The sequence below is a fragment of the Nuphar pumila genome, chromosome 12 (assembly GCF_984573655.1).
Source record: "Nuphar pumila chromosome 12, dmNupPumi1.hap1.1, whole genome shotgun sequence".
Taxonomy (NCBI): domain Eukaryota; kingdom Viridiplantae; phylum Streptophyta; class Magnoliopsida; order Nymphaeales; family Nymphaeaceae; genus Nuphar; species Nuphar pumila.
In genome coordinates this window covers 85,987,471-86,059,559 of record NC_143260.1, presented here as the reverse complement: position 1 = coordinate 86,059,559, position 72,089 = coordinate 85,987,471, and the positions used below count along the sequence as shown (strand labels likewise).

Genomic DNA, 72,089 nt, shown 5'->3' with positions numbered 1-72,089 from the left:
TTTTGAAAAAAAAAGTGTTTTTACTGGTGCAGCCTAAAACTGCACCAGTAAACATTGTTTACTGGCGCAGTGCTGTGCTAGCAAAAATCTAATACTGGCGCATAACTGCGTCAGTATTAACTTTTTGCTGGTGCAAGTTTGCGCCAATAAACATCCAACCATTTTTGGGACAAGATCTTTACTGGTGCAGTTCTACGCCAGTATTAAATTTTTGCTGGCGCAAATTTGCACCAGCAACTATATGTATTTCTTGGCGGTGTAAAGTTGCGCCAGAAAATGCATTAACGGCGATGCCTTTCCTCGCGTTGTTGCTGGCCAACAAAGGTTTTTGTTGGCGCTATTTGTGCGCTAGCAAAAACAATTTTTTTTGTACTGCGTGGAGGAGCGGCTGATCTGAATCTGAAAGTGATCCGATTGAACATGTCTGATTCTGAACCAAATGCACAGTTAGATTTTACGTAAACATGTAGGACTTGGATTGGATATCCGACCATATCCAATCTGTTTGCAGCCCTAATCTTGGAGAGAGAGAGATTCTACTGCATCTAGTTTCTCATAATAGAATCTAATAAACTGAGCCACTCACAAACTTGGCGTGGATAGACTTGGTAATGAGATTTGTTTTAAGAAAAAGAAAGAACAAGAAATGATTGTACTGTCCTTATAAAATGGTGTGATTTTAGAAATGCCTCACAATTTGCCAAAATCCCCTCATGCCTAAAATTTTGCTTCTCGACTTTTTAGGACATTTGTATGCTTTATACAAGCAAACCTGTTGATGTTTGCATAATAGATATGTATGTCTGAAGGTCAAAACATCTAAATAACAAAGCGATTCACATGAACATTTCACGGACCTGATGAAATTCACATAAAAAATTAGGGAACCTGACTAACTTGAATCCCAATATGAGATTCACATATGATATGCATAGATCTTTTGAGATTCACAACCTTGGTGTGAACCTTATAGAATTTAAAAGTTTGAGCTTGGTAGGTTCACTCTATACATTTGCGACAATACTAACATTCACACAGACGTCATGTGAACCTCTTCTAATTTAAAAATCACTCAAAGTCAAGACGTACATGCTTAAATGTATAACAGACTTTCACAAATACTTGTTGCAAATGTCACTACCTTTACATGTTTACTGATTACAAGTTTGCATCACACATTTATGAACGTCACGATCTTTGCACAAATAACATATTAACCTCCTTTAACTAGAAACTCACATAAGGTCTAGATACATCCATAAATATATGTTGACATTGGTAAATATGTTTCACTCTTTGTAATAGTTGAATCAATTATTTTTGAAAGAGTGGCATGAATTAGTTATTTTGTGAAACAAGGACATGATTCTTAAGTTATTTTTGCATATTCAATAGCTTATTCTATTTATTTGTTTAATTCAATTTTATGTGGGTTTTTTTCTTAATTTGGTATGCATTTATCTTTAAATTTGATTGTTTATATTTTGTTTATCTTGTATTATAAAGATAACTAGAAAAAATGACATGATTTTAAAGATATTTTTGCATTTTCAATAGCCTATTCTATTTTTTTTAATTCAATTTCATATGAGTCTCTTTTGCCTGCATGTTGTGTACAAATTATCTATCCTTTATTATAAAGATGATGAGTAAAAAAATTTGTTATGAAGGCTACAACACCTACTAATGAAACAAAGAGAGAAATAGGATATGTACATGCTACAAAACAACTATTTGAATTTGCTCTCTCTGCCATAAACCTTGTGTAGCTCTCTCTTGAATATTACTCAATCAGAAACAATACGCACTAGGTGATGGTTAATACTATGAGATATGAAAGATATTGAATATGTGGATAGACATATATTCTTCTTTGTGGTAAGAGCATAGGTTTTTTATATAATTCACAAAAATGCAGCATTAGTAAGATGAGGTTAAGATTGTTACGATAAAATAAGAAGCCACAAACATATTCACTAAAAAAGGAGGCTTTAGTAAGAAAATTTTTGTTGCAAAAAAGGTTGATGCATTTGTGTTCACAATCGTGTTTTCCATTCAAGAAGTATCTAAAGAAGATGTTAGTGAGTAGTCGATGGTTAAAAAGTATAAAGAGTCATTGACTTTAGATTCCTTGATAGTTGCTAACCTACAGGCCTAGCTAAAGGAAGCAGAACACGTAACGACCTGCAGTGACAATGATGAGATAGAGAGGGAGACGGTGAATATAGTGAGGGTGGAAAGGGAAGAGAAAGAACCTCAACAATGAGCGGATGCCAAGGCTAAGATATAGGAGAGTATGAAGAAGAGATCAATCTCAAACAAACAAAGAGGTCAATGCAAAGGTGAAGAGTGTGGTTGTTGGTGGTGAGAGGGTAGATGAGAAGGAACCTCAGTAAAGGGAGGAGGTGGAGAGTGAGGGTGTGGTAGGTGAGAGGGTCGAAGAGGATCCTCATCAAAGGGAGAAGACTAAGATAGAGGAGAGAGTGGAGAGGGTAGATAACCGAATTGAGGTGGAGGATGACGATGATAAAAGGGTAGAGAAGGGGGAGGAAGAAGATCATCCCATGAAAGAGAAAGTACATGCTCCCATGAAGAGGTCTCAATAGGACACAAGGTCCAGTGCTCGTGAACAAGTGCTTTCCTAATTTGTTAGTTTATGCAATAGTGAAGAATGTTTGTAAGAGTTTGTAATTAATTTTAATGTTATATTTAATTATTAAATTATGATATGTGAGTGTTTGCATATTTTTAAGATAACTAGTTTTAATATTACAATTCATGTTCATGTATTTAATAATCAATATGTATGTAATTGTCACGGGCTTATTTTCCAAGGCCAAATTTTTCGCATTTCAAGCCAAGGAAGGCCCGTGCGGCACTAGGCCTCACGGCCTAGTCAGCCTCACAGCACGTGTTTCCCACAAGTAAACTTCTTACCCAGCGGAACGTCAACTTAGCAAACCCTTCTTTTCAAGAAATCCTTCCGAACATGATTCATCGTGCATCAGATCGCCACTTACGTGCATAGTTGTCCCATACCGGCTAGCACCTTCAACCACCAAGCCAAACGTGCCTTACAACTCTCACAAGCAAGCGCACGTTGACAATGGCTAAACCGTGCCTTCGCAGCACTACCGACTTAACCAACATCCAACACGGGTCATGGGGAGCATAACACATCCCAAAGCCTTTACCGATGCATGTTATGCCTCCAGCCATCTTTACAAGCCACCTTTCCTCAAGCCCAGCCACCCAAGCCAACAACGCACGGAAACCTTAGTCTCGCGTGCCATGGAGCAGATAGCAGCCCCATGGGCACGCACCCAACATAACCTCACCACCGAAGGGACCAGGTCTTTCAACCCCCAATCCGAAGACCAGTTGATGATTCCATGCCATAGCGATAAGCACCACACAAACTCATTCGCTGGCGCTGTGCACTCACTTGCACAACCCCGTGCCACCATGCACGGTTGGGACCGCATCGCCGCACCAAGAGTCACCTACCCGTGCACCCAAGGCCTTTGCCTACGTCCCATGGGGAATTTACACTACACACGGACACCCCCATGCACTCCCAGTGCTGCCCGTGCGATATAGGGGTGCCTATGCCAAGCTGCTGCAACATGTGCTAGACAGCTCAAACAGGAGGTCCCCTATATAGGTGTTTTAGGAGTCAAGCCCCTGCCAGAAAGAGGAACCCGAATAACACTTGGGGAACCATAAATTTCTCAACTTCGGAATTCTTCAAATCCGCCTTCACCCACGCGTTCCCCATAATCCATTTACACGGTGAATCTTCGATCTTGGCCCCAAACAACTTCAAATGCTCATTGGATTATCGCCTCAAAGATTGTGCACGCAATTGTGTTCACACTGCGCACATTGCTGCACATGCCAAGCCCTGACCAAGCTCACTGCAACCACGTGCCCACCGCATGCTGTGCTTCGCCCGCCACATGCACCATACACGACAATGGTCTATGCGACACACGACATCACTGTTATGCATGTGCACCAAACTCTGCACACATGGGCAAGGCCTGTTTGCCACGGGGTTGGCCCGACTGCCTCATGCACGCCGCAACCAACCAATCCATCACTCTTGGGGCACTTCCATCGCACTTCACACACATCCATGCATCTGTTGCCGCATCTGCACTGCACCACACCTGTGCACATGCCACACTCCTTGCACAGCCCTGTGCCCCACTCCAGCACAGGACACTATCTGTGGCATGCATGCACCTCTTATGAATGTGCACTGCACCACACCTGTGCACATGCCACACTCCTTGCACAGCCCTATGCCCCACTCCAGCACAGGACACTATCTGTGGCATGCACGCACCTCTTATGAATGTGCACTGCACCTTGCCAGTGCACATGTCACACACTCCTTCCACTGTCCAGTGCCAAGCTCAGGCACATGATGCAATCAGTGACATGCACACACCTTTTCAGCACCTGCGTTGCACGAACCTATGCACATGCCACACCCCTTTACACAGCCCAGTGCCAAGCTCAGGCACACGACACTATCAGTGGCATGCATACGTCTCTTCAACCCCATGCACCGCACCAAGTCCCTTACCTATGGCACGTTGCAAGGCTCTCCAAGATTTTGGGTGCAACATCCTCCCCCACTCAAGCCATCGTCGTCCTCAACGATCTCTTTGCTTAACAGCTAAGGAGTTCCCTTCGACAACGCAATCCATCTGGATGATGTGTACATTCCCATTCAGTTCCTTTCCCATTTTCAGAATCAAAGGACCCCAGCATAGTCCTCATTTTCAAACGAGTCTCCATGCCTGCACAACATCTTGTTGTCTCAGCACCTTACACGTGTGCCCTCGTTGCCCATTCGATGGCTCGGTCACTTCAGGTTATGCCACTTTGGCCATACCTGGTCTGCACACCACCAGTCATTCTGACTGTGGTCCGCGGAGAGTGTGCCGGCACACACAAGCAACAACCAAGGCACTCCTTATCGTGTTGCCTTCAACACAGAGTGACAGTCGAGCTTCTCATCGCACTGCCCTCACAACACAAGGCACCCTTGAATCCAAAGGCGTGCCTACACTTTGGCTTCAACCCGCAGTTACTGCAGCTTTCGAACACACTGAGTCTCATACCTTAGCATGTCTCTAGCAACTCCAACAACGGTCCACTGCATTCCTCAGCGACCTTCTGTCGCGCATAAGCCCTGATTTATAAGGCACATTCTTGGTAGTTGGTTAGCTCGCAATAAGCAAACACTGTCCTTTCAGTGTCGCCTTGACCCAAATGATTCATTCCTTTTAAACACACATTTTGTACGCCACTGTGCCTCACAAAGTTTCGAGGCATGAAGGAAAACAACGATCTTTCTCGTCCACACAGAAACTGCACATTGTTGTCCTAAGCTGACTATATAGTTGGCCTTCCACATAGCCAATCCCACTCCAACAAACCAGCCTTCATGTTAACTCCACCATGAAGCATCACACTCCGACTTCGGTGCTTCGAACATGCTTTGGCAACATGAAGAGAAACCCGACCAAAGGCTCTCCAACACATCCACCACTTAGACACTCGTATGCTCCTGCTTTGATACCAGTTGTCACGGGCTTATTTTCCAAGGCCAAATTTTTCGCATTTTAAGCCAAGGAAGGCCCGTGCGGCACTAGGCCTCACGGCCTAGTCAGCCACACAACACGTGTTTCCCACACGTAAACTTCTTACCCAGCGAAATGTCAACTTAGCAAACCCTTCTTTTCAAAAAATCCTTCTGAACATGGTTAATCGTGCATCAGATCGCCACTTACGTGCATAGTCGTCCCATACCGGCTAGCACCTTCAACCACCAAGCCAAACGTGCCTTACAACTCTCACAAGAAGCGCACGTTGACAATGGCTAAACTGTGCCTTCGCAGCACTACCGACTTAACCAACATCCAACACGGGTCATGGGGAGCATAACACATCCCAAAGCCTTTACCGATGCATGTTATGCCTCCAGCCATCATTGCAAGCCACCTTTCCTCAAGCCCAGCCACCCAAGCCAACAACGCACGGAAACCTTAGCCTCGCGTGCCATGGAGCAGATAGCAGCCCCATGGGCACGCCCCCAACATAACCTCACCACCGAAGGGACCAGGTCTTTCAACCCCCAATCCGAAGACCAGTTGATGATTCCATGCCATAGCGATAAGCACCACCCAAACTCATTCGCTGGCGCTGTGCACTCACTTGCACAACCCCGTGCCACCATGCACGGTTGGGACCGCATCGCCGCACCAAGAGTCACCTACCCGTGCACCCAAGGCCTTTGCCTACGTCCCATGGGGAATTTGCACTACACACGGACACCCCCATGCACTCCCAGTGCTGCCCGTGCGATATAGGGGGTGCCTATGCCAAGCTACTGCAACATGTGCCAGACAACTCAAACAGGAGGTCCCCTATATAGGTATTTTAGGAGCCAGGCCCCTGCCAGCAAGAGGAACCCGAATAACACTTGGGGAACCATAAATTTCTCAACTTCGGAATTCTTCAAATCCGCCTTCACCCACGCGTTCCCCATAATCCATTTACACGGTGAATCTTCGATCTTGGCCCCAAACAACTTCAAATGCTCGTTGGATTATCGCCTCAAAGATTATGCACGCAATTGTGCCCACACTGCGCACATTGCTGCACATGCCAAGCCCTGACCAAGCTCACTGCAACCACGTGCCCACCGCATGCTGTGCTTCGCCCGCCACATGCACCATGCACGACAATGGTCTGTGCGACACACGACATCACTGTTATGCATGTGCACCAAACTCTGCACACATGGGCAAGGCCTGTTTGCCATGGGGTTGGCTCGACTGCCTCATGCACGCCGCAACCAACCAATCCATCACTCTTGGGGCACTTCCACCGCACTTCACACACATCCATGCATTTGTTGTCGCATCTGCACTGCACCACACCTGTGCACATGCCACACTGCTTGCACAGCCCTGTGCCCCACTCCAGCACAGGACACTATCTGTGGCATGCACGCACCTCTTATGAATGTGCACTGCACCACACCTGTGCACATGCCACACTCCTTGCACAGCTCTGTGCCCCACTCCAGCACAGGACACTATCTGTGGCATGCACGCACCTCTTATGAATGTGCACTGCACCTTGCCAGTGCACATGTCACACACTCCTTCCACTGTTCAGTGCCAAGCTCAGGCACATGACGCAATCAGTGACATGCACACACCTTTTCAGCACTTGCGTTGCACCAACCTATGCACATGCCACACCCCTTTACACAGCCCAGTGTCAAGCTCAGACACACGGCACTATCAGTGGCATGCATACGTCTCTTCAACCCCATGCACCGCACCAAGTCCCATACCTATGGCACGTTGCAAGGCTCTCCAAGATTTTGGGTGCAACAGTAATAGTGAGCCAATATTTTGTTAATGTATGTGATTATAAGCAGTAAACTTAAATGTAATTAATTTTAATGTTATATTAAAGGATTAAATTTTAATAAAATTTATTTTATGAAAGTTAGCCACCAAATAATAAAAATTCAACTCTCACTAGTAGTGAGAATTGGGTTAAACACAATGAACGATCTTGATTAACTTCGTATTCCAAACAATGCAATTTTTATTGCCTTAAAAGGAAAATTAAAAGTAATTAAAATTCAACAATCAAATGTTTAAGAGCTTATTACAAACCAATCAAACTGAAATGAAATTAATTACAAACTTGAATATGGCAAAAAAGACCCTAATTAACTATAAATTGAAAAACTAAAAAATGAAAAAATTGAGCTTTTGCCTTTTGATCCTTCAATGAAGATCCAAATCCTTTTCAATTCAGTACACTCAACTCAGCAAATGGCCTCCACCTGCTAAACACTTAAAAGAAAACACGAAAATGCAAAATTCTATATTAATGGGGTTAGTACACGAAATTATAATTTTGCCATTCACATTCCAGAATTTTTTGTCAAAATAAGTTTCTATAATTTAGTAGAACGGGATAACAATCAGATTCAGATCCTTCTAAAAATTTACAAAGTTGATTCTAACACATATAGAAATTGAATCCAATTTACGGAATTAAAAAATTCATTATGAAACTCTAGTTACAACTAAATGAATAGTGATAAAAAAATAGGGAATTTACTGTCAATTATCTAATAGCTTCTTGTATCTGACTGTTTCAGTATAGCAAACTAAATTGGAAATAGATAAAAATTTCTAGATTGAAACTAGATTCATCTAGAAATCTAATCCATTTGACGGATTCAAATTTGGAGTTTAGAATTTTCAGATAATTGAAAAACAAAATGCAGAAAAATAACAGGAAACTACAAAAGAAAATTTCTGAGATTTCTGGATATGTCGTCGGAAAAGTCTGTAACAGGCTATGAAATGGAATCAGATCTTGCTAAATTTTTGCAGAAAGAAAGTAGATTCAAGCAAAAAACAGATCCAATTTACAGATCTTGATTTAGATTCCAAAAACTCAATTTACACTAAAATCAAAATCAAACAGAAAATAAAAAAAATAGAATTCCAGAATTATCGATTTTCACACTTTGATTTATTTGATTGGATCAAAGAATGAGTAATTTGAAATTCAAGAAATGAAATCTAAGATCTAATCTAACTAATTACAGAATTAAAAACACAAAACAACAATCAAATTATAGAAATTAGATCTACTCTTTTTGTGGTATGGATTGATCACATCTATAATTGGATTTAAGCCAATTGAGCATATATCATCATTCTCTTTCTATGTTTTTGAAAAAAATTGAAAAGAAAAATCAAATCAAACACGGATCAATGAATTTGATCCAATATAAAGATGAAAAAGAAAAAAAGAATGCTGAAAATTATAGAAAATAAACTAGATCAAACTTTTGAGATTCAATTAGAGATTTAGAATTTGAAAAACACCAATTCCAAAAATCGTCCATTGAGATCTCTCTTGTTTTTGTAATTTTCAATTAGAAAAATGAACAAGAACTAATCAAGAACAGAAAATTACAAAAACTTATAGCAATTGAATTGATCAAAACAAAACAAAAGAAAATGAAAAGAAGAAAAGCAAAAGAACATGCAAATGCATGCAATAGAGAAGAGGAAGAAGAACTCACCGGATGGATGATCTGACAATTCCAATTGCTTTGGTTAAGAAGAGAGCGATCTCCACCTCTCTTGTTGTGCAGCACTACCTTCGGATCATACCTCCATGCTCAGATCTTAAGTGAGAAAAGAAGAGGAAGGAGAAAGAAAGGAAAAAGAAGGGAAACGACGATGAAGAAGAACAAGAAGAAAAAGAGGGAAAAGATGAAAAAGACTTGCATGGAATAGAAGAGGGGAAGAAAAGAGGAGAAGGTTAGGCTTGAAATGGGTTAGAGATGCCTTTCTCTTACCCCCTTTATGGTTATTTATAACCACTTAAAAAATTATAAATTAAGTCCTATTATTTTCTCAATATTCAAAATGCTACATAATCTACTTGAAAATTAAAATTACAAGTTGGCACCATTTAAGAGGGTTTTTCTAGAAATTTAAAAAGTGGATTTGGGTTGGAGTGTTTGCTGAACACATTAGCATCGGATCCAAGATCCAATTAATATATTTTGGACTAGATCAAGATCTGAATTGCTTTGGGTTTCACTCCAAAACCGTAAAATAGCCATAACTTTCTCGTTTTAGCTTTGAATCACACAAAATTTGAATCGTAGATTTGTGATACATCATAAACATGGAATGTAAAATAATAAAAGATACATAAATGCATGCATTTTATGCTAATCATGAATACATTATCATGATCCACCTTCATAGGCGTAGTGCTTGCAATAACAAAGCAATTATTGAATGGGTGGGTAAATATCACAAATATCTAGCTACCCAAAAGGGGTAAGCAGGCTATTTAGCCCTGAAATGCCTACTAGAGGCATATATAATGACAGTCACATAATAAATTAAAAACCTTATTACCCATTTAGCTTTGTGCTTACCTTGGAGAAGGTATGTGGTACAACTTTGATCGACAATGTTGGCAATAAAAATATGCTCCTTGATTGGTAATAACTCGACGTCCCTCGTCATCAAAGGTAAGGGGCGGGATCTACCGCAAGTATAGTTCTAGGTTGGTAATTTCCACACTTCAACAAATTGGTAGTTTCCACACTTCAGCAAAAGGTTAAGGTGCATCCTTACTAAAACATGCCCTGGGAAAATCTTTGTCGGTCATTATACCATCCCCTATTGCTTTTGTGACAGGCTAATCATATATGTTACTAAAATACATAGAATAATAAACCCCTACACTGTCTCAGTCCTGAGTTAGAGCTACCACTATGAGTACCCACAGGGGGTTAAATATCGAAACAAATACTTTTATGCTTACACTGATTATTATTGTGAATACATGCTTAATGAAATATAATTCTTGACTTGCATTATATTTATGCTTTACTATACTCATGCTTTAGTTGTACTCATACTTTCTCTGAAATCTTGTTTTATCTAAAATTATATGTGATTTTACCTGAAATTGGTATAATTGCCTATTAGGCTTTCACCAGTCTGACCATTTAAAAGAAATTTTTAGGTGATTAGCTCATAGACAGTGGATGAAGTGAGACAGTGGAAACATCCTGAACTGGACTTTTAGAGGATCATGGGCCAGTTTAGGGTGTTTTATTTATATATTGTTTTGACCCTGCATTTTTGTATAATAAACTCAGGTGTGAATATAAATGTTTGGACTTTTTAACTTATCTGATTTTTCATGCATGACGCTCACCTGTCACCCGTCCGGAGTTTGTTCAACCCGAAGGTGAAAATAATCTTAAAGGTTAAAAAAAAAATTCAGTAAATTTTTCATGTTAGAAATTTTGGGGTGTCACACAAAGTTGCACCTGTTATATATACAATTCAATATTCATTTCAAACTTCGCAATGTCAATGAATAAACATGTGCCAAGAAAGTAGAGCAAGAATTCTCTCACCTCCATGTCTAGACTATACATGCTCTTCCCTCTAAATATAGGCAGTTTCACACTCAAACTCTATGAAACGGCTGGGTCATAGTATCTACTCAACCATCCTAACTTGAGCCTATCACCTTCGAACGTATCCTCCCATATTTTTTAGAGCACTTGACCCAAGTGCTTAAATTTTTTCCACCGACATTCAGTCACTGACTTTTTGTGGCACTTAAAACTAGTGATTCATGTCATGGTCATCTCAATATTTCTGAACTGGAATGTGTTTTTTGACGAATTCCAAAACTGAACAATGGACTCTAGGGGACTATGACTAGTGTTCCACAGTGTAATCTCCAAGAACTTTTGAAAATGCATCTGATCCAATCAATCATCTATGTTTTCTATCAGTACTTGAAACCACAAGTGTGCTCGAAACCAATAGAATTGATGCATGTGGGATGTTGCACCATCTGCATCTTCTCCATGTGGATCCTACATACACAAACCAATATAACATTTTAAAAATTAAAATGCAAGATTCATTCTACTTGTCTATAACCTAAAATCATACTTACACATGCACACAAAAGTTAAGGAAAGTACCTCTAGATGAGTATCAGACCTTATTGGCCATTATGACATCTTCCTTAGAGCATGCACTATCTTTGATCCCTAGGGAGGAAGAACCTCATGTGCACTCTCGACTTAGCTTCACTCCCATTCACTCCCTGCAAACCCTCTACAACTACCTCAATTTTCGGGCCTTCATTCTCCTCCACTTATGGGCCCTTACTCTCCGCTATCTCTCCTTTTACAATATATGTGGTCATGTCCTCTAGCTTGATCTAGTCGGGGATTGAGGTTAGCGAGAACCTCAAGGTGAGTCAGTGGCTCAAACTTCTTCACCATTGGGTCCTCATCTCCCTACTTTGATGCTTCCAGGATAAGAGATAATATTTTGTTTGCAACCTTGTGAGCCTTTTTTGCAACTTCATCTACATCTTTGGGTCATTCTAAAACCGCTAGTTGTTGTTTTGTTAGAAGTGCTATCAACTACTAGGTTGAGCAAAAATTTCTATGGTCAAAATTGGCAAGGGTGTCTTTTTTATGCATTATATCTGACAATCATATTTTTTTCCATGAAGCAGGCTCCCTCTCTACTCAGAGGAAAATCTTATTATATGTTTCTTGATAGAAACTATGACTCACTATGTAAGGATCATCAAGTACTTCAAGTTGTGTGTTTGAAGTACTTTTACTCTTCTTTGGCAAGCCTATTAGAGGCATTGTGTTTTTTCTCTTCTTTGGTATCATATTATAATACTCAAAATAAGAAATTATTACAATAACAGAAATGCAAAATAGTCTACTAAAAATACATGACAAACAATATTCAAACTAATGATAATGCAACAAAAAAACTCGAAAATAGTTTTTTCAGCAATAAACAGACAATGTTTCTAAGTATAACCAAATCACGGATAGAGACATATAAATACTTAATGAAACAAAGTGACAAACAGAAACTCACATGCAAATGTGAGAAATAAACGAAAATAATGAGTTATAATAGATAATATACATGCAAAGATAACTTGAAACCATGCAAAGTAACTGACTCATGCCAATGTTTCAAAAAAAAAATTGATTCACCCATGAAAAATGACCTTACCAAAAGTTTTAAAAAAAATGATTCACCCATGGAAAATGACCTTACCGAAAAAACTCAAAGGATTGAATGAAATAGTCATCGATATATGATGTGCCGCCAATGTGTGTTTCTCCAAAAATAGTCGCTAAAAATTTTGTCAGGAAGGAAGAGGTTTTGAAACCACTGGTTGAGGACCATAAGAACCCTATGTTATGCGAAAATTGTCCTGGGTTGCGTAGAAAATATTTCAAGAAACAAAACATCTCATTTAATATTGCTTGCGAAATTCTCACCCTAAAAAAGAAATTTTCACCACCTAATTTGAAACTTTACAATTTTCGTAAACCTTTCAGGAATTCTACAAATATTTCAAGAATTTTGCAACCACCAACACAAAACTCTTAATGAAATTCACACTCTAATCACTTATATATACATGTAAATTCGCAAGCTAAAATAGAATCTTGCTTCGCTTAAAGTCGACAACATGTAAAAGTCCATGAATTCTTCAAACTTTTCATGAATTTCGCATCGAAAGTAGACATTTGCAACAACCAACGTGAAACCCTTGACAAAATTTGCACTCTAATTTCCTATATATACATGTAAATTTGGACATTAAAACAAAATTTCGCATTTGATGAATTCTACATCGAAAGACAGACTTTCGCAACCACCAACGCAAAACTATTGACGAAATTCATAAAAGATTTTTGCAAGAAGTGTCGTGATTTTCATACTATTTGTGCGAAATACATGATTTCTGCAAAAATATCATGCAAATTCTATTTTTAGTGAGATTTAGATAGATGGGAAGAGCGTTGTGATGTAACATGCAAAAATCAAGGAGTTTCGCTCATGCTAATGGTAAAAAGGTCCTAAAAAAGTTAAGAACCTATGAAATTGGACTTTGAGGGAATTTCAAAATTAATTTGTTAGGCATTTGGGGGAACACGTTAAATGGTCATTTTTTGTTTTTAAAATTAACATAATGAGACCTAATAAAATTGAGTTATATGGAATGCACTATTCGCACACACAGTGGTATGCACACTTGTTTGCATAGATCAAGCCACCAAATGGTAAATCCAACACAAATGTGTTTAGCATATTTTATTTAGTATGTTAGAAGGTTTTATCTTGTTTAATACACCACAATATTTTATTTTTGAGATGCCAAAAATCAACATGTTACAATTCATGAAAAGAAGGGTGCTTTAAAATTGGTACAAATTTTTGAATCAACTTTAGTGCATGAAAATAATAAATAGAATATAGTAAACATGACCAATGGTTATATTTTGCTTTTGGTAAATCTATTGTGAACCACCTGAAGTTATGGTAGTGTGTGTGAGAGAGAGAGAGAGAGAGAGAGAGAGAGAGAGAGAGAGAGAGAGAGATGGGGGTAGCGGTGTTAATAGGTCAGGCTTGACCCAGACACAATCTGTACCAGACCCTATAACGTCAGGGTTTGGTAATAAATAAGAAGGCCCGATTAGAATCTGGGCCAGACCCGAACAATTTGATTAATATATGGAGCTGGGTATGGTTTGTGAAATTTCATACTAGACCTAGGCTTGACCCAGGTTCCGACTAAGATCAGCAATTTTTCAATGTAAATAAAGATAAAAAATTTATTATTTTACTGGGTATGATCCAGGTCTGGTTCAGTTAATCCTTATAGAATACAGGTATGGTTTCGCTTATGGTGGGTCCGATTGGACCCAGGTCTGGATCTGGTACCAGCATCTCAAATCAAGTCTAAGTTTGGTTCCACTTGGGTTTGAACCAAACCCTGCCCATTGACACCCCTATGTCAGAGAGAGAGAGAGAGAGAGAGAGAGAGGAGGGGGAGATGCCAGTCTAGATTCTACACTCAAGTTAGTCACTTAAAAAAAACATGTTTTGGCAGTATTAAAAGTTCAGCATCAGGTGGGGGATATTCCTTGAATGTTCAACCAAGTGATAGCTTGACGGCCTTGAACTACCTTTGAAAATATTCTAATGTTTCACATGCACAACCTTAGTAGGCATCTAAGTGCAACCATATTTTTGCATATGTTTCGGTTTGAGAGAACTAGAAAGCATGTACATGCTTGTAAATGCGGCCTAAGCCTAGTGTTCAACATCTAACATCACATGAACATGCAATTCTGTGTCTGCATTAACAAATTGATACATATTGAGCAGTTCATATATTTAAACATCTTTCATTCTGGTATAAAGATGTACTAAATTTTGCATTTCCATCTGTAAGCTTCACAAAATGAGCAAATTAACTTATAGATGCTGGTGGTTTTATAAAAGTTTTGTGCAACATGGTGCTTAATCCTGGCATCTTTGCACATGGTGAAGTGGTCACGTGCTTCCCACCTAAAATTGGATTGATTAAGTTGTTTCCTTCATGAAACAGTTGCCCACTTTATTTTTTATTTGCTTCATCAAGAATTAGATGGACAACACTCACAAGGGCTCCACACCCTTAGGTGCTATGTCACATGGATACTACATTTTGGCCCCCTATATTATATATGGCCCTTTGTATGCTAATCATATTGAAAACTTCATAAAAATGGTTGTAGCCTCCTAATCTGTTTAAAGTATCGAAGCTGAAAGGCATCAAGAGTTTGATACCTGAGGTGTGTATCCTTTGCCGCGAGACCAAAGCAGGGGACTCCTTGGTTGGCAAGGGGAGCAGATGAGGGGTTTTAACAGCTTAGGAATAAGCTATATGATAGGGCATATTCTTTTCCAGAACCACCACATCAACTGGTGTTTCTGCTTGTTAAATATAAGAAAAACCAGATAAACAGTTTGAGGCAGCTAGCTAGAATCTAATAAGGAATCTATGTTTAAAATGCTGATCTCATCCTCCTGTTTGTTTCAGCCAATAGAGGAAGAATATCTGCACTGATATCAATGAGAGGAAGTTCACAAGATGCTAATTTTCCTCAGTTGTCTAAACTGAACATGAAGATCTGACCCCCTTTTCCCCCAATGGGTTGGAAGTTCTTTGCGTAACATTCTATCAAAGGATCATTCACATGGTTTGTTAGGTTCACATGCAGTGATCAGTTTGGTCGGTTCATAATTGTAGAGACCATTACTTCAGATGCCAACTCTTGGAACCAATAGAAAGTTTTTGCTTTTGTTTCAAAAAAGAAAAGAAATTCATATGCCATGTTTTGCCAAGTAGACTAATATATGGAATATCATGGAGTTCCTCAGATTGGATAGATACTGCCATAACTTTTATTAGATGGTGACATGAAGGGGTGGGGGCGTTACAAAGCCTCTAGCACTGTAATTTTGACCACAGTAATCTCAAGTGTGTGTCCTTGTGTGCGCCCGCTATGCCTAATTTAGCCACTCGAATTCAAGATATTATAAGAGTCCATAGATATAGAGTTCACATCAAACACTGTAATTCATCATTTAAAAGTATTTATTTGATGTGTTTTTTTATTTGTTTATAACATCTTTTTAAAAGGGACACCCATAGGCTTGTTTTTCATGACAGGGCAATAAAATCGGACAGCAGATCAGATGATCTGCCAAATCACTTTAAGAAAGTGATCACACATCCTCACCCGTCTATTGCTGCAATCCCATGTGGGGCCCAACAAAAAGCTAATGATGATATCATCATTAACAGTCATATTGATGACCCTTTGTCCCCATAATAGGCTGCGAGGATGTCGAATCACTTTTGCAAAGTGATTTGGCAGATCACGAAAATGGACCCAGTTGAAAGCCAGTTTATGATATATATATATATATATATATATATATATATATATATATATATATATATATATATATATATATATATATATATATAGAGAGAGAGAGAGAGAGAGAGAGAGGTACAAAACTAATGAGCTAGAAATCATTGGTATATCAACTCAATCTAACAACAAATGTGTTCAGCATGATTTCTTTGGGAAGGATCAAGCTTTGGATCGTGCTTTTCTAATGTAAAAATGTGATATTTTGATTTGCAAAATTTTGGCACATTGTGGGTCGTTTACTTGTCATAATCACATGATTCTACAAAAATAATCATAATAATTTAAAGGTAATTTCTACTCTTTAGTTCTGTAGCATCATTAATAGCCAATATATCTATCTATCTATATATATATATATGGTAGTGGGAAGCTACCCCACTGCATCCCTGCTAGATGGTACCCGATTGCTTGGGACCATCAATTTTCAGTATTTTTTTCGAAATTCTTACCTCACCGATGTGTTCATCATGATTGATTTACTAGAAATTGATACTTGATCATTTCATTCTAATACATGAATAGGTTTTTATAAGGTTTCATTTCATTCTAATACATGAATAGGTTTTTATAAGGTTCAAAAATCAACGGTGTGTAATTTTTATAAATTTGTAAGGCTTCAAATACCATTTTTTTTCATCCAAAATGAATGATCCAAGTATCAATTTCTAGTAAATCAATCATGATGAACACATATGTAAGGTCAGAAATTCAAAAAAACTCAAAAAAAAATCTTAATGGGTAGGGTTGGTACTTTTGAGGTCTCTCTCTCTCTCTCTCATATATATATATATATATATATATATATATATATATATATATAGAGAGAGAGAGAGAGAGAGAGAGAGAGAGAGAGAGAGAGAGCTTATGAAGGCTATGAGATGCAGCTTAGCTGAATTGCCTCTGCTCAGATGCCAATATTAGGGCTGCTAAACAAGCCGAGCTTCAGGCATTCAAACTTGGCTCGTTCTTGTGGTCAGCCAAGCCGAGTTCTAGCTTATAATGAGTCCAGGTTAGAGATGTGCTTGTCTACACATACATACAAAAATAAAAACTCACATACATTGTTTGTTTTAGAGCTAAAAGAAATACGATTACTAAAAAATTCATTATTCAAAGCTAGAAGTAATATAATTTTACAAAACTTATTTTTTAGACACCAAAAAAATATATGTAAATATATTTTTAACTAATTAACAAACTTATATATACACAAGTCGAGCCAAGCTGAGTACCTATTGTTCATATTCAGCTTTCTGAGCTTATTTCCCCAGTTGGAATGAGCGCTTTGTGAGTCGAACACAACCGAGCCATGAGCTGCTCTGCTTGTTTCCAAGCCCTAGCTGCCATTAGAGGTGCTAATGTTGTTATGGGTTTAGGTCAGATATATAACGAAAGTGAATATGTTTGATTATAAGCCACTATTTATGGTTGGATCCACTGAAGTCTTTACACTCAAATGGATTAAGATCTGACGATATTCAAATTCAATCAAGAGCCAAACTTTCACTAGAATATTTGTGGGGACTATGGGGTTATCAAATTGAGACCCAGTAAGGAGTCCCCAAGTCCAATTTTGGTTGATAAAAAAATGCTTTCATTTAACTATTCCAAACCTGGATCAGAATATTTCCCATTTGCATACGTACGCACATAAAGGCAAGATGATATTATTTTTTTAATTTATAACCCGAAGAAACCGCACCCAGCACAAAGACCTGGTCGGACTGGCAACGCCTGCCATACCTACGGTCATCATGCCAACGGCATAAAACTCTATGGCTAGGACCCCTTACCCCAAAGAAGGATGACACCCATGGGAATCAAACCTTGACTACTCCTAACAACCAAAATCCTACCCCACTACCCCAACCCCCCTTGTGGCAGACAAGATGATTACCTAAGAAACTATAGCTGACACGGGCATATTTTCTTCAATAGGCCATCCCGGCGCAACGGTCCTTCCTTACCGTAGCAAGCCTACTCGTCAGCTCGCTTGGCAGTCGTGAAATCTTGTAATCAGAGTGAAAGAAAGCAAGAGAGAATAGAGGGAGAAGAATTGCAATCACAAGAAGCAATCACAATGAGGGTGAACAAAAGAAAGCTCAACGCATTTAATTCATTCACAATTTTGCCCGCAGGCTATTACAGTTCAAACATACGGACTGCCTCTTCGGAGTATTGATTCACCTGAACCGAATAACTTACATCAGACTCAACAAAAGCAAAATAGATTCTAAGGACAACTTTACAATGTAAGTTGCAAGGAAACATGCTCCCCTCTTTAAATAATGCATCGTCCTCCGCACCATCTGTTTTATGGTAAGCCCTGACTTCAGTCGGGTAACGGCTGTTCATTTAAAATGCAGGCTCTTGCGTTGGTTTTGTTGTTTCCTCCCATTCTACTAGATATTTCTTCGCTTCGCCCAAGTAGTTGACCTTGTGATGAAGGATCTTACTGAGGCGCTTCTCGGCCCGTTGTGCTGTCGGGACTTTCTGTATAATGGAGCGCATTGTGGCATGCCGCGTTCTGGATCCCCATCGTCTGGATAGAACTGCTTGAGGTTGCACACGTGGAACACCGGGTGCACCTTGAAGTCTGGGGGAAACTCCAGCTTATACGTCAGCTTGCCCACCTTCTTTGTGATGGTGAAGGGTCCTTCATACTTTCTGAGCGCGGTGTCATCCGTGGAAGATGCTTGTGCGCCCTAGATATAACTTCACCAACACTTGGTCCCCAACTTGGAACCCAACAGGCCGACGATGCTTGTCCGCCCACTTCTTCATTATCTTTGCCGCCTTGTATAAGAATACCTTTGTCAACTCGTTCTGCTCATGTCAGTCATAAACAAACTGATAGGCGAAGGATGGTTTTTCCATCTCTTGTGCGGAAAGAGTGTGCGGGGTCAGTGGATGCTGCCCTGTGGCTATCTCAAACGGGCTATGGTTTGAAGACTCGCTCTTCTGTAGATTGTAATAAAACTGTGTCAGGTCAAGAAGCTTCACCCAATTTTTTTGATTGGCACTAACAAAGTGCCTAAGGTACTGCTCAAGTATCTCGTTGATGCGTTCTGTCTGCCCATCTGTTTGCGGATGGAAGTTTGTTGAAAATAGCAAATCAAAGCCAAGTACCCAAAATACTTCACGCCAGAACTTGCCCGTGAAGCGAGTATCGCAATCACTCACAATGCTCTTTTGTATGCCCCAGTGCTTCACTACATGCTTTATAAATAACTCTGCAGGGCAATCCTTAGAAGCTGAGATGAATGTGACATACTTTGAGAAACGATCCACTACAACCAAAATAGAACTGAGGCCCTCTACCTTTGGCAGACTAACAATGAAGTTCATGAAGATGCTATCCCAATAATGTTCTGGAATTGGCAGAGGCTCAAGGAGACTGCCAGCCTTCTGGTTTGTCCACTTATCTTGCTAGCAGATGAGGCATGTCCGCACATACCCCTCAACATCGTCCCTCATCTAAAGTCAATAGTAGCCGCGCGCTCAAGGAGTGCTAAGGTCGCTTCTGACCAGGATGGTTAACTCATAGTGTATCATGGCACTCCTTAAGCAATTCTCGGTAGAGGCTTCCCCACCGCGACACGAAGATGCGTCCCCCTTTTGTCACGAAGAGGCCATCCTATAGCCAAAATTGCTGAGTCTTCATTGCCTGCGCTAGAGAAACAAGGTGTTGTGCTATCAGGTCCTGCTGCGTCCCTTCGTGTATGCGGCTCAATAATGTGCCCTCCAAATGCACTTTAGAAGGCTTCGCGTGCGCAATTTCTAGTTCAGCTCTGTGGCTCAGGGCATCCACAACAACATTGGTATTTCCAACATTGAACTCCAATGCAAAGTTGAACTCAGCCAAAAACATATGCCACCGAGCTTGCTTAGGCGTCAGTTTTTTCTGTCTGAAAATAGCCTATTGCCACATTGTTCATCTTGACGACAAACTGGGCACCCAAGAAGTAGTGCTGCCAGGTTCTGAGGCAATAAACAATGATGGTCATCTCACATTCATGCACCGTGCAACTTCTCTTTGCATCCTTCAGCTTGCGACTTTCATACGCAATCAGATGACCCTCCTGCATAATAACTCCACCGATGGCAAAGTCTGAGGCGTCTGTGTGGACCTCAAAGGGTTTTGAGTGATCAGGCAGTGCAACACCGACTCCCTCACCAAGGCTTTCTTCAAGTTGTTGAAGGCTTCTTGGCATGCTTTTGTCCAGAGTCATACCCGATTCTTCTTTAAAAAATTTATGAGGGGCGCAACAATGAGGGAATAACCTTCGATGGAACATCGATAATAGTTTGTCAAACTAAGGAATGACCGCAATTCGGGCACTTTGCTTGGCGAAATCTATTCATGGATGACCCTTATCTTTTGCCCATCCATACGCAGCACACCACGCCCCACAACGTGGCCAAGGAAGTTGATCTCCTCCTTTTCAAAGAGTCACTTCTCTCGTTTGACACATAGGTCATTCTTCTTCAGCACCTGAAACACTGTTCGCAAGTGCCCGACATGTTTCTCCATGTTGCTGTTGTAGATCATGATATCATCCAGGTAGACTACTACAAACTTGTCTAAGTAAGGGTAGAAGATCTGGTTCATTAAAGTCGTGAACGTAGCTGGAGCATTTGTCAACCCGAATGACATTACTAAGAATTCGTAAGCACCATAGTAGGTAATACAAGTTTTCTTCAGCTTATCACCATCAACAATCCTCACCTGCCAGTAACCCAATCACAGATCTAACTTGGAAAAGATATAGGCACTGCCTAGCTGATCGAACAAGTTCGCTATCAATGACAATGGATATTTGTTATTCACTGTGACCTTGTTCAAAGCACAATAATCCACACATAACCGTTTGAAGCCGTCATGTTTCATCTGAAAAAAAAACTGGGGTGCCAAATGGGGCTTTTGATGGACAAACGATGCCTGAGTTCAACATCTCGTTTAACTGCCTACGCGCTTCAACTCAGCTGACCCCATACAGTATGGAACCATTGTGAGAGGCTTTACCCTCGGGATCAACTCAATCTTATGGTCGACCTCACGTCTTGGTGGAAGACGCTTTGGCAATTCTGGAGGCATCACCTCCTGAAACTCCTCCAATAATGGGGCTAGGGTCGGTGGCACTGCTACTTCTACCTTCCCTTCTTCTGCACACACAACAACTAAAAATGTCTGCTCCTCATGCTTGACACCCCTTTTTAGTTGCATTGCCGATAACACTGAAGATTTGTCTTTCTGTGTAAGGCACTGCACTGAGTGGGACATGTTTGACCCCATAATCGTCAATGTGTTAAACTTTAGCAGCATCATAACATTCTGGCTCCGCAAAAACTCCATACCCAGAATTATCTTAAAATTGTCCAAGGGTACCACAGAGAAGTTGACTTTACCGACCCAACTCCCCACTTGGATAACCACATCTCTTGATTCACCAAGGATGGACTAAGCCTTAGAGTTTATCGTTTTGATGGTCCTCTGCTTTGGCCCGGGCTTCAAGCCCAACCGCTCTACCTCTTCCCGCGAGACAAAGTTGTGTGTGGCCTCAGAGTCTATTATTGCTGAAGTAGACTTTCTATTTATAATGACTTTCAAGTACATAAATTCCTTATTGACCTGCATGTTTTTAGTTGTGCAACTTTTAGCTGCGTTAATCGATCGCATGACCCCCATCCTTGGTTGCATAGTCTCAGTGCCACTGCATTCAGTATCACTGCATTCTTCTTGCATTGCATTGGCTTGCTCGTCGTTCTTTACGAGGTGCTTGTGGCACTGTCTGGCGATATGCCTATCATCACAGAACCAGCATGTCACAATTGTACCCTTGTTGTTGTTGTTATGTTTTGTTTAGTTTTGTTTCTTGTCAGATTGATGGCGTGTTGATGACTCGCCTTTGTTGTCGCACCGCTCATCCTTCTTTCCTTCATGGTCAGGCTTCTTCTCGACTTTTGTCGATGGGGTGAAAGGCTTACGTTGGATGTCAACTAAGCGCTCGGACGCCACATATACATCTTCTAAAATATGGGGGTTGCTCCTTTCCACTTCAGACTATGCCCATAACTGAAGTTCTACAATGAACCAGTTGAGCTTATCCTCTTCTGTCATGTTAAGCAACTCCAGCATAAGCTTCTGGAACGTTCTGACATAGTATTGTAATTAACCAGTATGTTTAAGCTCATGAACCATTTGGTATGCCTGCTTCTGCGTATTCTTCGGTATAAAGTAGTTGCACAACTCTATTTTGAAGTCATCAAAGATGTCTATCATGCATTGACCCCTTTCTATGTCGCTGCGCTTTCGCCTCCACCAAGCAATAGCATCGCCATCCAATAATGTTGCTGCAGCCTTAATCCAAAGATCTTCAAGCGTCACATTTTGAATATCTAAGTAGTCTTCTACTTGGAACAAAAAGTTCTCAATGGCCTTGCTGTCTCGAAAACCATCAAACTTTACGGGTCTTGGCACATCAATCCTTGATGGCCTCTCACCATTTCTGCCATTTAGGGTCATTGACCGAGGTAATGTGTGGTTCTTCAACTGAAACTCTCTTACTTCAGTCTGCAAGTCGACTACTGTAGTTGTCAACAAAGTGACCTACCCCATTAGTAAGTTTACTTGCTCTTGCAGGCTCGCCACCATATCATTTAGTCCACCAAATGATTCAACTGCACGTGAAATTGCTTCTTCGTGCGAAGTCACATCTTCCACCAATCTGTTGACAGTTGTAGCCACCTCTTGGCCCCGAGGTGAACTCATCTCCTCAGCTTCGACAACTGCCTTGCCTTTGGTATTGCACAAGTTTTGATAAGGTACCACGATGTCTTACTCATAAATCGCAGCCCATCGACGTGTCTGTCAACACCGACTCCGGAGTCCCTTCTCTAGCACGAGAATAGGTTTTGGTACCACTTGTCACAGACTTATTTTCTTCAATAGGCCAACGCGGCACGACGGTTCTTCCTTACCACCGCAAGCCTACTCGTCAGTTCGCTTGCCAATCGCGAAAGCTTGTAATCAGAGTGCAAGAGAGCAAGAGAGAATAAAGGGAGAAGAATTGCAATCACAAGAAGCAATCACAACAAGGGTGAACAAAAGAAAGCTCAATGCATTTAATTCATTCACAATTTTTCCTGCAGCCTATTACAGTTCAAGCATACGGGTTGTCCCTTCGGAGTATTGATTCACCTGAACCGGACAACTTACATCAGACACAACAAAAACAAAACAGACTCTAAGCACAACTTTACAATGTAAGTCGCAAGGGAACAGTAACATTGTTTCGTAGAAATGCCGCACTCCATTTAAGGTACTAATAATGAGTAATGAGTTCATCCAATGTTAGGTAATACTTCCCTAGTTGTCCCCATTTTTTCTTATTATTACAACACAGTAAATCAATAAGTACAAAAATAGAATTAAAGCACAATTCTTAAAATTATAATATCTCTAAAGGGATTAGGTAAAGTACAAGTGAAGGTAACAACTAAACAAATATAGAATAAAAAAATAAGAGAGAGAGAGAGTCCTGTTGGGGGTTTGAATGTTTAAAAGCTAAAACTAATAAAATTTTCATGGAACAATGACGCTTGTAAGTGAATTTTTGTCTTTGGTAGTGTTTATTGCCATCGAAACTGGAGAAATCAAATATGGGAGTTAAAGCCTTTTCTATCTTTCAAGCAGTTTTAAAGTTCATGCCATAAAAGAGATGCTTTTTCTTTTTAGCTAAGTTGAATTCCTACCAAGTACAACCGTGCTTACATTTCCAACAGAATAATATCAAACCCACACGGACCAATTTATGTTGCATTTTCTTTCAAAAGTTTCAAAAAAAAAAGGCTCCTCCACTCACAACTTTATATCTATGTCATAAAGATTCGTCGACACTAGATGCGGGCTCGACTCACAAGTTCAAAAATTGTTTGGAAAAATAAGACATAAGGCCATGGATATTTGTAATTTTAATCAATAAAAGCTATTTTTAAAATTTTAATATTAAAAAACACTTTTATTGAAATAACATTAAACACATCAAAATGATACTGAAACATGCATCCTACCAGTCCGCATGTTTGCTCGTGTCACTAGAGACACTCCACCAAAATGATGTGTCCCTGTGATATAGCTTTATATCATTCTTGGGGTTCTCTAATTTCCTATAGATATTGTCACTAGGGCTAGGAGTTTGGTTCGTACGCCTCAAATTGAAGAGATGTCACGTTATTTTATATGTTGCAGATTCAGACTGTGTTCCTGGCCATGGTATTGATAGTCGATGCTTTACGCAATGGTGTGCTTATGGCTGGTTGCCATACAACTGAAACCATTTTAAGTTTGAGGCTACTTCAACGTATGATATCCATAATAAAATGATAACCATATGATTTAAGTTATACCACGGACCAAGTGCTTGGACTAGGTTGGCAGGGTCAGAAAACAAGCCGAGCCTCGTAAAGAGCTCGTTTAAACTGAACATGAACAATAACTACTAGTCAGCTGGGTTCGAATCGTACCAGCTCATTGAATAGTAAACTATATATTTTACATCACACAGTATATGTAAAAACATATAATTGAGTTATTTGGTTTGCAAAAAAATGGGTTTAATGATAAATTAGTTTTAGCTTTAAAACAATTCATGTTATATATATATATATATATATATATATATATATATATATATATATATATATATATATATATATATATATATATATATATATATATATATATCTTTAAAAAAAATGCATTTTTTTCTGTAAACATATGGGCTCGAACTAAATCAAACTTGGACACTTCAAGCTGGGCTCGCTTACCAGACGTATGTCCCAACAGACCTTTGGCTTTCCAACTTGGGAATGTGGGAGGGTTCACTTCATATAAATGTGCATGGGATTGAAGCAATGTTGTCAGTATCGGTATGGGCGCTGAATCGTTTGGCCAACAATTCACTGAATTCGGCTGATACCGGTTCTCAAGTAAACCGTTCTGAAACTGTTAAAAAATAATTAAAAAATATTTCATGTCAATCAGAACGTGACATGTGTTAAAACCATTTAAATCATATAAAAATTTTAATTTTAGTTTTTTTACATTTATTAAAAAAATAACCGATTTAGGTTAGTATCGATTTTCTGCCGATACTATAAGTATAGGCCGATTCAGGCGGATACTGACAACATTGGAATGAAGGACCGTACGGACATAGATTGTGCCAACCATGCGTCATGATGCCAAAAAGTTATTTATGGCAGACATGCAAAGGACCTATGCATCTTGGTCATCCTTTTATTAGCAACCGCGGGCCCCACTGGATATTTGGATTGCTGCCGTGGGGACACTTCATGCAATTTCGTGCATGGGCCTAGGGACTCGTTATAGGACGATCCGGCTTGAGAAACCGTTCTGAGCTGTTACGGATCGTTCTGTATGAAAAAAGAAAAGTTGAGAGGAGTTGGATCCAGGATGGACCTTGTTGGAGATAGACCCGTTTTGATCTGGAGTTGAATAGGTGGAATAGGGGAATATATAGTTAAAATGTGGGTATGATAAAATCTAACGTGATGCAGCGTAACCCTATTAGACACGAATATGGATTGGGTAAAATGCGTTACTAAAGCGGTTGGATCTGGGTTTTTGTCATTTTTTCTTTGGAGTTTTACTGGACTTGGTTATAGAATCCCAACCAATATAAGAAGTGAGCATCTTTATGAAAGGGGTATTCGGAATCTGATTAAATGGATCAGGTCTGACAACTAAATCGATGCGATGCGCACAGGGAAAACGATAAAAGAAAGAAAGGCCAAGGATATCGGGTCGGACCTCTGACCCACTGAGATCAGGGCTCCCCCTGGACAAGATGTGAACCGACTCAACGAGAATCTTGTATCGACCGAGACGTTTCGTCATCGTAACTCCACTCGTTCGTGCCGACACGTGTCCTACAGCCAAGGAGCGTCTCCGTTACGTAAACGCGCCTCTAGTTCCCGAGCTGGAGATCATCTCGTCCGTCCATTGCCACGAGATCCGAGCGGCCGCCCAGGAAGGCCACCCGTCCAACTGGTACGGTTTGAAAGGACGATAATACCCCTCGGCATGTTACTGGTTATTGAAAGAATAGATTCGTCATAAAATCACCACGGGCGGTCATTGAAATCATTTTAACAAAACCTTCTCCCTCCCTCGCATTTTCATTCCGCAGTGACCGATTAATCCCTCGTGCCACGAACCAGGCAAGCACAGCACAGCACTGCGATGTTGGATCGGGTCGGGTTTCATTAGAACCAGTCCGACCCAGAGGCCTGATAAAATGAGGTTACCTTTTTGGCAGTTAGTATTTTGGTTTGGATTGAGCCAATTTACACACCTAGTCAACAGTAGAAGTAAAAAAATGGATCTGGTTCAGTGGGATCTTTGATCCAATCGGATGCCTTTTTCCATATAAGTCTAAGAATAGGATGCTCTTAAGTATTTGGATTATGCGTATTTGGGTTCAGTTTTTAGTATATACCTTTCATTGGATTCAATTGAGGCTTTATTATATATATACAGGATAATTGGAATATGTAAACTGGTATGCACTCAGTTTTTTATAGTTTTTTTTATTTTTTATTTTAAATTTCAGAAACATACTTTTAGATCATCCTATTATGATGTATAAGAATGATCTTTTAAAGCTTAAAAATCAATGACAAAAAATTTTCATAAATATTCAAGCATACAAAAATTATATTTCTTAATATGATTACTAAGATCCAATAGTTTATTCCAAGCAAATAAATGCATCTGCAGAGTTAGATTTGTAAAAAAACCTACCAAACTTGCTTCATTCTGTTTTTACATATTTTGCTGGTTTACATATTTCAGTTTGGTATATTATATTATATATAAGAGGAAGAGGGAAATGAGTTTATGCCAAATAAAACTTGTTAAATGGGTTTTTTTGCTCTTCAGGTAATTTTTTTTTTCAGTTCCTACCCCCATATAAATGTATTAGGCCATGAAGAATCTTGGATCATGTGTTTTCCTGGAGCCTAAAAAAATTTACAACGATTTTCCATTTTGGACCGTTCCAACTCACCCAGTATGCTATCCCTATAAAATCAAATACATAGATCACATCAAATGCTGAGCCCTATAAAATAAGTACATTGATCACATCTTTAAGGTTATAATTTAAAAATACAATAAAAAATACCTAAAAAAACCATTACTATATATATATGTATATATATATATTAGGGATGGCAATCGGGTCGGGTCGGCGGGTCGAGTTGTCGAATTGGTGGGTCAAAATACCTCAACACAAGCACGACATGTTTATTAAATGCGTTTGATGTGGCGAACACGAACACAACCCATTTATTAAATAAGTAACCCGACACGGCACGATTAACCCGTTTAATAAACAGGTCAGGTTGACACGACATGGTGACTCATTTATTAAACGGATCGACCCGATAACTGCACAAACGCACACCACCACTGGAGATGAGAGGTCTTGGGCTCTCATGTGTGGTTGGATAGGAAGAAGTTAGGTGGGTGACTAAAGTGTAAAGTTAGGAGTTAGAGTTATATATATATAAACGGGTTAACGGGTTCGTGTAAACGGGTTGACTTGCTCGCCTAACCCGTTTATTAAACGGGTTGACATACCCCTAACATAAACACGACCTGTTTAATAAACGGGTTAGGCGGGTTGACCCATTAACAACATGAACCTGTTTAAGCCAAACCCTAACCTGGCTAAGAAGCGGGTTGGCGGGTCGGGTCAGATTTTTCTACCCCTAATATATATAAAAGAAAAAACCGCATCCGCATCCAACTTGATATGAGTCGATCCTGATCCATACCCTAGTCCAGCTCACGGGTTTTAGCTTTTCCTTCGGGAACAAAATCGACACCTCTTAAAATTAAAACTCCAACTGTTTTGTAGTAAAATGATGAATTTACCCATGTGTGAGGATATGAACGTCATTGTTTGAATAGATAGGGGTAACATGGGCCTTTCGGACGTACAAAGATCCCAGCAAGCGCGCGTACTTTCTGTGAGTCGTGGCTCGTCATTTACGGGCGAACTCCCACACATCGCCTCACTCTTATTGTTTCCTTCTTTGCAGAGGGGTTTTTTTATTCGGAAAGACAAATTTTTTCTCCACTTCTCTTTCCGGGAAAGTTAGGGTTTTTTTGTTCGAACGGTGATTTCTTGGATGATCGGAGGCACGATCTCTGCTTCTTCGGTGAGCCTGCTCTTCTCCTGCACGAAATCCGTCATTTCTGCGTTTTTTTCTTGATTTCCGTGGCTGTATGTGCACGAAATCGCGTTTTTGAAGAATCAAGTCGAGTTTTGGTCCTGCGTGCATTTTTTCGCTTTTTTCGTGCTTAATTTTGCTTGATATCTCGATCTTGAAGGATTTAAGTAGCATTCTTGGCGGATTACCTTGTCGTTTTGTGTGAGATTGGATTTGATCAACGGAAAACGTTTTTGTAAATATTTAGTGGAAATTGCGGGATTATGCTCTGGAGAAGGGCTTATAGTCGTTAAAATTGCGCTAAATCTTGTTTATTGGTGGATTTACAGTAGAATTCTTGGTGGACAGCGTCTGCAATTTTGTGAATTTGAATTTGATCCGTATAACGGTTTCGTTATTTGGTGGAATGAACTATCTTCGGTGAATTTGTTGATCTGTGATATGAGCGGTCTTTCAGTAGGCAGATCTTGGTGAGTCAGTGTTTTACTTTACCGCCCTCTGTGATTTTCTGGAGCTCAATCTGTTAAAAAAGAAAAAAACTTCCGGAGCTTAACATTCTGCCTTGTGTGAGATTGGATTTGATCGATGGAATCGGCTTTGTGGACTACCTTGCTCCTCCAGCAGTCAAGGCCCCACCCCACTACGCTAACCCCCTTGGGGCTCTAGAGAAGGGCTTATTGTCGTTAAAATTGAGAACTTGTTTTTTGGTGGATTTAGAGTAGAATTCTTGGTGGACAGCGTCTGCATTTTGTATGAATTTGAATTTGATCTGTAGAACAGGTTTCGTTCTCTGGTCGAATGAAGTTTCTAATTTGTTGATCTGTGATATGAACGGTCTTTCAGTGGCCAGATCTTGGTAAGACGGGTGTTTTACTTTACCGCTGTAGAGCTTAACATTCTTGCATCTCTTTCCCCAACAGGATAGTAGAATTTGATCCGAAATTGTAGAGAAATTGGTTAGTTTTGGCGCTTGCGAGTTTTCTTCTTGTATTTGAGATGAAAATCCGCGTCTCGTGCCTCATTTCTGGGATATTCGTTCCAAGTCGGAATAAAAGCATGTCCAGTAGCTTCGGCTTGAAACTTTACTGCCAGTCACGCGCGTGTGTGTGTGAGAGAGAGAGAGAGAGAGAGAGAGCCATTCCTTGCTCGGAATTGCGGCAAACGACTTTTGAACTACATTCTGAAATCATTATGCGAGCTAACTTGAGCTAGGGATAATGGTATATCACCGTACAATGCACGAGGAGGCTACCCCATCCCATTATCGAAACTTTGGAACGATTCCGATAACGTAAAGCATTTGTTTATTCATTTTTCTTTCGAGATTTATAATAAATATGACAGGGACTCCCATGCAGTTGAATGCAGCCGGGCCTATCATGGTCCATTCGCTTGTAGTTATCGCTTATCGAGTCTTATAATATCAAACCACAATAGCACGGGATCCTGGGAGGAAAGGTTGTAATATTTAAGCGGTGGATTTTGTGGGGTTGGAAGTCTCAGCTGTACCTGTGAAATTGGCTAACAGAGTCTTGAAAAAGAAAAAGGCAGATGCGTGTCAACGTCTATGAAGCCGTCGCGTGGGCAGAGCTCGCAGAATCCCCGTGAAATTTTGTTTGGGTCACGTGGATGATAATTCTAAGTATATTTTTCGGGTGGTCGTCGTGCTGGGGTATTTGTTTTGCTCTTGCCATGTTCTTTTCTTCTTCGGGTGATATACGGTCACTGTTCTTGCGTGGGTGCTCGCCTCACCTGTCATTTAATTTTTTTTTATTTGGCTGATGGTTTTTTGTACTATGAATGTTTAGGCTAATCGCCGTCTGCTGTATCCAGTGTCTTCCTGCTGATCGTGTTGCTTTCGGTGCCGGCGATGATGGGCGTTTCGCAAATTCATCCCACAGGGGTCCGGCCGTGCGATTTGTCTTTGAACCTCCAGAAGAATCATGGACAGCACCATAGGACGGCCTCCGCTTTCTTTGGGGAGAAAATGTCGATGCGGTCAAACAGTGAGGTGACGGGTTCACAGTGGAAAACACCCTTTGAGAACAGGGGGATAAAGAAGAGTTCCGGAATTAGGACGATTACCTCTGTACTTGCGGATGTGACCAAAGAGCTCATGGTAACATACTTTGATCGATCCCCTTGATGGTAGCTCTGTAGATCGAGGTGTTCCCCTGTTTTTGTTTTGAAATGAACATTGTTTTCGTTGACTAAAGCGCTTAATTGGATAGTGGTCTAGAGAAAGTTAATCTTCAAAATTTTGGAATTGCCCCTTTCCTTGTTAACAAAAAATTTACGGGTTTCATGGTTAGTAGGAGATTGATGCTTGATTTTCCTGCTTAGACCTCCGTACCAAGAAATAGGTTCCACACACTTCACTATGCTCGCTATTCAACAGAAACAGAGGCCTGAACCCTATTTAACATATGATGCCACCCGACCATGCAGGGATAAAAAATGCCAACTTTGAGAATTAAGCCTAGGTTTCTTGCATAAACAGCCCATGCATGCTATGGTGCCATATTTTATATCATAGAGCATAAATGGTTAAAGTATTTGGCTTCAAACAATAAGTTTAGAGTTCAACTCCTATTTCTTGCAGCTACTGAACATTGTATTTATTTTATAATTGAGTCAAGAGCTTGGTTCAGTAAGGCGCGGAGTCTAAATTATATTATTTCTAATTTTGAGAAAACATATTTTTTTATAGACTAGCGAGTTTGAGCTCTGCTCGTTTAACTTGTACTCTCAATGACCTCGATCCGGTTCTAAGACCGAGCTTGAGCACCCTCTGTTAGGTTCGTTTGGTTCATTTGCCAGCTCAAGAATGGGTAGAAATAATCCAGTTGTATTATAGTTGCAAGGATTCATTCATTCCCGCTGCTTCTTCAAGATTTTGATGGCAAACTGGTTGGCGCAGAAATCAGCTGCTGAATTATCTTCTATGATGCGAAGGTGTTGAATTAACAATAGTCTGTATGAGCCAGGGTCCATAGAAATTTGACATCTTTTCCAGAGCTGATCCAATGTCATCCCTAGAGATTCTCTCTCCAAAGTAAACTGTTAATGCTGTTTAGTTCTACTTGCCTCTGTCCACCATCAGTTAATCTTTTGTGAGAAGCCATATACTTTTTCACATCATGGCTTTTGAAATCAAAGCAGGCACCAAAGTCACAATCCGTATAAAACCAATTGACCTTCTCAATAGGTAGACAAACCAAATTCTATGCATGCATCTTATTGCGTAGTGTGCTCTTTTTGCCAAATGTTATTGGTACTGATATTGAGAAGCGACTCAATGATAGCATCATGATATCAAAAACTTGAAATAGATAAAAATTCAGAACATGGAATGCTTCATGCTGGTATAAAAGCTTTATGGGAAAGGAACTGACTAGGTGAAAATATGTGGGATGCAGGATACTAGGATGTACATGATGCATCTGCACGTCTGTGCATTGTCATTACAACAGGACATGTGACTTCTATCCCATAACCTACCTATTATGAAACAAAGTGACCTGGTCTTACCCATAAATGGCCACAGTTTTGGGGAGGAATATGATAATCTAATTTGGTACTAAAAGAGTAAGCAGAATGATGAAAAATGCCTAAACCAGTTGGCCTGTTGGAAGCAAAAGATTGTAGTAGGCATGATGGATCACTTAAATCTTGGTCTTGACCAGAGATACCAGAAGCTTCTTAGATAGGTGGAAAGCTCGCTTTCCGGAAACTCGCTTCGAAAGCATGATACTCCTTGCTTCCGAAACTTGATGAGAATCTTAATTCTCCCACGCTTCTCCTATGCTTTTCACACGCTTCATCTATTCTTCTTATATGTTTTCTCACTGTACTTTTCATGTTTTTTATGTGTTTTCTCTCACGCTACTCACTCACTTCCATGTGCTTTCTCTAAATTGGTAGTCATCATTTTTAGATTTTGTTAAAAATTTAATTCTTAAACTAAAAAATCATGAAATTTAAGAATATTCACTTTTATTTTAGTTTTTATTTGTGTTCCATTTTTATTCCCATTCAATTCTTATATTGTTTTTTTATTCTTTGCTTCCCGCTTCCTATACATTTTAAAATGCATCGCTTCTCGCTTTTGCTTTCCGTATCATTTCCTGCATCCGCTTCCTAGTCTGGCAACCTTGGTCTGGACATGATGACGTGAAAACAATCAAATTTCCTGTAGAAGTAAAAGAACAATATTGTTTCTGTTGGGTTCAGCTTAGCTATGTGAACTGATTTGACCTTTAGGGGATGTGATCCTATTGGAGTTGAGGAAGCTGGCTTATATTGTTGTTGTTCCCTCCATAGGTCTTGTGAGACTATGAATGAGTTTAGGACACCGAAGTATTTGCAATTAGATCCTAGATCTGTGGGGTTAAGAACCAAAATCATGGGACCCATGTAAAATGCAATTCATCCCTAGTAAGGGTCTGTCAGGTCAGCTCACAGTTGTGAGAGTGCATAGACACGGTTTCCTCTCACTGCATGGTTTGAGCAAAGTCTCGTGGACTTGACCAAATCTTGAAGTAGTTTAACCAGAAAAAAGTGTTTACATGTATTTAACTGATTGATTTCAACTCTGACTTTCTAGATACCAAGGTTCACAATTAAAAACCATAGCAAGACGGTCAAATGAGTTCAAATTTTATGGAAGTAAAGTCTGGATTCTTTTTCTGATATCCTCAATCTATGGCAAGTTACAAGTTTCATGGTTAGGATAATAGAGTTGAGCTTGCAGAGGCTTATGTCTTCATGCTACCAGGCTCAAGTCCTTAGCTATTTGTAGCAACTTAGCGTTTTCACTGAAACACCAAGAAGGCAATAGGTTAACAATTTAACAAGGGTATCTGCACCCACCTAGGGATGTAAATGGTTCGGATTTGTGTCGGATGTGACAGATACCAGATCCAACTAATTGGATGTTGGCTAAATGGATTCAGATTCATGTGTGAAAATCTCATACCAAATCCAGTTTTATACATGTAATCGTATTTGGATATCCATTGAATCCAGATATCCGTCAGATTTGGTAGCAAAAAATCAAAGCCATATCTGCCTCCAATTATATTCAGATATAGTTTTGGCCTTCTAAATTTGATTAAATGGAGTTGCATTCAGTTGAATATTGGATAAAATCCAACCAGTTGTCAGCCCTACTCCCACCATACTTAACTTCATGATGATTACCGAGAAACTAATTGACTCATGTCATAAATCTGTGGAGTTGATTGTGGATCTTAGCACGTGTGTTTTATGTGCTGTGGCCGTTACTAAATACACTGCTGAAAATCCATTCTCGTGATAGATTTAAGTACCTGACCTCTGGAGGCTATATCACATAGATATGCTGCAGATATGGGAATACGGCAATTTTCTTAGAAATTTTCTTATGACTAGCATATAATGGAATGATGGAGTATCCTGTAAAAATAGCCTGGAGGCCTTTGATATTATATGTGGATTATCTCAACTATTTTACCTATGTGACTGCAGACTTTGTGCCAAGCCATGATCATGTAGGCCCTACTTTGAATCATTTGCATTAGTATCTATTTTCATAGAACTTATCTCCACCTGAACCCATATAATCTTATGCATGAAAGAAATTATCCTCTTTGAGCCTAGTAACAATATACAGTATCAGTGAGCTTGATGAAATTTATTGCTTCTAGAAGGAAGCAAATGCAATGCTATACAGAGACCAAATCAAGAATAATACATTATACAAAATAAAATATGTACCAAGGTTGCCAGACTAGGAAGCGGAAGCGGGAAACAATACGGAAAGTGGAAGCAAGAAGCGATGCATTTTAAAATATATAGGTAGCGGGAAGAGAGGAATTAAAAAAGAAATATAAGAATTGAATGCTATTTAATGATAGTCATGCTCAAGATCTTGGAGACTTCTCCATTCCTTTTCATGAGATAAATCGTGACTTCATGCGCAAGATTCAAAAGAAAGAAATTGCAGAGGCTTTGAAGAAAATGAAATCAAGAAGGGCAGTTGGCCCAGATGGTATACCTATCGAGGCTTGGAAATGCTTGGGAGAGAAAGGTTTAGAATGGTTGACAAATCTTTTTAACTTGATTTGGCGAACAAATAAGATGCCTAATGAGTGGAGGAAGAGTACTTTGGTGCCTTTATATAAGAATAAGGGTGATATACAAGATTGCACAAACTATCGTGGTATAAAACTCATGAGTCATACTATGAAACTTTGGGAGAGGGTGATTGAGTCTAGGTTGAGGAAGGTTGTCATGATATCGGAGAATCAATTTGGTTTTATGCCTGGAAGATCAACTATGGAAGCTATACATCTTCTTAGACAACTTATTGAAAGATATAGAGAGAGGAACAAAGATTTGCATATGGTTTTTATTGATTTAGAGAAGGCATACGATAGAGTACCTAGGGACGTTCTCTGGTGGACAATGATGAAGAAAGGTGTTTCTCTCAAGTACATTAGTATAATTAAAGATATGTATGAAGGAGTAGTAACCAATGTCCGCACTTGTGGAGGGGTGACAACCAATTTCCCGATAACGGTTGGGTTACATCAAGGATCTGCTTTAAGCCCTTTCCTATTTGCAATAGTGATGGATGAGCTTACGAGATCAATTCAAGAAAATGTACCGTGGTGTATGTTGTTTGCTGATGATATTGTTTTGATTGATGAGTCTAGAGCTGGGGTTAATGCTAAGTTAGAATTATGGAGACAGACATTGGAAGCTAGAGGTTTTAAGTTGAGTAAGAGTAAGACTGAATATATGGAATGTCGGTTTAGTAAGCAACGAAGTAGTGATGGGAGTGTAGTGAAGCTTGGTGAGCAAGATATACCGGTGAATGATTATTTCAAATATTTGGGATCCATCATTCAAAAGTATGGAGAAATTGATGGAGATGTAAATCATAGGATAAAGGTTGGGTGGATGAAATGGAAAAGTGCTACTGGAGTGCTGTGCGATCGTAGAATGCCATTGCGGTTGAAGGGAAAGTTTTATAGGACGACTATTAGACCCGCTTTACTATATGGTACGGAATGTTGGGCTGCCAAGAGACATCATATTCAAAAAATGAGTGTAGCTGAGATGCGGATGCTTAGATGGATGTGTGGAAATACAATAAAAGATAAGATTCGGAACGAAGAGATACGTAAGAAGGTAGGTGTTGCACCCATTGAAAATAAGATGCGAGAGAATCGTTTACGGTGGTTTGGACATATTCGGCGAAGGCCTAATGATGCTCCAGTTAGAAGGTTGGAGAAATGGGAAAATATATTAGTTAAAAGAGGTCGGGGTAGGCCTAGGAAGACTTGGATGGAGATGATAGGAAAGGATATGAATGCTTTGAACCTCATCGAGGACATGGCGTTGGATAGAAATGATTGGAGGAAAAGGATTCATGTGGAAGACCCAAAATGAATTTCTTTTTTGGTTCATATCGCTGACCCCAATTGTTTTGGGATGAAGGCGTAGTTGTTGTTGTTGTTGTTGTGAATGCGAATCAAAATAAAACACAAATAAAAACTAAAATAAAAGTAACTAATATTAAATTTCATGATTTTTTAGTGTAAGAATTAAATTTTTAACAAAATCTAAAAATGATGACAATCAATTTAGCGAAATCACATGGAAGTGTGAGAAGAGTCAGAGAAAACACATAAAAAACATAAAAAGTTGAGTAAGAGAACATATAATAAGAATAAATGAAGCGTGTGGAAAGCATAAGAGAAACATGGGAGAATCGAGGTTTTTATCAAGTTTCGGAAGCGAGGAGTATCGCACTTCCGAAGCGAGTTTCCGGGAAGTGAGCTTCCCACCTATCTAAGAAGCTTCCGGTAACTCTGATATGTACTAATGTAAGAAGAACAAGATGTCAAATAATCTTCCCAGGTTTATAAGGGATACACTATATTTGCTATTCAGAAGATGATAGATCCAACAATTAAGAGAAAATGAAAAGTCGGAAGATGGAAATGAGTCAATAAATTTAAACAGTGAGTAACCAGTCCATGCAGTTTCTTTCTGTACATAAATAAATGGAATGACTGGAAAATGACTGCCTAAAATTGCATGCTTATATTAGCTAAAAGGAAGCAAATTTTCATTTTGAGGAGTAATTGATAAATAAAAGAAAAAAAATCTGAATTCAATGGACTAAGTATGCCTAAGGTTCTAACCTAATGTATAAGTACAAGCCATGGCCAATGTATGCCAGTCTACTGTATTATATGAAAGTTGTAATATTTAACATAGGTTCTCTTTCTCATCTTTCTTTATGGATGCTAACCAGTTGCACTGAATGGGTGTCTCCAGTTGCTTTAGAATTGGATTCGTGTTGTTTATCAATTGGATTGGTTGAAAATTTGCTTCTCATTATGTTTTGCCAGTCAGAATCTTTTATATTATGCTTCTTGTTGAACACTTCTAATTTGTTCTTGTGCATATGAATGAAGAATTTTCAGGCACCAATATTTGGAAATCCAGAAGCAGATCCAAAAACTGTTGCTTCAATCATATTAGGTGGAGGAGCTGGAACTCGCCTGTTTCCTCTGACTCGTAGAAGAGCAAAGCCAGCTGTAAGAAAATAATTGTGTACTTGTCTTTCAGTTGCACTGAGTATTATACTCTACCTGCATCTAGGTTTGTGGTTTGTTGAGGTAGCCATCATTTGGTTATGAACTCTTTACTTTAACTACCTGAAGAGTAGATGACTATAAGATGTTTAGTCCTTTTAATCAGGCATGTTTAGTTCTCAGTACCACTCATTGTTATTTTCCATACTATTTGACATATAGTAAGTTGTTAAGAGTTTAGGCCTTCAACAACGAAGCAGAGCGGTCGCCAAACAAGATGGTTTATTGTTGTGTTCAAATATAAAATCCATCTGTCAACTGCATATGAGAAATGAGATTTGACTTTGGATGACCTCTGCTCTAATTATTGATTCTGTGGTTCTTAGGTGCCAATTGCAGGGTGCTACAGGCTTATTGATGTTCCAATGAGTAACTGTATTAACAGTGGAATAAATAAAATTTACATATTGACACAATTCAATTCCCAATCACTGAACCGGCATCTTGCTCGTATATACAATTTTGGAAATGGTGTAAACTTTGGCGATGGATTTGTTGAGGTATCTTGTCTTTGTGGCGATATTTGTAGTTGTAAAGATTTGCACTTGGTTGACAGAAATATTTTTCAGAAGCCTGAGGGAATTCGGTTCTTAATTTCCCCATTACTGTATGCATTTTTGTTCATGTGATGAAGGTACTGGCAGCTACTCAGACTCCAGGTGAATCTGGAAAAAGGTGGTTTCAAGGAACAGCTGATGCTGTAAGACAATTCATATGGCTCTTTGAGGTATGTTATGTTTCTCAATAGTATCTACTCATCATGCATACAATTACATGCACATTCTTGCACTCACAACTATAAGTACGTTTAACATGTAATTATCGGCATTTAGATCTTTGAAATTGGCACCATCTGATGTTTTGGAAACCATGGCAGGATGTTAAGAACAGATATATAGAAAACATCTTGATACTTTCTGGTGATCATCTTTATCGAATGGATTACATGGAGTTTGTTCAGGTTGTGTTGTTTGCTATCTGATATTAATATACAAAATTTCTTTTTGCTTCTTACTATCATATATGGCTTTATTTTTAAACTTGATAAATCTTCTTCTTAACTTGGGTCTTTTTTGCAGAAACACATTGAAAGTGGTGCTGATATATCAGTTTCGTGTGTTCCCATGGATGACAGGTAGGCAATCAAAATGGTAATCTTCACCATGATATATTCACTTCAATTTGGAGTTTCTGTTGTTTTCAAGGATTGAAACCCTTCATTTTAACCATCACACTTGTTATTTTTCCTGCAGTCGTGCTTCAGATTTTGGATTGATGAAAATCAATGAAACAGGTCGCATTCAGCAATTTTCTGAAAAACCAAAAGGGGATGATTTGAAAGCCATGGTATTCAATCTTTTTTATCTATTTGTGTCACCTATATGTTTGTTTGTGACTTTATAACAATCTAGATTTCCATGAGGCTTAAAAAATGGGTTCTGATATATTTTTTTTACACTGATCTTTCTTGCTGCAGCAAGTGGACACAACTGTTCTTGGGTTGTCTCCTGAAGACGCAAAGAAGTTTCCATATATTGCATCTATGGGTATATATTTGTTCAAAACAGATGTTCTGCTAAAACTGTTAAGGTGAATCTCTTAAACAAGGCTTCTAGCTACCTATGGGAAGGATTCAATTATGCATGTCTTGATTCTATTAGAGATGCTAAACATAATTCATGCAGATAAGATAAAAAGGATACCAAGCACCAGGAAGTTACAATATCCAGTGATCTTAATTGATGTAGATACACACATATAGCCGTGCAGCTAAAATGAACAAAAGCATAGTCAGGTGGGGACAGCAATCTCCAGTTAAAGTAGAGTCTTTCTTCCATGACAGGATTATGTTTTCGATTCGGGACATTTTAATTGGTGCCAAGTATTGATAAAATATATAGGTTATCATATATATATATATATTATGCTTTTGTAATATATATCTATACATATATATTTCACATGTATATGTATATTTATATATAGTTTTATTTCTGTCTTTTGTAATGGCCACTAGGGGCAATTTAGTCTTTTTTTACCTAGGTAAATATTCATGTCCACTAGGGACATTTTTGGGTTTCTTTATTCTTTTTCTTCTTTATTTGACCAAGGGCAAAAGGGTCCTCCCTTTAGAGTCGTTGGGACCCTCTCCAACGACTCTATGGGAGCTCCCCTTGGTCCCCATAAGTTGTATAAATAAGGGTCTTTGGCCCCCCATTCTTAATGCTTTTCTAAGCATTGTCAATATATTATTCTTTATACTTTAGTTCTCTCTCTTCTCATATTGTGAGTGTTTGGTGATTTGCCCTTTGTGGCTTATTGTATTTTGCCCATTAGTGGCATCTTGTTTATGTGTTCTTGACACTTATGTTTCATTACAAGTATGTGGTGGTTATGGCCTTCGTGACTTATTTGAAGATGCTAAAACTCATGAATTAGTCCTCTCCTCACATGATGGACACTCTTCAAGTTGGATGTTAGTAGGACCCAGGGTTATCGGAAGCGCCATAGTACATGGGGAAGCGTGTTTTCCCGAAGTGCATTTCTGAAGCTTGAAACCTAGGGCTTCTGAAACATGTTGGGAAGCATGCTTTCCCTTATTTTTTCATTTCTTTTTGTTTTTTTTTCTTACTTTTTCTCTTTTTTCACTTCCGGCTCGCTTCCTAAGTCGCCTTCGACACGATTCTTGGTTCGCTTATAAGTCGGCCCATGCTTCTCGCTTCCTAAAATTTTAGAAGTGTATCGCTTTCCGCTCGCCATTTCTCGACTGGCAACTCTGGTAGGACCAGTGCAGATAAAAACCAAAACCCGTGTCACATGGATATAGATGTAGGAATGGGACACAATGCAGTTATGCTTGGTAGGACATGACAGTTCTTAAAAAATAGGACATGGGGATACAACCATGCAAACACATAGATGTGTGTGTGAATTCTTAACCCATTGCAATAAAACATGAAATTCATCTCAAGTGCAAACTCTTGAACAACAATTCTAGATCACTATAATTAAAAACATCAAATAATAAAATTAAGTTGAAATTGAAATGTAATGTAAATGATGGCAAATTTTAAAAGGAAAAAGTGCAAGTAGATAAAGATCATAAAAAGAAATAGATAAAGTTAATGATACAATGTTGACTGTCCTGGTGTGTTCGTGTCAACACAAAATAATATGCTAATTACCCATGTGGCATAGTACAGAACAGGCAGCAAAAGCTTAAAAACAAGTATGGCTGAGAGTAAGCACCATATTGGAAGTGCTCAGGGAGAAAGAAGATTTTGGTGCACCAATAGACTTGTTTATTGCAAGTGTTCAGTGTTCCCTTTTCTGTTGTTTTAGATGCATATGTTGTACCAGAGACAGCAAATATGAGACTATTGGAAGATATCGGTGCACCAGTTGAGAATGAAACCTTTTTCTTAAGGGTTAAGACTTGAGAAGAGAAAATAGCCACACAAAAGGATTTGAACATAGAAGTTCATATGCTCTTCCATGAAATAAGAGTTAAATATAATCATGAAGGTGTATTGTTAGAACTTGTAGTGAATGTCCTGGACCATTTACTTGTCAGATTGAGTTGCAGAATGGTAACTTCTACAGATTGAACTACATTGGTGTCATGTCACTATTAATTGGTGAGTCATGCAATTTGTCAGATGATTATGATGGATCACTTAGATGATGCTTTGGTGACAATGAGGCAGCTTTCAAGATGAATTTCCATGGGTATGCGCAGAGGGCACTATAGTCCTATTGGTGCTTATGGATGTCTAAGAACACTGCGATAATGTATCTTAATATCAGAAGGCTGAACATCATATTGTTAAATTGTAATTTATAAGACAATGTATTTTCTATATATATTTTATATATAAAAGAAGATACATATACATATATATATATATTTCATATATATGTACATGTATCCATCTACTTGTATATATAAAATATATATTTCTTTCTTGTATTGGCTGTAGGGATATTTTAGTCATTTCTACATTTTATGCATATTCATGTTTTTGAATATGATTGTAATTCCTCTTTTTTATTTTTTCTTATTTTTGTAATTTTTTCCATTTCTTATTTTTGTTTTTTTATATAATGTTTTTGTACACAGTCAGTGGCTGACTGGGTACAGTGTACAACAGTCAGCCACTGACTGTGTACACAGTTTTAAAAAGATAGACATTGGGCTGATTCCCAATGTCTCTAATAAGAGCCGTTGGGAATAGCCCAACGTCTCTCAAGTATGCTTATAAATAAGGGCTATGTGAGCCCATTGTATGCATGTATTACAGTAAGGAGTTGTCTACTTAAGCTTATAAACACTGTGCATTTATTGCGCTTTCATTGATGTAAAGCTTATAAACACTGTGCATTTATTGCACTTCTTTTGTGGTGTAAAGTTTATAAATACTGTGCATTTATTTTGTATATTGAGTATTTGAAGTAATCAAGTTATTTGAAAACTTGATTGTTTGCAAGGATTCTTCACATGGTATCAGAGCAAGGTTGGAGAAAAAAAAAAGATCGTGTGGATTCTCACTTTTTTTGGGTGCCTCGAAAAGCGTGCTCTCGATTTTTTTGGTGATTGAAGTGGATTCGCTTGTTCATCCACTATTTTAGAAGACTCTTCTATTAAGAAAGGTCTAAAAATCCTTTGTGGTACGTATTCTTTTTCATCATCTCTCCTCTCTAATGGGTGAAAAAGACTCATTTTTCTCTCGGCTTCAAATTCAATGGGTCCAACTATCATGTCTGGGCCGGAAACATGGAGGCTCATATTAAAGGAAAAGGGCTTTGGGGTTATGTTCAAGGCTCAATTCCCGAACCGGAGCCAAAGATAACCTTGATGGAGAAAGGAGAAATAAAAATCCTTAAAGGCGAAGAAAGAGCCAAGGCTCTTGAAGACTACACCAAAAAGCATGAAGAATGGGAGATGAGGAATTTTAAAATCCTCTTATGGATTTTCTCATCCGTAGAAACAAGAGTTAACGCCAATATTATCAAGTTTAAGAAGGCTTCTCAAGCGTGGGAGTACCTTGAAAAGATGTACACCTCTAGGGACTTGTCTCATAAATATTACCTTCAAAAGAGAGCTTTAACTCTTCATCAAGGAGAGATGACTATAAGGGAGTATTTTGCCGAACTCTCTTCTATTTGGGATGAGCTTGCTATGCTCGAACCCAAGTGGAGTAGAGAAGCCATAGAGCTTCGTCATAAACAATTGGAAGAAGATAGATTTTTTAATTTTTTGAATGGGCTTAGGCCTGAATTCGAACAAATCTGATCTTCTCTTTTATCCGCCTTCACTTCCTCCTCTCTTGAAGATGTAATTACTAAACTAAGTGGGGAAGAGACTCGTATGGGTATAAGCAAGAACAACCCAAGTGTTCTAGCTACACCTTCCTATAATGAAGAAAATGAAGGAGTTAATGTCGTCTCAAGACTGTAGAGCAACTTAAGGACCTACAAGCCTCCTCACTTCAAGAATCAAAACTCAAGTGGTCAAGGAGGGAAGAAGGATTATAGCAAGCTTTCATGTCATTTTTGTAAGGAACCGGGGCATATCAAGCCTATTTGCCCAAAGTGGAAAAAGTTACTTGCATGGCTACTACATCCCAACCTCAAAAGGAAGAGTGCTTGTCATCTTCAAATGGAGCTCGTTCATTGCAACAAATCGTGGATGCACTTCAACCTCTTCTAAAAGGTGTTATTTCCGGAGCCGCCATGTCAACCTCTTCTCCTCCCAGTAAGACCTCTTAGCTTTTAGATTCGGGTGCTTCTTTTCACATGACCCCAAGCTTTAGTTCTTTTTTCGAATACTCAAAAAATCTCTCTTCATCTTTTGTTTCAACCGCGGATGGAACATCTCTTGAAGTAAAATGAATAAGAAATTTTGAAAAACAAGGATTCTTTATTCCAAAACTTAGATTTATACACAAATTAAACTTAAATTTGCTTTATGTTTCTCAACTCTCGGATCATGGGTGTGATATAAATTTCTCATCTGACAAATGTTGGATACAGGATCGCCGGTCCGGGATATTGATTGGAGAAGGCTCTAGGAAGGGCGATCTATACTATGTCGATTCCCTTCAAATTTCAAAGAACCCGTTTTGTAATGTTGTCCAACAAAAGGATATTAATGTGTGGCACAAGAGACTAAGACATCCAAATATTGCAAAAATTTCTCATTTACCTTTTGTTAAAAGTCTATGTAAAAGTGATTTCACTTGTAATGACTGTATTCTTGGGAAAATGAAAAAATTGTCTTTTTGTCAAAAATCTATGTTTACAACAAGACCTTTTGAAATTATCCATTCGGATGTATGGGGACCGACACCCGTCCTATCAAAATGAGGCTTTGTATATTATGTCATTTTTGTTGACGACTACACGAGATATTATTGGATTTATTTTCTTAAACAAAAATATGAAGTTTTCTCGATTTTTAAAACCTATCATATGATGATTAAAAATCAATTTAATGAGAATCTAAAAAATTTTAAAACTGACTCTGGTGGAGAATACCTTTCAAGTGAATTTAAAAATTATCTTGAAAGTCATGGTATTCTTCATCAAAGATCTTGTTCCAAAACCCCTCAACAAAATGGATTAGCCGAAAAGAAGCATAAACATATAATAGAGACAACTCGAACATTACTTGTTTCTTAAAACATCCCAAAAGGTTTTTGGGCTGAAGCGGCTTTAGCATCTGTCTATCTGATAAATCAGCTACCTTCTAAAAACTTGAACAATATCTCGCCTTTTGAAAATTTGTATACCAAAGAACCCGACTATAGTCGGTTGAGAATTTTCGGTTGCAAATGTTTCGTTCTTACTGATAGGAATGACAAACTTTCACCAAAAGCCATTGCCTGCGCTTTTCTTAGATATTCTGAAACCCAAAAAGGGTTTTGTTGTTATGATATTAAGAATGACAAGCTATATGTTTCCAGAAATGTGAGTTTTCTGGAAAATGTTAATGGTTTTGAAAGGAGTGAACCCTTTGAAGAAAACATGGATTACTCCTTTTTATTTGAAATGCTAGCACATGATGATGATAGTAATGACGATTTCATTCATAATGACGTCAATGATAAAGAAGATGACTCTTCCCATCCACCTATCTCTCAATATAGAAATGAAGGAGCATTGAGAGATGCAATAACATATACCCATAGAGATAGAAACAGTTTTAGGAGTGCAATTGAAAAATTCAGTGAACCTACTGGGTCCAATTCAACAAATGATGAAAACCTATGAAGAACTGAGAGAAGTAGAAAGATGCCTTCTAGGTTTATTTCATATGATTCGTTTACTCCTAAACATAGAGCCTACCTTAGCACCATTCATTCCTATATAGAACCCAAAAACTTCGAAGAAGCCAAAAAGAATGATGAATGGCTGAAAGCAATGGAATGTGAGATTTCAGCTCTCAACAGGGCAAAGACTTGGGAGTTCCAAGATCTTCCTAAGGGTGAGAAAACAATAGGGTGTATATGGGTATTTAAGGTAAAAACTAAGAGTGATGGATCTCTTGAGAGATATAAGGCTCGATTAGTTGCAGAGGGATATAGTCAAGAATACGAGATTGACTATGAAGAAACTTTTGCCCCTGTGGCCCGAATGATCACTGTCTGATGTCTCATTACCGTTGCCTCAATCAACAAATGGAACATCTATCAAATGGATGTTAAAAATGCCTTCCTAAATGGTGATCTGAATGAAGAGGTATATATGGATGCTCCATCAGGAATGGAGACTCACAAAGGGAAAGTGCTTCGTCTTCGAAAAACACTTTATGGTTTAAAACAAGCCCCCAAGGCTTGGTATGATAAATTTAACTCCGTAATGTTAGAAAATGGTTTTTCTTCCTGTTTCACTGACACTGCCTTATTTGTTAGAAAAATCAATATAGAGATTGTCATTCTGCTATTATATGCGAATGATATGCTTATAACCGGAAGTGATTCTAAAGGGGTTAAAAGCATAAAATCAATTTTGAAGGATAGGTTTGAAATGTCTGATTTGGGATTTCTAACTTATTCTTTGGGTATTGAAGTAGCATACTCTCATAGAGGGTATTTTTTATCTCAAATTAAGCTTGCCTCTGAGATTATTGACCGGTCAGGTATTACAGATGATAAGGTTTGTGAAACTTCTGCTATAATAGGAGCCAAAATGAAGATTGATGATGGTATTCCTCTCTCCGATCCCACCCCCTACAGACAGTTTGTGGGATTTTTGATGTATCTGAGTATTACTAAACCAGATATCTCTCATGCAGTTCATACTGCAAGTCAGTTCCAACATGCACCAACATCAGTTCACATGAGTGCCATCTTGCGAATTGTGAGATACATAAAAGGCACACTAAACAAGGGAGTATTCTTATCCTCTTCTTCTGAATTAAAATTAATTGTTTATACTGACTCTGACTGGGGGAGGTGACCCAAATAACCGTCACTCCACCACTGGTTTTTGTGTGTTTTTAGGAGACTCACTGATTTCAGCAAAAAGTGTCTCTACCCTCAACAAAAGTTGAATATCTTGCCATGGCGACTACTACCATGGAAATTGTATGAATTCATCAGCTATTAGAAGACATGGGGTTCTCAATAGAAGGATCCACCAAGCTATGCTTTGATAACAAGAGTGCAATATACATTGCCAAAAATCATACTTTTCATGAGCGGACTAAACACATTGAGATGAACTGTCACTATGTTCGGGAAGCGTATCTGAAAGGAGTTATAGATCTTTCATATGTAACTTCAGAATATCAGTTGACAGATTTCTTCACCAAAGCTTTGTGTGCTCCGTGGTTCAATTTCCTTCATGGCAAACTTTCGGTCATCTTGCCCTAAGTTTGAGGGGGGGTGTTAAATTGTAGTTTATAAGACAATGTATTTTCTATATATATTTTATATATATAAAAGAAGATACATATACATTATATATATATTTCATATATATGTACATTTATCCATCTACTTGTATATATAAAATATATATTTCTTTCTTGTATTGGTTGTAGGGGTATTTTAGTCATTTCTACATTTTATGCATATTCATGTTTTTTAATATGATTGTAATTCCTCCTTTTTATTTTTTCTTATTTTTGTAATTTTTTCCATTTCTTATTTTTGTTTTTTTTTTATATAATGTTTTTGTACACAGTCAGTGGCTGACTGTGTACACTTCAGCCACTGACTTTGTACACAGTTTTAAAAAGATAGACGTTGGGCTGATTCCCAACGTCTCTAATACGAACCGTTGGGAATAGCCCAACGTCTCTTAAGTATGCTTATAAATAAGAGCTATGTGAGCCCATTGTATGCATGTATTACAGTAAGGAGTTGTCTCCTTAAGCTTATAAACATTGTGCATTTATTGCACTTCTTTTGTGGTGTAAAACTTATAAACACTGTGCATTTATTTTGTGTATTGAGTATCTGAAGTATGAAGTTATTTGAAAACTTGATTGTTTGCAAGGATTCTTCACACATATCACACTAGATGCTTAAGGTGGATATGATATATGCATTTGGGGGTCAAAGAGGGAAAAATTACAGAATATAAAGGTGTGTTTGACAGCAAGGAGAAATTATCCGTGAGATTTATACCAAATAATTTATTATGGAGAAATTTTTTATGATAAAAAAAATATTTGTGTTTAAATTGGTAGAAGAAAAAAATCATAAAAACAAATATCATGTTTGAGAGAAGAAGAAGAAAGGGAAGAAGGAAATGAAGAAAGAAGGAGAGGAGGTGGCGGCGAAGAAGAAGAAGAAGCAGAAATAGGAAGAGGAGGAGGCAGTGGAGGGACAATAGGAGAAGAGGAGGAGGAGGAGGAGGAGGCGGTGGAGGGACAAGGGGAGAAGAAGAGGAAAGAGGAAGAGGAGGAGGCAGTAGAGAGATAGGGGGGGATAGAGAAGAAGAAGAAGAAGAAAGGGAGGAAGGAAAGGAAGAAAGAGGAAGAGGAGAGGTGGTGGAGATACAGGGGGGAAGAGAGAGGTGTGGGGAGGCGAATACCTCCTTCGTTCTTCCCTTTCCTCCCATTCTTCTTCTTCTCTCTCTGGTTGCGGCACAACAACTCCTCTCTCTCTCTGGTTGGAGGAAAACGCTCGACGCTGAACGCTAGTCATCACCGGACATTAGTCACTGCGGATGCTCGTCGCCGGCAGGAGGTCTGCCGTGCAGTGGAAAAGGAGGGATGGAGCGATGGTGTCCCTCTCGTCCTCACTGTTGTGTTTTTTGTTTTTGTGTGGTGGTGAGAATTTTTTCGGGGGGGGGGGAGTCGCAAGGTGGGGGTCAAAACTTTTTTCCCTCCATATTTGAGATGAAGCTCTCCCCGCTTATCTCGTGTTTGATAGAGGTGTGGGCCCCCCCTTAAAAGGGGAGGTATTTCTCCACAGGAAAAATTCCCCCATGCTATGAAATGCACCCTAAATGACACAAGATTCACCCCATTAAGTCTCATCAGATTAACTAAAGACTGAATTATCATATGTTACTTTCAGAAATGGGCATTTGGGAGGGAATTTAATTTCTTTGCTCATTCAGTAAGTTGGGGTGTCTTTCATTTAAAGCTGTAGCTGCAAAGTTTCTCAAAAAGGTGACTGAATAAAAGGACAAAATTCTAGATCACATAGATGCTCCATTTCTCTTTTATGTATTCAAGCCAGACTTGTATGATGTTAAGACACCACATGGGACACTTTGATGCATAGTAGGTATTTGTTATGGACTATATGTTATTCAGACTCTAAAAGGGGTTGGTCAGAGACTCTGGTTCAAAGTGTCAAACACAGGCTTTCAAATCTAGCTGTAAGGGCATGTTAGTATGCTGTTTGTACATTGGTGCATCACAACACATGCACTCACATACCCGCACACACACAAGGGATTTATGGCCAAGATGTATGGCTTGCTGACTTAACTAGCTTATTGTATATATGTATATATTTTGAAATTTTAAATCCTGACTGAATGAACTAGTCTTAGATGTGACAATTTTTGTGTATCAGAATAAATATGGTCACATCTTAGCTGGGTATGTTAGCGTACTATTGACTTACCACGTTTATTAGTCATTATGAGGTTAAGCACTATCTTATTTTTCCAGGTGGCGCTATCCAACTGCAAATGACTTTGGATCTGAAATCATTCCCATGGCTGCTGAAGAATACCATGTACAGGTAACTGATCTTGTGAAATCTTGTGTGATGTTTTCATTTTGTATCAAAGCAGTGTGTGCTTATAGAGGAAACTTTTTTTAATCATACTTTGCATGACTTAAATTTCCATACTCCATCTGATAAAGAGTAACCTTTGTAATGAGGGAGATTATTCTTTTTTGCCCTTTACCAGGCATACTTGTTTAATGATTACTGGGAAGATATTGGGACCATACGATCTTTCTTTGATGCAAATTTGGCTTTGACAGATCAGGTATTTTAGTCTATTGAATTAATTTATTATTGTACTTTATAATTTTCCTTTAATTCTAGAATCTGACTCAGTTTATTTCCTTCTGTTTAGCCTCCTAAATTTCACTTCTATGACCCGCTGAAGCCAGTCTTCACATCTCCTCGATTTTTACCACCAACTAAAATAGAGAAATGCCGGGTATGGATTAGTACTTGCAGATTCTGCTTGGTTTATACATATATGGTTGTATGTGATTAATTAAAACTACTTCAGGTTCTGAATTCTATCATTTCACATGGATGCTTCTTAAGAGAGTGCAGTGTTGAACATTCTGTTGTTGGTGTGCGTTCAAGATTGGAGTATGGGGTTGAGCTGATAGTGAGTTTCCTCGGTCTGGATTTATTTTTTGCTTTTGTTTATCATTGACATGAATATCATATTGAAATTTGAATGTGCAAAAAGTCTGATGTATGTAATTAACCATAAGAACGGTTGGTGGAATTGGTATACACTTTTTTTTCAGACCATCATGATATTTGGTGCTTTTTAAGATTATTCATACTTTTTCCAGGTACCTGTTTTAGTTACATGTCGATTTTATCATATGTTTACTACGTTTTATGTACCTTTCAGGATACAATGATGATGGGCGCTGATTATTATCAAACTGAAGCAGAAAGAGCATCTGCTCTGGCTGAGGGAAGTGTTCCTATTGGTGTAGGAGAGAACACCAAAATCAGGTTTTTCTTATCAACATTGAGTTAGTGAATTAATGTCATTGGCCTGAGAATTGGGCAGCTCCTGACCATTTTCTTTTCTATTCTTTTTTAGAAATTGTATCATCGATAAGAACGCAAGAATTGGAAAGAATGTGGTCATTGCAAATACAGATGTAAGCTCTCTCTCTCTCTCTTACATTACCGCTGTATCATGTTGTAAAAGCAGTTTTGTCATGGTGAAGCTTGACTTTAACAAGTTGAAAAAAGAAATATTTGTGACCTGGCATCATAGTAAAGAAAAACATCTTAGAATTATTTGATGTGTCTATATTTAATGCTATAATAAGCTGAAAATCTAGTGATGATCGGGATTCTAGTACTTGTTTTCCATTGCTATTTATATGCCAAGTGAAGGGGCTTCTACTGATAATGATACGAGTGTGGGCGTCCAAGGATTCCTGCTTTCCGTGTCCCCCCTATAAATTTGAGGTTTTTATGATAGAATCCATGTTTCTTCTTCAAACTACTTTGCACATTAATATCAACGAAACAGTCTCATGGATATTGAGAAAGTGTTTCATTTTTTTAACTTTTATTATGACGCTAGACGTTACCTTTTTATTGCCAACTTTCAGTTTTCATTTAAAGACTGCATTTGTGTTGATACCTACCACACCTAACACAAGGGTTAAGGATGAAGAATTGGATGTTGAATGTGTTGAAATCAAGTGACCGATGACTGATAGAGAGACTAGTCAAAGAACGTCTGCCTAGAGTGGTTGCTATCTTTGTATGCAGCTTTTCATTTTGTATGCGTTTTGTTGTATTATATGTACCAGGGATATAGGAATAGGATAGGTGTTGCAGTATTTGCGTGACAATCATACGTAAGTTTGTGTCTGAAGATCTGAGATTCCTTTATGTCAAATGCAGAACGTTCAGGAGGCAGATCGACCATCAGAAGGCTTCTACATACGCTCAGGGATAACTGTGGTGCTGAAGAACTCTACAATCGGCAATGGAACTGTCATCTAGTGATCCTCACATCCACAAGGGGTTTAGATCTCTCTCTCCCTCAAAACTGTAATGTTTTGATGGTTATCAATAATCCGAGGGGCTTTCATATGTATAATTTACAAATAAAGATGGTAGTATATGCCAATGCTCTCTCTCTCTCTCTCTCTCTCTCTCTCTCTCTCTCTCTCTCTCTCGAAACTGTAATGTTTTGTTGGTTATCAATAGGCCGAGGGGTTCTCATGTGTATAGTTTACCAATAAAGGAAAAAGTGGTAGCTGCCTACCCCTCTTTTAGCCTACCGCCAGCCTACCAAGAACCAATGGGTGTGTTTTTATTGAAAAAATCATTGAACATATGCTCAATCACTTAAAGAATTTCTTTGGAGTCATGCATATGAACACTCTTTAAAGCAACAGTTTGCCCCTCAACCAACGGGGGCTCTGTGTGGTTGGTAGGACCTTTCCGGTCTCTTTGTGGTGAGATGTTACAGGTTCAAACCCCAATGGTATGTTAAATAATAACTGCTGGGGGGTCAAACCCCAGGGGTATGTTTAATAATAACTGGTGGGGTCTGCCTAACCCAAGCTTGCCTTAAAAAAAAAAAACAGCTGCCCCTCTAAGATCCAGTTCTTGGTGCAGTAGGGCTAAATATGACTCAAACTTTCACTATATAGGCTGCATATTATTACATGATTGAGTAGCTTTAGACAGGACAAGTGAGGGAAAAGATACAAGAGAATGAGATAGGTATTCAAAAATTTAGGTATATATAAGCTTAGGTGAATAAATATTTTAACGATAAAGAATAAATATTTAACGGTTGCAAATAAATGTTCAATGGTCACAAATAAATATATATTATGGCTAGTGGCTAATGACAATCTTAATTAAGTGTCAATACTCAAGTAACTCTTAACTCATTTAAGAGTTTAATGGTCGGTAATCAATACCTCTATCATTTAGTTTAGAAAGTCAAAGTTAAATCAAGCACACCCATAAGCTTAGCCTAACTAGGTGACTTGGTCAAGTGAAACATGATATAAGTTTAATAAATGCATAATTTTGAGAAACAATTTCAACAATCTCTTACTTAGATCAGAATTATGAAAAAGGTAAAGCTACTCATGAAGCTCATTTGCATAAATTAAGGTACATTTTTTGTTTGAACTTTCACTTAGTATTACTGTCATTATAAGACCAGATCATTAGTAGCCTAGCTTTGAACTAAAGATCCTAATGAACTTCTTTAGATTTCATAATACACATTCACTTCAAGTGATATATATGTCTATCATATATGAAGTGCATTAAGGGTCCTATGATGTACCTCAATTTCATGAGTGCTCTAAAGACAAGCCTAAATCTCATAGAAAGCAACTCTACTTTCACAATCATATAGGTGAGTCTGTCAAAGGTGATAAATTTGTTTGAAACACCTCAGTTATAAAGCATACAGATCTCATTAAGAGTTCTATATAAACTCATTCTAAAAAACACAAGTTTCAAACACGACATCAAGAATGAGAAAAAAATACTCTTTATCTTTATCTTTATATAAGTATTCATCCAATTACTCTGGTGATGTGTTCTTCCGATTAAACCACTAGACTTTGTTTGATTCATATCATATGGTTAGGTTTTTATCACAAGTAATTGTTTTTAGTAGGCTTTATCCCCACTCTCTTTAATGCACATATCATCTCTCAAAGGCCCTTTAAATGAGAGTGCCATTAACAAGAAAAAAATTAATTATTCAAATTTCAAAAAAAAAACTTCTACCAGAGTATTTTTCATAATTAAATAGTTATTTGTTTAGGTACCTCTCCTTCTATTGTATCAATATACTTTCATGAGGAGCACACAAATTATTGACCATATTAAAGTATTTTAATGATAAAAAATAAATGTTTAATGGTTAGAAATAAAATGTTCAATGATCACAAATAAATATATAATATGGTTAGTGGCAAATGACAATCTCAATTAAGTGTCAATAGTCAAGTAACTCTTAACTCATTTAAGGGCTTAATGGTTGGTAATCAATACCTCTATCATTTAGTTTAGAAAGTCAAAGTCAAATCAAGCATGCCCATAAGCTTAGCCTAACTAGGTGGCTTGGTCAAGTCAAACATGATATAAGTTTGATAAATGCATAATTTTGAGACACAATTTCAACAATCTCTTACTTAGATCAGAATTATGAAAAAGGTAAAGCTACTCATGAAGCTCATTTGCATAAATGAAGGTACATTTTGGGTTTGAACTTTCACTTAGTATTACTTTGTCATTATAAGACCAGATCATTAGTAGCTTAGCTTTGAACTAAAGATCCTAATGAACTTCTTTAGATTTCATAACACACATTCACCTCAAGTGATATATATGTCTACCATATACAAAGTTGTGCATTAAGGGTCCTACACAATACCTCAATTTCATGAGTGCTCTAGGAAAAAGCCTAAATCTCATAGAATGCAACTCTACTTTCACAATCATATAGGTGAGTCTGTCAAAGGTGATAAATTTGTTTGAAACACCTCAGTTATAAGGCATATAGATCTCATTAAGAGTTTTATATAAACTCATTCTAAAAAATACAAGTTCCAAACACGACATCAAGAAGGAGATAAAAATACTCTTTATCTTTATATTTATATAAGTATTTATCCGATTACTCGAGTGACTTCTTCTTCCCATTAAACCACTAGACTTTGTTTGATTCATATCATATGGTTAGATTTTTAGCACAAGTAATTATTTTTAGTAGGCTTTATCCCCACTCTCTTTAATGCACATATCATCTCTCAAGGGCCCTTTAAATGAGAGTGCCATTAACAAGAAAAAAATTAATTATTTAAATTTAAAAAAGAAACTTCTACTAGAGTATTTTTCATAATTAAATAATCATTTGTCTAGATACTTTCCCTTCTTTGTATCAATATACTTTCATGAGGAGCACACAAATTATTCACCATGTTAAAGTATTTTAATGATAAAGAATAAATGTTTAACAGTTACAAATAAATGTTCAATGGTCACAAATAAATATATAATATGGCTAGTGGCTAATGACAATCTCAATTAAATGTCAATAGTCAAGTAACTCCTAACTGATTTAAGAGATTAATGGATGGTAATCAATACCTCTATCATTTAGTTTCGAAAGTAAAAGTCAAATCAAGCAAGCCCATAAGCTTAGCCTAACTAGGTGGCTTGGTCAAGTCAAACATGATATAAGTTTAATAAATGCATATTTTTGAGACACAATTCCAACAATCTCTTACTTAGATCAGAATTATGAAAAAGGTAAAGCTACTCATGAAGCTCATTTGCATAAATGATGGTACATTTTGGGTTTGAACTTTCACTTAGTATTATTTTTTCATTATAAGACCAGATCTTTATTAGCTTAGCTTTGAACTAAAGATCCTAATGAACATCTTTAGATTTCATAACACACATTCACATCAAGTGATATATGTCTACCATATATGAAGTTGTGCATTAAGGGTCCTATGAAGCACCTCAATTTTATGAGTGCTCTAAAGACAAGCCTAAATCTCATAGATAGCAACTCTACTTTGACAATCATATAGGTGAGTCCATCAAAGGTGATAAATTTATTTAAAACTCCTCAGTTATAATCCATACAGATCTTATTATGAATTCTATATAAACTCATTCTAAAAAACATGACATCAGGAATGAGATAAAAATACTCTTTATTTTTATATTTATATAAGTATTCATCCGATTACTCGAGTGACTTGTTCTTCCCATTAAACCACTAGACTTTGTTTGATTCATATCATATGGTTAGGTTTTTTATCACAAGTAATTATTTTTAGTAGGGTTTATCCCCATTCTCTTTAATGCACATATCATCTATCAAGGGTCCTTTAAATGAGAGTGCTATTAACAAGAAAAAAATTAATTATTCAAATTTCAAAAAAAAAATACTTCTGCTTGAGTATTTTTCATAATTAAATAATTATTTGTCTAGATACTTCCCCTTCTATTGTATCAGTATACTTTCATGATGAGCACACAAATTATTGACCATATTAAAGTATTTTAATGATAAAGAATAAATGTTAAACGGTTACAAATAAATGTTCAATGGTCACAAATAAATATATAATATGGCTAGTGGCTAATGACAATCTCAATTAAGTGTCAATAGTCAAGTAACTCTTAACTCATTTAAAAGCTTAATGGTTGGTAATCAATACCTCTATCATTTAGTATAGAAAGTCAAATAAAGCATGCCCATAAGCTTAGCCTAACTAGGTGGCTTGGTCAAGTCAAACATGATATAAGTTCAATAAATACATAATTTTAAGACATAATTCCAATAATCTCTTACTTAGATCAGAATTATGGAAAAGTAAAGCTACTCATGAAGCTCATTTGCGTAAATGATGGTTCGTTTTGTGTTTGAACTTTCATTTAGTATTACTTTGTCATTATAAGACCAGATCATTAGTAGCTTAGCTTTGAACTAAAGATCCTAATGAACTTATTTAGATTTCATAACACACATTCACTTCAAGTGATATGTGTCTACCATATATGAAGTTGCGAGTTAAGGGTCCTAAGCAGTACCTGAATTTCTTGAGTGCTCTAGAGACAAGCCAAAATCTCATAGAAAGCAACTCTACTTTCACAATCATATAGGTGAGTCCGTCAAAAGTGATAAATTTGTTTGAAACACCTCAGTTATAAGACATACAGATCTCATTAAGAATTCTATATAAACTCATTCTAAAAAACACAAGTTTCAAACACTACATCAAGAATGAGATAAAAATACTCTATCTTTATATTTATATAAGTATTCATCCAATTACTTTGGTGACTTGTTCTTCCCATTAAACCACTAGACTTTATTTGATTCACATCATATGGTTAGGTTTTTATCACAAGTAATTGTTTTTAGTAGGCTTTATCCCCATTCTCTTTAATACACATATCATCTCTCAAGGGCCCTTTAAACGAGAGTGCCATTAACAAAAAAAAAATTCAAATTTCAAAAAAAATACTTCTGCTTGAGTATTTTTTGTAATTAAACAATCATTTGTTTAGATACTTCCCCTTCTATTGTATCAATATACTTTCATGAGGAGCACACAAATTATTGACCAAATTAATATCATTATCATAAATTTTTGAGATATTTGGTCAATTAATTTTTAAACATCTATCAATAACTATACTTGTCTGATAGGATTTTACATCAATTTGCATTACTAATTAATATAGTAGTTTCTCTCAATAGTACTTTTCATCAAGACTTAAAATGATTTCTTTTCTTGGATCTTCATACTCATCATTCATAAATATTTTCATTAAGATTGTATATAGTTTCTAGCCTTTAGTATTCACACTCATCACATCATTTGTAAATCTCAAAGAAAGCATAAATATGTCAAATTGGAGTCAATTTGACTTAGATCCATATACATAAGTAATTTTTCCCAACTTAGATTAAGTAGATTCACTAGATACAAAAAATGTTATTAGATAAAGAAAGTATGAGTATTATTTTATGTTACATATTTTCCACATCTTACATGCATATATATGAACATATATCATACTTCTTACTCAAAAATATTACAATCCAATAAATGGATATTCATTATGAATTTGATAACCAAGATAACACAAATGTATAAGGTTATTCACAAATTTATTAATTTTATTACATAAATCACGAGGAGAAATTTACCAATAATTTAAATATTGGTACAACCTTCACAAGAAAATCATATATATCTAAATATTTATTCATCAACTTACGCTCTATAAGTTATCTCCACTATTTTATAATCATGAAAAAGCTAAATACATACCTTGAAGAATGGACCCCACAACTTCTAAAATTTGGATCTGGCTTTTTGGATCCATTTTCTAATTTTTTTCATGAAAACCCTTATTTTTGTTTTAAAAAATTTGGGGATCCATAATTGATGAATGCAAGCTGACTCTAGTGATTCAAACAATTGTGAAATACTTTTCTGATTAGCAAAGTCTATGTAAACTTTAGGAGTTGTGACAATTTTTTTTTCAATATTGGTTCAACTTTGCTAATCATGTGGACTTTCTCATTTTGAATGCAACTTAGTTTCTCCTAACCTTCTTCATTTTCTATGATTTGTTCACCTTTGTCAATGTGGTTTTGGATTATATGCTTGAGAGGTATACACTATTCAGTATCATGGCTCAATGCTTGATGATATTTGCAATACTTTGTTGGATTATTTCCTTTCATATGAAGAGGATTTGATACTTTGGGCAATTCAAAATCTTCTTTTTGCAGCAAAATATTTAGGACTTGATATTAAGCTTATTAAATCTCAGTGAACTCAAGCCATCTATGATTTTGGATTTATCTCTAGTTTTGCTTGGGCAACCCAAACTTTTCCTTTATTCTTTGAGAAGTAGTCGCATTAATCTGGCATCTGGATGATTCTTCCTTATTAGACCTATCATTTCATACCCAGTATTAACTAGAATTCCATCATACATGCCTCTTTTAAAGTTGTCTTTTATTTAAGTAGTGACATCAATTAGATCGACAAAGCTCTCACACCTTTTGGGTAGGTAGGAGACCCTTAAATGGCTGGTTGAAGTTGTCTAAGATGATGGTAAGTGTGTGAGATTCATATATTGGATCCTTCATCCTATGGTATACATCTCTCTATCTACTAATGAACTCCTAAGGACTTTCAACTTTTTTTTGCCTAAGGTCATACAACTCTATGAATAAATTCATCACGATCTAAAACTCGATGATCTGATGGATATCCAATATTGAGAACCAAGATAAGGTCTCTACTAAACTTCTAGGAAACCATCGAATCAAAGTCACATCATGTTTAAGAAATTTGTATAGGCATCTAAGAACAAAGCTATATGGATCTCTAGATTTTCCATCCCATTTAATTTAATAAACTTCTAGGAGGTGGTCCCTAATGACTTATTGTCTTGACCCAAAATGAAGTCTTGGATTTCATGGACCCCATTGAATTTAATGATCTTCTGGGAGGTGGTCCCTAATGGCTCATTGTCTTGACCTAAAATAAAGTTTTGGATTTCATAGAGCCTTATTTTTTCCCTCACATTTTGCATCTGACAGTTCATGCTTCTCAATTCTTCTTCTAGATTTTGGACCCTCTTCTCATATTCATTAAGTTGGGTTGTAAAACTTGGGTAGTAAGGACCACAACTTTTGGCATATAAGTCAGTTGAACTTGTCAAATAGAGACAAACTAACTCTTTCTTCTGCACTTGCCTAAAGTTTCAAAGCTTGGCCTCATTCTCTATAAACTTCTGTTGAATCTCTTTTATCATCAACTTTAGATACGCATTTCAGTTTTCCAACTCCTCAAGGGTAGATCTACTTGAGAAGTCCTGAACTATCCATTTTCCTTTATCCAGTGACAAAACCTCATCTTCCTTATCCTCTGATTGGTTTCTTCCCCCATCTGTTTGATCAAAATCCACCTTGTGTGGGAGTGTCACCCCCCCCCCCTTAGGTTGGAGCATCCCCTAATAAGCTTTGTAATTCCCTAGTGCCTCTAGATTCCTTTCAAGATGTTTGGATAGTTCTTGGGCTATAGACTCAAATTATTTGGACTAAGGTTCTTGGAACCTTGCTCCTGGTTGGCTTGGTCAGGATTCTTAGGATGTTCCTTATGGGAATCCTTCTTAAGAACCATTGGTCTAGGTTTTTACCCATAAACCAAAATCCAAACAAGAGACAAAATACATAGATCAAATTTTTGAAAAATAAATCTTCCTAGGTCCCTTTGAATGCTCCACGAATCAACGAGGCTACTTTAATGGGTTCTACTAGGTAGGAGTTACTCCTTTCGAACCTTTTATAAATATACGTGAGATAACACTCCTAGTACGTGCGATCAAGATATTCGGCTTCAAAGGTTCACCACCAATATACCCAAGCTAACACTCCTGGTATGGATGGGGGATCCAAAGATCCAAATAGTATTGAGGTTTTTAAAAACCAAACAAGAAATCAGAGGCTCTACAATCATAGTCTTGAGAAGAGGATAACTTTTCGGTCACCAGCACTGAAAATCAAGAAAACAACATAAAAAGAATATAAAACCAGATTTTCAATGGCACCAAAATCACCCTGATACGATGTATAGTTGCAGAGAAATAGTTTATAGAAGACTAATTATTCGGCAATCATTGATTGTAGGCCAAAAATCTGCCTCGATTTTTCAACCTAGAAAAAATAACCCTAGAAAAGTTTTTGGTTCTGAATAAAAAAAGAGAAGTTTCATATCAAGATCTCAGCTTTTCAATAGCTATAAAAACACTGTTTTTTAAAACTAGAGTACTGAGATATTATCTAAAAAATAAGAGCAGATCAATAAAAAATATTCAAAAAATGACTATTTTCTCTATTTTTGTATATTTTTAGAGGCTTTAGAGGCATAATCTAAATTCACACCAAAAATGAGAAACGTAGTCCCAAATGTCTATTTTCCAACAACTCCTAGAATGTGACAATATGACTCAAGAATGATGAGATATGGCCTTGACAACATGGCATAATCAATAGAGGAAAATAAAATTGATATGTAATTTGGATTCAAGGTAGAACAAATATTCGAAAATACCAAAAAAGACAAAACTAACCTTGCAATGCTAAAATCCTCAAGATTTTTTACTCTAATGCTTATATGAGTAATTCCACTGTGATCGTGATTATGTGGATCTCCAAATTTTCAAAACCAAAATGAGGGTTGTCCAAAAAAGATGTCGGATTCAAAAATAAGATCTAAATTTGAGATTAGTGATAGATGTGGGGTCTGCTCTTCAAGTTGCATGTCTTTTATCCTCCGCTGAGCAAGGATCAACTGCACCAAGAACTCAAAATCTTCAATATCTAGGTTTTAGCTTGCAAGTAACTTATACCTCATACACAGGTCATAAAAGAAAGTGAGCTTGATGGTGTGAGCCATCATTAAGACTTGAAAAAACATGAAAACACAACAAATATTCTAACATTATAAAAATCCATACTTTTTATAATAAATAAATAAAATAAATAGTATAAAAAGTGCAAATAACTAAATCTCACCTCGAGCTTAGGTAATCCTTTCCTATGACGATGACGAGAATCATGTAGCACCTCTGCATGGCTCAGGCTTAGGGAGGTATGAGTTTGGTAGGGTAGGAGTCTAGGACTAGACCAAGAACTACGATAGTTGACTAGTGGCCTTAACAGCCTAGGGTTGACCTAGGCTAGGGAGGGCTCTCAGTGCAGCAGGGTCTCCATAATCTTGTTTTAGATGTTGGACTTGAGAGCTTAGGCCTCTATTTATAGTTTTTAAAGTAGATTTGAATCTTAATCCTATGAATTCAGGGTTTAAAGATCCAAATATGTATTAGATAATGTGATAATGTCTTATTGGCTAAATGTTATGAGGTCTCTTTCTGATTGGTTAAAGTTATTCATGTTAGCCAACTGATGGTGGGCTGATGTAGCAATTTGTTTCTCATTTTTTTTGTGGTCCTCTTGTTAAACTAGCAATTGGCAATCCCCGAAGAGGTAGAAACTTTATTCATTTTTTATAGACCTCGGATGAAGGTATGCCATGGTGAGCCTCTGACTGTTGTAGATATGCCCCACGGAGAGTTTTAAGACCCAACATATCATCGTCTCAAAAATCATAATGGGGCAAAGATATGATTGGATGATGCAAAAGCCAATAATTGAACAAGAACACGGTGGTAGAGATTCGACAATGTGAGAACAAAATTTCATCCAGGAAAGGAAGTCCCCAAACATAAAACCTTGAGGGCAAGGTGTTCCAGAGCATGGTAGATTTGTTATAGTCCAAAATCCATAAAAACTATTCAATTCGTGCTCTAAGATCCAATTGCCACCACATCTTGTCAAGAGGGGTTTTCCAAGTGAAAGTGTAGCCCAAGGAGGTGATGTGGAAGCCAACATGGCTATCTCCTAGTGTTATCGTCGCAAAATTTTTCCCTTCCCTGCGGGAGAGAGGGGAAACGATCCTGCGAGTCAAACTTGACCAGAGTTTGAAAATTATTTTAAAATACTCACCTCCGTTTTGAAAATAGCGGGAAAATTTTGAAGAATGGGACTCGACCTGTCGGTACGAGGTTCGACCGTTCCTGGCGCCTTTACCAGTGGTAATCGAACCAAGGATTAAATGTGTGCTTGACTTAGCTAAATTATCAAAATCCTATTCTATCCTAAATGCACAGAGAATTCAGGCATGTGATATGAAATGTTGTAAAATGCCAGTTGGGAAAACACGATGTATGCTTCGAAAATGATATCTTGAAATGGAAAATGTTTCTAAGGAAAAGATGGAAATCGATTTCTCAAGAAAGCCATGATAAAAGGACTTGAAAATCTTAAGAAAGTTTCTAAAGATTTTGAGAAAATCACGAAGGAATGAGAATCTTTAGAAAATAGTGTGAATTCTTGGGAAAAGATAGGCATTTGAATGAAAAAGATTCCAACTTTGAAAATCACCTTTGAAAAGCGATTGAAGATTCATAGGAAAATTATTTTTTGAGAAAGGAGATCGAATCCTAAGAAATTGAAATTCTGAGAAATACAACTTTAAAGACTTGAAAATCGATTTTGAACTTTGGAAAACAGCTGAGAATTCTTAGAAAAATCCTTTTAAGAATGGAATATTCAAATTTTTGAGAAAATCACATTTTGAAGAGGTTTCAGGATAGCTTTGAAAAATCGATTTTCCTAGAACAGGATTTTTTTGATTTTATCATAAGGAAAAGCATGTGATTTCATGATGCAAACTATCCTGAATGAATAAATGTCTTTTTATGAAAACATCTTTTCAGGAAAATATGCAATTTTAAAATTAAACTAAGGTAAGATTACCACATATTCTGACTATGGCCGTAAATATGCTTGTAATTTACTTAGTTAATTCTAAAATATTTGTAAAAATTGAAGATATGCAGTAAATTTTGGAAGATAGCCTAAGAGTGTAGGCTCAGTGTGACTAGTAGGAAGATGCTGAATCTGGGTCTCGTCCATATTCCGACTATGGTCGTAAATATGGACTCCACTGAGTTCATCAACTCTCTAAGAGTTGGTGCATGTGTCATTCGTGTTCATCCATAATGATCTTCTAAATAAAATGCATGAATCATATAATCAGGATATTGCAGAAATTCAAACTATATGATATGCATCCTAATTTAAGCGGAAAAGTAAATCTCTTATTCCAAAGTTACATTATTACATCACTAAATAAAATGAAAGAAAGAAAATTGCAGATTCCAGCTCCTTCCTTTGAATGTCCCTGCCCAACTTGAAATGGGGTTAGCTCAAATATGTGGGTTTTTTCCAAGATTTTCCAATAATATCCTGAAATTATTGGATTGAGTTGGATATAAACCTGATTTTCATACTTTCTTGATATTTGAATGATGCAAATGCATAAAAATCAGGTAATAAATAGTTTGAGATTCGAAATTGTGGTCAAAATAACCAAAATACCCCTAATATTGAGGTTATACCTTTAAAAGCAGGGTTTTCGAAGGAGTTTTGACAAAATTTGGGGATTTTAAAATGCAAATGGAATTGAACGATGATTTAATGCATGACAGCATGCTACTAAATATGATGGGACTATAAAAATTAGAATTGACATTTGAAATTTGGCCAAAATAACGAATTTTGTTTGTTTTTCACCTGGATCAGGGTCCCGCAGAAACCCTGATTTGATGCTACGGATAAACCGATCATCAAACGATTCTCAAATCATGCCAAATTAGGTAGAAAACATCCATGTTCCATACAATGATAAAATGCATGGAATGACATGGCCTAAATGCAAAATCTCAAGGAAAACCCTAAAATAAGCAAATTTTGCCTACGGGTACGAATCAAACATAGCATTTAATGCAATAATGCAGAAATCCACCATAAAAATGTCTGATATTTTGCAGAATGCTAAAGGACATGGAAATGAACATATTTGGATTTTACAGCCATGGGATTTGACCTACGGTGAGTTCGGTAGCAGAGATTTAATTCTGACGGAACTGAAATCAATAGGATCTTTTGTGAAAATAGATAAAAAATGATAATTGACCACAAAAATTTCTGAACATTAAAAGGGGGACTACTGACATGCATATGAACAACTTTTATTTGTATGGATTTGGCATTTGACTAACTGGATGAGAAATAAAAATGCAACATTACACGCATAAACCAGAAGAGCAGATATAAATACCAAAATAGGAGACCAGAAAAAAAATACAAAAAGGGAATTCAAACTATTCTAAAAATTGCCAAATTTCAGAATCACATATAGGACATTTAGAACGTAAAGTTCATTTTTTACAGATCCAGATTTGGAGCTATATTCGGAGAGAACCAGTTGACTCAAATCGATCCTGAGTCTCAGAGGCACAAATTGGGCTCTGACATGTGTCCTGAGCTCTCTGATTTTTGTTAGGTAGAAAATAAATTACAAAAAATCTGATAAACTCATATTAAATACCAGAATCAATTCCAAGTTCAAGTCATTTTTCAGATCGGGAATTGGATATTCCATGAGGGAGATCTTGATTTTACAAGTTGAGACCCAATGTTCTGAACGTTTCCCGGGTTTTAAAACATGACTTGGCATTTTGAATTTTGATGAAGCAAATGAACTCAAACGATTTCGATTAATTTGAAAATTATCAGAGACATCTATATACCCATAATTGATTTTTTTGGCATTTTTAAAGAAAAATAAAAACATAAAATAATGTGTGGACTGACTGCTAAAAACAGAGAATTACAGAAAGTAGACAGAATTGAAATAAACACTAAATACAACATAATTAACTTCTAAAATATGCTAAATTATTAAATTTAATTAATGCATAAATGCTCAAAAATCATCAAGGAAGCATGATCATACTTAATATATGTCATTTTATGGGAATGGTTTGATCCATCATTCAGACGAACCCTTTCTTTAAAACTAAAAGTCCATGGGATTCAATATGCAAATTGAAACAAGAGCAATATTTTCATAGAATCAACTTGAGTGGTAGCTCACCTTGTGTTCTTTTGCTATTTTGGAACTTCAAAAATGGGTGGCTACGGATGGCTTCTCTCGCTTTTCGAACTGAGCTTCAGAATACATATGGAAATTGACCGTTGCTGCTAGGTCGAGTGTGGAGTGACTTGAGCCGGGTAGGTACTTTGATGCAATCTCTCAGATAGGCCCAAGGGGGAGGCGTGAATTCAGAGAAGGAAAGGAATCTTAAAAAAATGAAGTTGAAGTTCAGATCCAGAAAGGTGAGAGAAAGTGACATGTGGCACCACCTCTGGGTGAACCCCACACTGACACATGACAAAGGATAGAAGGAGAGAGAAAGTGTCAAGTGGCGCCACCTCAAGGACAAGGCTCCTACATTTGAGGCTTTTTAAATTTCTGCTTTTTTTGAAAGAGGACACATGTGGCGTCACCTCAGAGTGACCCCACACTGACACATGGCAAAGAAATAAGAGAATAAAGAAAGGAAAGGCCATGTGGCATCACCTTTGAGTGACCCCACACTGCCAAATGGCATAGAACTAAAAGGGAAAGCAAACGACACGTGGCAGGAGGTGGAAGGAGAGAGAAGGAGGTGGCGCCATCTCTGGGTGACCCCATGCGAATAAAAATTTAAATAAAAGGAAATTGAAGTGTGATGCCACCTCAAAGTAGGTCCCACATCATTTCTTTATTTAAAATAAAAACAAAATTAAAGTAAAATGTAAAATTCTTTTTGAATTTTTTATGAAAATTAGACTAACTAGAAAATACGAAGCGAAATTTGCAAAAATTTGAAAGAAAGGTGGCCCTTCAGGGCAAAATATTAGAATGGAGAAATTTTGTAAAGAAATTCAAAGTCTTTTTGCAGAGAAAAATAGAGATTTAAAATTCAAGGCTTCATCCCCTTCTTTTGGCAGAGCCGATCCGGTTGATAAAATTTGAAAATCCATATTAAAACTATCCAGATCGTTTTCCTGAGAAAGTCTTTTGAAATTCAAAGTCCTGGGGGTAAAATGAGAAGAATTGGCAATTTTGAAGATCCAGAGGTCGGGGTTTGAAACCAATTTTGAAAAAGTTAAAAACTCGAATCTGGATTAAGAATTTTGAAAATCAGGAGTTCTGGACCTCAAAATGACATGTGTTGTGCAGTTATATGAGATGCTCATGCGATGATATGCAATGACATGTCTCAGAGGATTTCATACTGCATGAAGAACTGAAGACTTCAATCTCTTGATGTGAATAAGATTTTGAGATTTTGTGACTGGAGATGATTCTGAGCAAAACACTAGAAAAATTTTGAGAATCGGGGATGAAATATGGAGTCTTTCAGGATCCAATTTCAAAAAATGACCATTTTGCCTTTCGATGTTCCTAAAGGATGGTTCACAATGGTTGGTGGAGATGTCGGGGAGGTTAGTAACAATTTTGGGGTGTTTACAGATGCCCCTCTTTGCTACTAAACCGGCTTGTGGCCGAGCTTAGTGGCAAAGAAAAACACACCAAAATTGGGCTATATAAAATGTCCCAGTTAGAAGGATCTTACCGGGTATGAGAAAATTGGCCTTGATGAAGATGGTAGTTATGAAATGTAGAATGAAGAAGAAAGATTCACTCTGCGAGAGTGAAGTTCAGGTTTTGCCCTTATCTTGGATGAGACGAAAATACCTCGTATGGAACGAAGCTCAGGTTTTAACCCTTGACCTGATTGGGGAATGAAATGCCTCATCAAAACAAGGCTCAAGTTTATACCCTTAACCTGATTGGGCGAAAAATAAAATACCTCATCAAATGAGGCTCAGGTTTATACCCTTAACTTGATTGGGCGGAAAATGAAATACCTCATCAAATGAAGCTCAAGTTTATACCCTTTACCTGATTGGGCGGAAAATGAAATACCTCATCAAAGGAGGCTCAGGTTTATACCCTTAACCTGATCGGGCGGAAAATGAAATACCTCATCAAATGAGGCTCAGGTTTATACTCTTAACCTGATCGGGCAGAAAAGAAATACCTTATCAAATGAGGCTCAGGTTTGTACCCTTAACCTGATTAGACGGAAATGACATATTTCATCAGAATGAGGCGCAGATTCATACCCTTAACCTGATCGGGCAGAAAATGAAATACCTCATCAAATGAGGCTCAGGTTTATTCCCTTAACCTAGTCGAGAAAATGGAAATGAATGGAATTTTCGAAAGAAGAGACCATGATGGAACCTTCGGATTTTGTACAATAAATCTGACAGGGGTTTTTGCAAAAGGAAGGAAAATGCAGTCTCTAAAGCTTGAAAATGGGTTGATCTTGGGCGCCTCATTGCTGAGACTAAATCAACTTTTGAAATTGCCTTTTGCGAGACAATGATTGGGGGTTCGACCTCGAACCGAAATTGAACTGTCTATGACGGAACAGTGGGGACACAGGGAAGTGTGCAAATCTGAGAGCCCGAGCACTCAGATTATACAAGAAGAGAAAGAATCTTGAAAACTCCTGTTATCAAGTCCTAAAGAGGGATTGAAAATGGTGTCAGATTGTATCAAGAATGAACATCAAGCTCTCACTTCATGTCAGGATAGCTAGAAAATACTGCCAAAATATTGAAAATTTTGTTGTTGATTCAAAGTATTTAAAAATGATACACATTGTTGCAAAAATATTCCTTCTTTTCTACCTGAAGTATTACTTCCAAACAGGATTGACTTCATAGAATTAAGATTTGGAATCCAAATTGCTTGCGATTGACCTTCTTCAAGGAAGCTATCAATTTCCTTGATATGAACAGAAAAGAGATAATTTAATATTATGAAAGCAATTAATGAAAGAATATTGATAATAGAATTTACAAAATTAAAGAAGATTCTTGATGGATTTGGCAGTTTGATATCCTGAGATGTTTCTCTTATGATAATCTTTCTGCACTCTTTTGAGCTCTCTTGGGCTTCGGGGGAGTTTATTACATCATCCTTCATTTTGGAGATGTCCTAACTTTTCTCTCTTTCTTTTCCCTCTCTCTCTCTCTCTTTTGAGAAGGGTACGTCACAAACTCCTTCAACTTGGAGATGATTCGATCCTTCTTTGCCTCCGAGACTATATTGACGATATTGGCTCATTGGTTGCAGATCTCTTGATAATAGCGGAAATTAAATATCTTTTAGGGATTGTTGGGAGGTTCATCGCATTCGTCTTCAACTTGATGGTGCTTTGGACTTTCCCTTGAAGGATCCGTAACAAACTCCTTCATCTTGGAGATGATCCAAATCTTCTTTAGCCCCAGGGGTCTAACTCGCATAATTCATCTTCATCTTGATGACAATTGAGAGATCCCTTTTGCAAATATTTAATTGCAGCTTAGGTGATTTGAGGAGACATGGCTTGGGTGAATTCTCGCTTTTTCTATTGCTCAAGATTTTTCCACTGCCTCATTTTTGCAAGAATGGTCTTTAAAGATGTGCCATAACTGCGATCATTATCAATCACTCATTGCCTTTGCAACAATATTGAATCTTCTATGCTGGCCATATCAAGGATTTATCCTTCATCTTTTTGGTTGGCCAATAGAAAGAATTTGAATTTTTTATTCTTTCTTCGCAAAAGCTTTGCCCTTTTGGAAGTAATACTGAAGGTATTTTGAGGCAAAGATTTATGAAATAAAGTTTTTGAGATCAACAAGTAATTGACTGACAATTTGGCAAAATGTTCTTGAAATCCTTGGTGAAAGAGAGCATTTGAAGTCTGGCTTAACACATCCGTGACAAAAATTTATCATCTCCTTTCCCCAAAGGAGGAGATTTATGCTAGACTAACAAATGATTTAGTATTTGATACAAGATCAACTCAAACATTCAATAAGGATTCAGCCTCAGAATAATATCAGTTCAATTAAGAACGATCATCGGTTCACTGAGAACAATATCAGTTCAACTAAGAACGATCATCGGTTCGCTGGGAACAATATCAGTTCAATTAAGAAGGACCATCGGTTCGTTGGGAACAATATCAGTTCAATTAGGAAGGATCATCGGTTCGCTGAGAACAATATCAGTTCAATTAAGAACGATCATCGGATCGCTGGGAACAATATCAGTTCAATTAAGAACGATCGTCGGTTCGCTAGAAACAATATCAGTTCAATTAAGAACGATCATCGGTTCGCTGGGAACAATATCAGTTCAATTAAGAATGATCATCGGTTCGCTGGGAAAAATACAAGTTCAATTAAGAACGATCATCGGTTCACTGGGAGCAATATCAGTTCAATTAAGAACAACCATCGGTTCGCTGGGAACAATATCAGTTCAATTAAGAACGACCATCGGTTCGCTGGGAACAATATCAGTTCAATTAAGAACGATCATCGGTTCGCTGAGAACAATATCGGTTCAATTAAAAATGATCATCGGTTCGCTGGGAACAATATCAGTTCAATTAAGAACGATCATCGGTTCACTGAGAACAATATCAGTTCAATAGGGATTCAACCTAAGAACATGTAAAGAATATTTGATCATTGCAGAAAAGTTAGGATTAAAAAGGAAGTCTGAGTTGAAACTCAGATCTTAGGAGCAAAAATAATTCTTGAGAAAAGACCTGAATCGGAACTCGGATCAACAAAGGAAAAATGAACCATCATAGTTAGTTGTATGTGGTCTTATTTCAGGATGATCCCCTTATCCTGAACGGGGAGTGAATAGAATATTGAAAATTTTTGGGGAAATCATGGAAAATGATTCAGGTTTATCCCTTAACCTGAAGGAGAATTTTGATGTAAATTTAATGCAAATGAATAAAAATGAGTGCAAATTGATGCAAAGGAAATGCAAAATTAATGCAAGTGGGTGCATCTACATGCAAAATGAGAGATTGGTTTATCCAGCCTGCATACAGAATGTTTTGAGGTAAAGATAAATTTTCAAAAAAATGCACCAGTGTAACTAGGGAGGAAAATTTTGAATAAAAGAAGGATAATTGATGAATAAGGCGACAAGCTTCTTGACTGAGAGACGTCTTCAAGATCATTCCTCACAAGAGACACATTGCGAAAAGGAAGAAGAAGCAAATAAGGTGACACCAAGCTATTAGAAAGTTTGATGATTTTATTGATGCTTTAAAATCAAGGAAAGAAAATGGGATTACATTATTCTTTTGAAATAATAAAAGCAAGATGAGAAATGAGAAAGTGTCGACATTGTTAGCTTCTGAATGATTGGAAGAAAAACTCAGTCAGGATGACTGGTCCTCCTTTTCATCTTCGACGAGGAGATTCTTGTCAATGCAGTCTTCAACAATGTTCTTAAGGACGAAACAGTTTTTTGTATCGTGCCCTATTGCTCGATGAAACTTGCAAAACTGTTCTTTGAATCTGCCCATAATTGCTGGGGGATTAGCGACTTTAGGCAACCAGATAATGTCTTTCGCAAGCATATATTTCAAGATACTCTCGAGTGTCTGATCCAGAGGGTTGAATTCTCGATCAGTGCTCCAATCCTTGTGCTTTGGTTTTTCCTGGTCTTTCTCCTTATGCTGGGGGCTAGATTTGAGAGATTTATCATTGTTGACATCCTTCCAAATTTGCCTTTTGAATCTCTCCAAACTGTTACCATGATTATTCTTGTTGCCTTTGCTATTATTGAAAGAATTGGCCGAAAAAGTGAAGTGAACCTTCTTTTTGGCATCTTGACTGCTTCTTGAAATGATAATGTCTTCATAGACCCCATTCTCCATTCCCATCTCAGGTCTCTCTCCATCTGCGAATGAAGTCCCTTGCTTTTTCACTTTCATTCTGCTTTAGATTGCAGAGATGGATCAATGTTGGGAGCGCCTCCGTGTTGAATGGAAAGCGTTCAATAAACAAATTTACAACTTTATCAAATTCCTTGAGCTCGATGGGATTGATATGCTCAGCATACCATTTAGCGGCAACTCCTTCCAAGCTGCGGGAGAAGCATAGAAATAGTGCTATGTTGTCCCTCTTGAACCTTGAGCATTCGGCGAAAAACATGGCGAGATGTGCTTTGGGGTCGTCAGAACCATCAAACTTGATGAATTTTCGGGAAAGGTTTTCAAGATCATCATCCCCTTCTAAGCCATCATAGAAGTCCTCGCTAGTGAAGACTTTCTTGCCCTTATCCCGGGCTTGTAGATCTTTAACAACTCTAGCCATTTCCCTGAACTGTGCTTGCAGTGGATCTTCTATGACCTAACTTTTTAGTTTGTGGGCATCTCTTTGCTCCTGGCAGTATTTCTAAAATGTTGGGGGTACCTCATATTCTTCATCGGTATCTTCCGTTGATTCTGTTTCATCTGAAATATCTCCTGGTTGAACCTGCTTCTTGGAAGTCTTTATGGATTTCTTAGCCTTGTGACCATGGAACTTCTGCCTAAATGGATTCTTCTGTGAACTGGTCCCGGCTTTCTCGCTCATCATTTTATTTATTATTTTCTGGAACATGGCATACATCTGCGGATCTATGCCATCGTCCTCTTGTTGGCTCTGGCTTCTGACTGAATGCGGGGAGTCCATCTCTTCTTTTGAAGCTGATGAGTACTGAGATGATGTTGTCTTTCTTCCTGATCTTGTCTGAACCATCAAATGTTGTGAATGCTTTTCTGCAGAGCAAAGACCCGATTAGATTATGAGGGAACTCGTTTTTTTTTTGGAAGAAATATTTGCTGGAAATATGGTAGACAATTGAAAAAGCATCCCATTACTAGGGATTGAGTCATCGTAGGAATCACAACATATGTGTTGTTATTCTTTGCAAGAGAAATAAACAACGAAAAATGTTATTTGTTACCTAGGCGAGGTCGTCAAACCATGATAGAAAGAGAGAAAATTTTATTGGAATGAGAAAAAATTGATTTTATTAATCTTGACAAAGAGGTGGAAGACAAACAATTTGTCACCATTCATGATAGTCGGCAGACACTTTGGGACCAGAAAAAAACTTGAGAGTAATAAAGGAGTCCCAGCCATAGCGGGCATAATGATATGCTCCAGACCATTGTGCAGAGGTGAGATCAAATTCTGGCATAGCTCTTGATATAGTCGAGCTTCAATATACTGTTGTCTCTGGGAGATATGTCGAACACATCACTCCAACTGATAATAAGTGCAGAAAAATGACCCCAGTAACTTGAACCGCTTGCCATAAGCATATGTGTATCTAGGAAGAGATAATTGTCGATCAAAGTAGTCTCAAACGACGTCATCTTCCAGAATGTTGTCCATCATGGACCGATATTGCGCCACTGGAAGGAGTTCTTGACCATTATATTTGAAAGAATTTGCTCAGGCTGGAAGAACCAGGATTGAAGTGAGTAAATGCATCCTTCAACTAAGATGGACTCTTCAAGTGTAAAACGAGTCAATCCTCGGTACAGGAAGGCGAGTGCTGACATGGCTATGGAGAGGCAGTTGGTTTGTCGACTTCCCCATCTTCTCATGAGCTAGATTATTCTGATATCCATGTAGTTTTGTTCATCTGGAAAGAGGGTCAATCCTACAGTACATAGAACCATTGCATTCTGAATTCTTTCTCTAGTTGTCCTTGATAGTGAGCTGACTTCGATGAATGCCCCGTACTGACGATACAACTCAAGTAGATTGACATGTTCATTTCCATCCATCTAAATCAGGGGCCAAGATCGGTGACCTGTCATACGGGCTAGGGCATCTCGAGGGTCCAAACCCTTGACATTAATTAGAAATTGTTGTTTCAATGGATCTTCTGGTTGACCAGCTGGCTCTAGTAATCCCATAATTTTCGAAAATTCATCCATTAAAAGGGTCATCTCTCCCCACGGGAACCAAAAAGTGCATGTACGTGGGTTTCATCACTCTGCCATCGCATGGATCAAGCTACCATTTAATGTTTGCTTTCTGATTGCTGACGCCAGTTCTAATCCACACTCCCTCAAATGGTCCGGAAACATGCGAGAAAATCTTTTGAGCCATGAATAGTACCACCGGGGAATGAAAGTTCTGGTGCTGTGGGCTCGATGTTCAGGACGACCTTGTCGCACCTCGTAGGAGATGTGACCTTTAGGAAAAATAGGATCGATTTGACTGGATGCCATCGAACTGAAAAACAGAGACAGGCTCAGAACCAGACTTAGGAAAAGTACAGGAATTTTTGAAAAATTGCAGGCAGGATAAAAATGAGGTGGAAAATTCGAGATCCAGTAGAACGAAAGAATGAAAATCACCTGGAGTTTTGAGAGAGATTAGATGGTTTGGGAAAATCGTCTAGGGTTTGGAGAAAATAAGAGAAATATTTTGTGAAAATGAAAAGAATAAAGATATTTGAAAAATGGTCTAATGTTTTGGAAAAATTGGGAAATATGAGAAAATGAGGAAATAAGGTGCATACAATCACATCCTGCACAAACACTTATGCGCATACAACACTCCTTAAAAGGCTGACTCTAGATGCATCATTTTGAAAAGCAGTTATAGGACCTTAACCCTAACTC

The 72,089-nt window shown here is 37.6% G+C and overlaps 1 protein-coding gene across 1 annotated transcript; it reads left to right on the top strand.

The window, feature by feature from the left end:
• Nucleotides 1-28,495: 28,495 nt before the first annotated feature.
• Nucleotides 28,496-50,673, top strand: LOC149821124 (glucose-1-phosphate adenylyltransferase large subunit 1-like). Its single transcript, XM_089982229.1, has 16 exons — nucleotides 28,496-28,687; nucleotides 30,533-30,818; nucleotides 37,171-37,293; nucleotides 37,677-37,850; nucleotides 37,985-38,077; nucleotides 38,228-38,311; nucleotides 38,430-38,485; nucleotides 38,604-38,697; nucleotides 38,828-38,940; nucleotides 48,488-48,560; nucleotides 48,733-48,813; nucleotides 48,904-48,990; nucleotides 49,066-49,170; nucleotides 49,426-49,532; nucleotides 49,624-49,684; nucleotides 50,445-50,673. Exons 2-16 carry the CDS (start codon nucleotides 30,570-30,572, stop codon nucleotides 50,544-50,546), a joined length of 1,602 nt encoding a protein of 533 aa, XP_089838355.1. The 5' UTR covers nucleotides 28,496-28,687; nucleotides 30,533-30,569; the 3' UTR covers nucleotides 50,547-50,673.
• Nucleotides 50,674-72,089: the final 21,416 nt, after the last annotated feature.

What these genes read in the sequence shown, in the direction of transcription:
- LOC149821124 (XM_089982229.1), top strand. Translation starts at nt 30,570, where the DNA reads ATGATGGGCGTTTCGCAAATTCATCCCACAGGGGTCCGGCCGTGCGAT. An exon ending in GTTCTGCTAAAACTGTTAAG is followed by an intron (nt 38,941 to 48,487) that starts GTGAATCTCTTA and finishes TTATTTTTCCAG; the next exon opens with GTGGCGCTATCCAACTGCAA. An exon ending in GGAGAGAACACCAAAATCAG is followed by an intron (nt 49,533 to 49,623) that starts GTTTTTCTTATC and finishes ATTCTTTTTTAG; the next exon opens with AAATTGTATCATCGATAAGA.